Source organism: Dipteris shenzhenensis, chromosome 18, assembly GCF_047967505.1.
Source record: "Dipteris shenzhenensis isolate YYH24624 ecotype China chromosome 18, Dip_SZ_1.0, whole genome shotgun sequence".
In the NCBI taxonomy this organism is placed as follows: domain Eukaryota; kingdom Viridiplantae; phylum Streptophyta; class Polypodiopsida; order Gleicheniales; family Dipteridaceae; genus Dipteris; species Dipteris shenzhenensis.
In genome coordinates, this window is record NC_141613.1 from 17660777 (window position 1) to 17732865 (window position 72089).

Genomic DNA, 72089 nt, shown 5'->3' on the forward strand with positions numbered 1-72089 from the left:
GGGATCTTTCCATCCAAAGTAACATGAGAGGATAGCAAAACACCAAGGCCAGATGGTCCAGGGTAAACTGGGGGGGAGGGGAAATTAATGTAGGAACTGGCTAATCAGATTGAGGGGAAGGGGGAGGGGGGGTCACCAGCATGTCTCTCTGCCACACTCTGCCAAATCTCTTGAGCCAAGTTGGGGTACTATATCTCCTATGCCACCTTCTATTTAGCTCCTCACTAGTTGCTCTTGATTGTCCACTATGATTGGAACTGGGAGGAGGGAGTTTTTAACCACCCGTATGAATTCTCTAATGGAAGGTTTTAACCTACCTCCCAACCAAGGGAGAGTATCCTTGTCCCACAAACCTCTCCTCTCTTGTACTAAGGCAATATCAGATCTGTTTAACCTGAATTCCCTTTACAGCACAATATCCTATTTCCATTGACCCCTTTTCGTGTCCCAAAGGTCCATCCAAACCCTATTTCCATTGACCCCTTTTCCTGTCCCAAAGTTCCATCCATACTCTCAGTCCTTTCCTACAGAGTCAAAACTGCTTTCAAAGCAAGATTTGTGTCTCAACTTTGTAGATTAGCTTTTGCTGTTAGACTAGATCGATTGCCTTGTGTTCTCAGATCTGATGTAGGGAAATCTAAAGGATCATCGTCCGGAATCTAAATCTATGTTGCGTAGGGGCTTCACACGATACTCTCTAATTAGCAAGCTTAGGCCTGAAAGAGTTCAGCGCTTCAATATGTTTCGGAGCTATTCCCAAGCTATGGCCAAGACTGCTTCCGCAGCTCCTTAAAATGTTTATGCTGAACCTCCCAATTCGGTGTTGCCCTTTTGTAGTTCTTTTCTTACAAGTAACTAGAGCATTTGTTGTATCTTTATTTGTGTCTCTGTCTAGCATGCAGACATTGTTTATCTGTGGAAGCAGCATGCCATTGACATTGTTGACAGAAAGCGATACGTAAGCGAGGTTGGAGCAGTTATAAATGGATGCAGGAAGCAGACACGAACGAACGTTCAGAAAAAAATTCAAGATCCTACGAGAAAAGGCCTAGATAGGACGGAATTTCTCCCGTGAGGTTGTATCAAACAACCATACTAATCTAAGTAGTGTGCGATTAAAAGCATCTGAGGGATGTTTCCGGTAAATTGGTTGCTCGTGACGATGATGGTAGAAATTCAAGAAGGAGAACCCAATCCTGCGGAATGCTGATATCGAGCTTTTCTTTAAAAGCTCAAGTGCCGAAACATTGTGGGGATGGATGACCATCTTTATCTTCATGTGTACTTGGATAAAAAAAATGCGTATTTGTTGTAATCCCATGCTGAATGTTGGAGTGGAAGTGGTAGAGAAGGAGAAGGCCTGCAACTCAACCAAATCCACTATCGTGGGTCTGCAAGCTATCTTGAGTTCACGACCTTTCTGTCTCTCTATCTCTTTGTCTGCCCACCTAACATTTGAAGGCACGTTCAGAGCATCAAAATGTCGAAGGGGACAATTCTGTAAGTGCATTTCATGAATTTGTTGCGTTTGGTTTTGCCATTCCTACTTCCGCTCTTTAATCCATCCAACAAAGGACCACCTGAGAAAATTCATGTTTGAACACAGCTTAAAGGATTCCCATACAACCGTATCTCCTTTTTTCACTGATTGAAGTAGCACAAGAACGAGAGACATTGGAAACATCTATTCAGGTAGGATTCGCTAAGAAGATTGCTCATCTTTTGAAAATTTTCAAAGTTGAAAGATTGCTTCTACACATGCTACTGTACACTAGATGTAGTTGGAAAAATAGAATATATACAAACCCATTTAGGGTTAGGGTAATTCGATTCTTGTGTTGTTCAGAAGATGGACTATGTGGATAACATCTGAAACACTTAATTGGAGACAGGTATTATTCTCAGGGACCAAAGAACTGATCTGCAAAGATCATGGTGGAGAGCTGTGCATGCATTTAATTCTGCAACCTACTAATGATATTGAAGCGTTGTGCAACAAGCGACCAATTGATCCCAAGCAGCTTGAGTGCAGCAAAATGGACAAGGAAGCAATGATTACAAATGGACAAGGAAGCAATGATTACAGATTAGCAAACAGACGATTCATTTGCTAATTTGTAGCCTGTGGCTTGCCACGGGTTGCACACTAGTTATGTATGATGGAGAACCAAATAGAGTCATTGCTGCAAAATGTACGAGTATTTCTGGAGAATCCTTTCCACTTTAAGAAAGTCTTGAGGGACTCCTAGGCTTTCCATATGCCCTTCCGCTCTTTGCCACTTCTTCTGTTCGAGATCTCCAATGTTTGCATCTGATTGGCCTGAACTTGGTTATGTTGATCTTGACTAAATTGCCTCACAGAGTATCAAGGTTTTGGATAACTTCAATAATACATAGGGCCATGAACCTGGCTTAATATAACTCCCCATTGACAATTCCCAATTCCCCATTCTTTTAGGCATGGTACAAAAATCCCACTTCACCTTAGCAAGCTTTTTCTACCCAAGTCCACCCCCCCCCCTAGGAATGTACGAAAGAGTGTATTTATGTAAACCAAACCCTTCTTGGAAGGAAACCACCAAGAGCTGAAATAAATAACAAAGAGAGAACTTACTAATTTTGGTTTCAAACTTAGAGAAAATCATCTTATGACATCACTTCATATGTCATAGACATGGATTGCATAGCGAAATTCACTCAAAGACCAAGATTGCATCAGGTGGAAATAACTCAAAGCATACAAAAGAATGAAAATCTCCACTTTTCTTTTGTATATATGTATGGTTGACATTCTTAGCCTTACATAGCCTCTTAGCAATAATAATAGAATGGAAACAATTGTACAAAGTGCTTATTCAATACTCATCTTCTACACTACCAATCCCATAACAATTGAATTATTATTTGAGAGAGAAAGATGTACGGTTCAGGAATGGAGAGCTAGTCTCCTTTATGGATTTGTGGGGTTAAGGGGGCTGAGGAGGAGAAGGGAGGAGGCAGAGGAGCAGGATAAGAAGGAAGAGGAGGAGGAGAAGGGAGGAGGATGGGAGATTGCAAGGTTATAGCATGTTATCACATGATATTATTAAGGGAGAGTGGATACAATGAGATCAATCTCATGAACATAAAATGAACTAAAACTAGAACCAGAAAGAGTGGGAGCTTCTTTCTATTATTGAGAGATATGTATACATGTCGGTCTCTACAAAAAGTTTGGGGGATCTCAATAGTTTTTTCACTTTTTTAGGGGATCTCAAGGGTCTTTACACCTTTTGTAGTTGTAGTCTACACTTTTTGTAGGGGACCTTCAAGAGTAATACACTTTTTATCGAGGACCTGACCAAGTGTAGGGTTTTAGTCTTTCTCTCTTTCAATCATGATGTATTTTAGATCTCTCTCTCTCTCTCTCTCTCATGAATTTTTCAAGTATGTTTAGACGTTTTCTAGAGAGTGCTTTAGCTATCCTATTAGATCCATCAAGTGTGCTTTCAGGATCAAGTTATTACAAGCGGGGCTGGACTGCTACTTTGCACATACAATAATCTCATATTCATTGCTAATCTCGACTATAATTTTGATCCTTGTTGCCATAGGGTCAACTGTGCTCTTGATCCTTTTTTCCACAGAGTTAACAACTCTAGAAAATTGAATTGACTACCCATCCTGGAGTATCCAATGCCTTGAGTGGGAAGTTTTTGAACTGTGTTCCACTTCATGGAGTTTTGTTGTTGTCAGTATTGGATCCATTCATAGTTGAAATAATTTCTTTTTTATGAGAATGTTGTTGTGTAATTAATTCTTGACTTGTTGTTGGGTACTTTCAGAGTTCCTTGTCTTTTGCATTGCATAAAAATGAGTAGGTAAGAGATTTGACATGATGTTGGATCCATCTAGTTCTTGTCAGTGTTGGATCCATCCATAGTTGATATGACTTCCTCTTTGATGAGAATATTGTTGTCAAAGTAGTCCTAAAGTTGTTGAGTGCTTTTAGAGTTCCTCATTTCTTATGCATTGCATAAAAATGATTAGATCATGCCTTGTACTTGAAACATAGATTCTCAAGTCGATAGGCCTTATGTTTCATTATCTTGTTTGGCATCAATTTTGTCTCACCAAAACATTCTCTCTTACTTGATGTATTCTATTTGTATAGAACGTAGGGCTCATGGGATCAAAACATTTGATTCATTATTTGTGGGATGGAATAAGGAAGTCAAAGATGAGATTGTCAGTGAGATGAGGCTTAGAAGTTGCATGTCCAACTTTGGATCCCATGGGTGAATTTGTGGTATTGAAAAAGTCAAATTTTTTAAAGTGTACCTACTTCTTGTAGTGATGTGTGAAAGTGCGCAGTTAGAGCTTCATATTTTCATGTAGAGCTTGTGAAAGTGCATGCATAGAGCGCTCTGTGTGCCTAAAGGACAATATGATCAATGTTCACCTAAGGAATCTTGAGGACTATGCCTTCATTTTGAGATGCAGTGCTTGAGATATGTGTGCCCTTCCATATTCCATGGAGTCTTATTCATGCACATCTATCATGTCTAGATTTGAAAAACTTGTACACGTGTTTGTTGACCTAATCTATATGACTAGGTATAGACTTACACAGTTGTAGAGTGTCAGAGTTATAGACTTATAGACCTATAATTTCTAAATGGTGTGTTGCTTGTGGTCCTAACCTATGTGCCTAGGTGCACACTTATAAGTTTGTAGGATTAGAGAGAGTCTAATCTGCAAGATTATTTGTGGTTTAATCCCCAAATGGAGTTTTATCAAATGCCACTTCTATATTTGTTTTCATGCTTCTTTGTTTCAAAGAACAAGAGCATCATGGGGAAGAAAGTTGCATAGAGAAACTTCTTTCTTGTTGGTATTTTGAACCTTAACAGCAATTTTCAAGCCTTGTACTTGAGTAGATGTTTGTGTTGGTAAGCTATACTAGTATGAAGGGTTGAAACCCAAGTTCAGATGTGGACATTCGTTGGTCAAAATTATTTAAATCCCATTTTTTAATGTAATGGATGGTTGGATTGTGTTCCATCTTTTGATTATGTGTGCCTTTGCTAATTTATGTGTCTCTATTGATGCATATGTCTCTATATATTTTGTACTTTGGATCTCTAGGACTTAATTACTATCATGCATTGAAAGTATTGTCTTTGTGACTTAAATGCGGTGTAGCCCTTTTTGTTGAGGAATATTTGTAAATTTTAACTTCATGCTTTATGTGTGTCCCATTTTTATAGACATCATTTCTCTTTTTAAGTTTTGCACATTGTCCTTGAGGTACCCATATTTCTTTTAACATATCACATGGCCTCTCACCAACTACAAGTTTTGTTGGGGGAGGAGTGTTATCGGCTTTCTTAATGCATGTTTTTGGGGTCCATGCCTAGTTTAATCTTGTATCTGAATGTTGATGTCAATTGGGTATAAAGAAGTAAACATAATTCTATTGTATCCATACATGTTTGGCATTTTATTGCTTGGATTGTATGAAGTGGAACACTCGTTATTGATGAAGGAATGGTGCCATTTTTATTGATAGGTCCATATTGACATTTTTTTTAGTTGCACTTTGATCGAGGAGTTTTCTTTGGGGTCCTCTTTGACCTTAATAATTGAGTAGATCTTTTCATGAGAGTCATTTTGGGGTCCTCTTTGACCTTAATTATTGAGTAGATCTTATCATGAGAGTCATTTTTTCATCTTAATACTATTGACACTCCATTTTGGATTTTGACAAATAGTGTAGATCATTGATGGGGGGTGGTGTTACCTATTACTAGCATTGTTTGAGTTTAATGACCTCTTCTCTTACGCCATGTGTCTCAATGTTTTGTTCTGCAGGGTATGAAGCAAGTTTGTTCTTGTGATTCTACTCTTGTTGTAGTTGTCAATGATAGCTATTATTCCCAAGCATCCTAGACTTTATTCATCAATTATACTTGATCTTGGAAAACATCCTTGAATTGTTACAGATTTTGTAGTGGGTCTGCTCCTTTTTGTTCTCCTTTCTTGAATGTTTTGAGAATTGGACTTCGAGGATTTTAATAAGAGAGTACTATTGATTGTTCCATCTTTGTATTCGTTCTTGGGAAGTTCTCTATTGTATTAGCAAGATGTAGCTCCTCTTCCATTGCTGGCATCCATATTTGAGACATATAAGAGAGAATACTTTTTAGATCATTTTTATACAAAAGTATTCTACTTAAAGAGCTTGGGTGGAAGAGATGTTTTTGAATGCTACACCTTGGGTTTGCCTGTGTGTGTTAGAACCTTCCAAGGATGTTCTTTTCTTTTGGAGGAAAAAAATATTGTTGTATTGTATTGATACAATATTGATATCACCTAAAAGAATTGCTTTCTAGTTCAAAGGCTCACTTGTGTGAATATGCACCGGTCTCCAAAATCTTCTAGCATGAGGATAGGCTACAAACAAGGAAAAATATCCTCTTTGATCCCTGAGCACCTCTTATAGTTTCCATCTCCTTTCCCAAGACAAGACTTCTAGCATTCTATGATATTTTTTTGAGTTGCACTTTGATTGAGGAATTTTCGTTGGGGTCCTCTTTGAACTTTATTATTGAGTAGATCTTATAATGAGAGTCATTTTTCAAATTAATGCTATTCACACTCCATTTTGGATTTTGAAAAATAGTGTATATCGTTGATGGGGGATGGTGTTACTTATTACTTGCATTGTTTGAGTTTAATGAGCTCTTCTCTTAAGCCATGTGTCTCAATGTTTTGTTCTGCAAGGTATGAAGCAAGTTTGTTCTTGTGATCCTAATCGTGTTGTAGTTGTCTGTGATAGCTATTGTTGCCAAGAATACTAGACTTTATTCATCGATTGTAGTTGATCTTGGAAAACATCCTTGAATGGTTACAGATTTTGTAGTGGGTTTGCTCCTTTTTTTTCTCCTTTCTTGAATGTTTTTGAAGATTGGACTTTGATGATTTTGATTAGAGAGTACTTTGGATTGTTCCATCTTTATATTAGTTTTGGGAAATCCTCTATTGTATTAGCAAGATGTAGCTCCTCTTCCATTAGAGGCATCCATATTTGAGGCATACAATAAAGAATACTTTTTTAGATCATTTTTATACAAAAGTGTTGTACTGAAAGAGCTTGGGTGGAAGAGATGTTTTTGAATGCTACACCTTGGGTTTTCCCTAGGGGATATGTGTCTGTTAGAACCTTCCAAGGATGTTCTTTTCTTTTGGAGGGAAAAAATATTGTTGTATTCACCTAGAAGAATTGCTTTCTAGTTTAAAGATTCCCTTGTGTGAATATGCACAGACTTCCAAAATCTTCTAGCATGAGGGTAGGTTACAAAAAAGTGAAAAATGTCCTCTTTGATCCTTAAGAACCTCTTGTGGTTTCCATCTCCTTTCCCAAGAAAATGAGAGATATTAACAACGGAAGCAGAATGGAAGAAGGTGAGAGAGAGGGAGAGCCAAAAGAGAGAGTCACACAAGTTTTGGTAGGTGCAAAACACCCTAATCTTCTATATCATCCATATATACATGTGTTTAAGTATTGTACATAACCGGGGTTAAGGTATAGTGGCCTTTAACCTCCACAACCTCCCACTTAAAGGCCAATGTGCCTTTAAGGGAGAACAACCAATGAGCATACTATCCAATGAGTTGACTAGGTAGACTCTTTGTCAGCATATTTGCAGGGTTATCGTCTGTATGAACCTTGATAAGCTCTATGCGCCTGTCCTCAAGTACATCCATGATAAAATGGTAGCTGACCTCAATGTGTTTGGTTTTTGCATGAAAGACCGGATTCCGTGCTAGTTGAATAGCACTCATGGAATCACTATGCAATGTCGGTACACATGTATGAATCCCCAAATCTCTCACTAGCCGATCAAGCCATATAGCCTCCTTGCAACCCTTTATGGCTGCAACATACTCAGCCTCTGTGGTAGACAAAGCAATGCACTTCTATGCGTGAGACATCCATGACACTGCACCACCTGCAAAGGTGAACACATAACCAGAAGTGGATCTCCTGCTATCCACATGCCCTGCATAGTATGAATCTATGTACCCAAATACATGTGTATCTCCTCTTCCAAAGCAGATACACACCTCCTTGGTACCCTTCATGTACCTCATGATGCACTTAACTGCCTCCCAATGCCTCTTTCTTGGATTATCCATATACCAGCTAGCAACTTCCAGTGCAAATGCAATGCCCAGTCTAGTAGCTATCATAGCATACATAAGACTCCCAACCGTTGATGCATAAGGAGCCTTGGCCATCATGGCCCTCTCCTTGTCTAATTTGGGACTATCTGCGTGACTCAGTTTCACATATTGAAATGTTGCAACACTTTTGTAACATACTCCTTCTGTGAAAGCCAAAGGAGTTTCCTACTCCGGTCATGCAGGATGCACATACCAAGAATATGACCTGTAGGTCCCAAATCCTTCATGTCAAAGGCCTCATGCAACTTGGCCTTCAATGCATCAAGCTCATAAGTGTTCTTGCTAGCCAATAGCATATCATCCACATAAAGTGCTAGGAGTATCACGCTATTATTCTTAGCCCTTTTAGTGTAGAAGCAGTGATCAATCTCACTTCTTCTGAAACCCTGGGACTGAATAAAAGCATCAAACTTGTGATACCATTCTCTGGGTGCTTGCTTAAGGCCATAGGGATTTTTTTCAGCTTGCAAACCAAATGCTCTTTTCCCTTTCCTTCAAAGCCTTCCGGCTGTACCATGTAAATTTCCTCATGCAAATCCCCATGCAAGAAAGCTATCTTGACATCCATCTGCATAAGCTCCATATCCTCTGTTGCCACAAGTCCAAGTACACATCTAAGTGTGGTCATCTTCACAAATGGAGAGAATATCTCATCAAATTCCACACCCTTCTCTTGCGTGAACCCTTTAGCAGCTAAATGGGCCTTGTACTTAGGCACATCATCACCTGTGAACTTCATCTTGTAGACCCATTTGCATGGCAATGCTTTCTTTCCATGTGGCAAAGAAACCAAGTCCCAAGTCTTATTCTTTATGAGTGAACTCATCTCTGATTGCATAGCATACTCCCACTTGCATTGATCCTCGTGCATCATAGCCTCTCTGTAGCAAGACTGTTCCCCGCAATCAGTAAGCATCACATATTCTACCCCTGGAACAAATCTCTCAAGTGGTCTAGACACTCTAAATGTTCTTCTCAAGGGCATTTCAGCTTGCTGTCCCGCCTGCATATTTGGCTCATTATTACCACCACTAGATGATCCATCATCTGCTGCCCTTGATTGTGTACCCGTGGGAGTACTTGGTGGAACCATTTCTTGCACATTTGATGCATGGACAGCTTGTTGTCTATCAACATATGCGGGTGGATTCACATATCAGAAAGTGATTCTCCTCATTTCCACATCCCTCATGGGTGTCTTATGCATCTTCTTCTCATTGAAGACCACATCATGGCTTTGTATGATTTTCTTTGCTTCCGGATCCTAGAGACCTCTCCACTTTCACCATAACCCAGAAAGATGCATTTCCTAGACTTAGGATCTAGCTTCTTCCGAAGCTCTTTTGGCACATGTGCATATGTCTCACACCCAAATATACTCAAATGAGAGTAAGAGGGCTTATTGCCACTCCATGCCTCTTTAGGAATACCACCATCCAAACTCTTGCTAGGTGATCTATTGATCGCATGCATTGCAGTATTCAATGCCTCAGCCCAAAAATCACAAGAAAGACTTGCATTGGAAAGCATACATTGCAACCTTTTCTAAATGGTGCGGTTCATCTGTTCTACAACTGGATTTTGCTCTAGAGTACGAGGGGACATGAGCTCCCTCTTGATCCCACGTGTATCACAGAAGTGCTAAAATCCATGAGAGAGATACTCTCCACCATTGTTAGTCCGTAGGCATTTAAGCATTCTACCTGACTGATTTTCAACCAAAGCCATCTATTTTTGAAATACCTAGAACACATCGCTCTTCCGACCTATAGCAGAAGGCCATACTTTCCTAGTTGCATCATCAATGAATGTCACATAGTATTCAGCCCCGCCTAATGACCATGTAGGCGTGGGACCACATACGTCTGAATGCACCAAATCAAGCCTTTCAAGCTCTTTCTTTCCCATTCGTTTATGGGTTGATTTAGTCTGCTTCCCATAGAGATAGTGCTCACAAAATTCAAAATAAAAAAAACTCAAATGCAGTACATAACGATTCACCCTAAAATGGTAGGAGTTGGAAAAGTGCAATTTGTGCATGTGAAAAGATATTTTAATAAATCTAACAGTATTTACAATTTTGAATTGTTTCTTTTTCCATGCACTTGCTTTCTATATGGCTCATAAGCATGCCAAAGGTCATTGCATTTAATAATACACAACACCAAACCCGATAGCGTACCCTTTGCCCTATTTGTGTTTTCAAGCATTTTAGGCCACATTACACTTGTTTGGGATATCCAATTCTACTGACGTGTATCGCTAGAGGGGGGGAAAACCGGTAACTAAAATTTCACTACTCCTACGACTTTTGAATTTTCACACCTCCCGCCCATCAAATCTTGGAAGATTAAGTACTTGCAACCTGCCCCCGCCCTACAAATGCCCTACAACCCGCACGCACCTCGACATGACCTTGCGCAGACTTTGGTTTACCATTGTCTTCTTTCGGGTAAGTTGTCTTCTATTCTTTTCTTGCCTCACCAGCTAGCTTCTCTCTCTAGAGTCACACAGGCCCCCATGACCTATGACGGGGCCTAAAGACCCCCTTGAACTGAGCTAGAATGCGCCAGGGGCCCATTCCCCCCTCATGAGCTATTGTCCCCACTCAAACACCTCGGAATGCTCAAAAGACTGTGGTCAAACCCATAGGCACAGTATCATGATGTAGTCTTAGGTATGCCTTGGTTTCATCGCAAGGCAGTGAAGTTGACTCTTCCTGAAAGAGTGCTAGAGTTTGTACATAGGGGCAAAGAACATCGTGTGGTTGCTAGGAATAGAGGGGAAACTATTCCCATTGTATCAAATAGTTCTGTTGGAAAAGAAATAAAGTCTACATTCTCAGCTTACATGATTTTTGTAAAAGAGAGAGCTGTGGAAATGCATGCTGAAATAAGTGAGGCAGATCAGAATAAATTTCAGTTTCTTGGAAATTTTAAAGATTGCTTTTCTGACGCTTTGCCGAGGGAGCTACCCCCTGAGAGACCTGAGGATCATGGCATAGAACTCATTCCTGGCAGTGAGCCACCCAACAGGCCCCCATACAGAGTTAGTGCAACTCAATGAGGAGAGATTATGCCTCAGGTGCAAGACTTATTGTCCAAGGGGCTGATTCAGCCCAGTTCTTCTCCTTTTTGTTCCCCTGTACTGCTAGTACAGAAGAAAGATGGCTCATTCCATATGTGCGTTGATTACCGCCCACTAAACAAAATGACCATCAAGAGTAGATTCCCTATTCCGCGCATTGATGATGTGCTGGATCAGTTAAATGGAGCTTCAGTTTTCAGCAAGATAGACTTAAAGAGTGGCTATCACCAAGTGAGGATATAGCCTGAGGATGTACACAAGACAGCATTCCGTACTACTTTTGGGTTGTATGAATATCTGGTGATACCTTTTGGATTGACAAATGCCTCGGCTACTTTCAATAGGATGATGGATCGTATCTTTCGACCTTACAGACAGTTCACTGGTACCTTCTTCGATGACATAATTGTCTTTTCTAAGTTCGAAGAAGAGCACAAGGAATATCTTGCTATAGTGTTTCAAGAGCTGAGAAATCTTTAGCTCTATGCAAACAGCAAGAAAAGTGAATTCTTCCTTGAAGAAATCCATTACTTGGGGCATATAATATCCAAAGATGGGATATGGATGGATCCAGCAAAGATTCGTGCCATTCAGGAATGGCCAGAGCTGAAAATTGTCCATGTAGTTTGAAGTTTCCTAGGCCTGTGTTCTTACTACATAAGATTTATCAGGCATTTTGCAGATATAGCCGCTCCACTCCACGATCTTACTAAGAAAAATGCAGCTTTCAGATGGGGAATTCCTCAAAAGACAGCATTCATCACACTCAAAGAGAAGCTGACTACAGAACCAATCTTAATAGTTCTAGATTTGTATCAGCCATTTGATGTGGATTGTGATGCTTGTGGGGAATGTGTTGGGGCTGCATTGCATCAAAATGGTCATGTGGTGGCCTATGAGAGTAGGAGACTCCGGGATGCAAAGAGATATCTAGGAATCTATGAGAAAGATTTATTGGCTGTAATCCATGCCATCCATACATGGAAGCATTATCTTTTGGGTGCAGATTTTACAGTTAAAACATATCACCAAAGTCTGAGATACTTTTTAACACAGACAAAGCTTTTCGAGAAGCATATGAAATGGGCAAACATGCTGTCAATGTACCATTTTTAGATTGTCCATACTCCAAGAGTTCGGAACAGAGTGGCAGATGCCTTGTCTCGAAGACCCCAGGTCAACAATGTAACTATTGCTTATCATCAGGACGTGGAAGATATGAGGGAGCAATATGCTAATGATGCAGATTTTGGTGAGATTTTACAGCAAATGCAAGAGGGGAACTCCACCAATCACTATTCCTTGAAAGATGGGTATTTAATGAAAGATGACTACCTATGCATCACCCAAGAGATGAGGAAAAAGATTTTGGGGGAATGCCATGCACCTCCCTATGCTGGACATAGAGGAATTACAGCAACAACTCAAGCACTAGAGAGGTATTTCTTTTGGCTAGGGATGCGGAAAGATCAAAGTTAGGGAATGATGGGATTTGGACTATCATTGATGGATTCAGCAAGCAAGTTCATTTCATTCCAGTTCGTAAAACCATAAAGGTAGATCATATGGCTAAGCTTTTCATGGTGCAGATCTTTAAGTACCATGGTATGCCTAAGTCCATTGTCAGTGATTGAGATCCCAAAATGACCAGTCTATTCTAGAGAGCTTTATTTGATAATATGGGGACGAATCTGAATTTTTCTTCTTATTTCCATCCCTAGACAGATGGTCAAAGTGAAGTAGCAAATTCTACAGCATTGGATATGCTGAAATGCTACGTGGGTGACCAAGGTTCAGACTGGGAAAAGGACCTACCATTTGGTAGAGTTTGCTTACAATAATACAGTACATAGCTCTATAGGGAAAGCCCCCTTTGAGGTTATTTATGGGAAGGTGATTCTGCCACCTACCTGAGGACCAAGGATGAAATATTTGCAGCTAATCAGTTTGTGAGAGACCTCCAGACAGCTTATAGCCAAGTCCGGACAGCAATTGAAAGGTCTCAAGAGAAGCATAAAAGAGCTGCAGATAAGCATAGGAGACAATTAAATCTCAAGGAAGGGAATTGGGTACTTTTAAAGTTCGAGAAAGCTAGGCTCCGCAAGTTTAAAAGCAAACAGAAAGTGTATGTAAAGTTATCTTCTAGATATTATGGCCCTTTCAGGGTTACAGAAAGAATAAATGAGGTTGCATACAGGTTGGCATTACCAGAGCATTGGAGGATTTCACAATGCATTCCATGTGAGTCTTCTAAAGAAATTCCAAGGGCCAGAGCCTACAGAGCCAGTATTAGAGGATCCACTAGAAGTGGATGAGCTGGAGGAGGTCCTTCAGCTAGAGCAGATTGTGTACCATACTGTACACAAAGGCCCTCAGGGCAAGGAGTTTTACAGGTATCTTGTAGAATTCAAGAATTATACAAGATTGGATGCCAAGTGGATGGATGGACATGTTGTCCGATCATCCATAGCTTTTGGATGTTTACAAGGAAGGTTTTCAGTTGAGGTCAACTGAATAGAAGCCGAGGGGATGTCAACACAATGTAAATATCCTAAGTCAAAGTACAGTTGACCATTTATCTGATTATAATGAAAGAGTTCTCATATGTGTTAATTATGGTTAAAGAGTTCTTTTAATGGTCAAAGAATTGACTACGGTCAAAGATACTTGACTCTAGTCAAGTAAGCCTGACTTTGGTCGGGGAGACTTGGTTTATTACCAAGAGGGTTAACTGCGATTAACCAGAGAACTACAAAGCTGATTACGGTCAGAGAGTGTTGACTTCGGTCAACGAGACTTGGCATGCGCCAAGAGGGTTAACTACGGTTAACCAAGATGTGCCAACTTTGGTTGGAGAGTTGTACCAACTTTAGTTAGAGAGACTTGACTATAATTAAGGTGCCTTGACACTTGGTCAAAGCCCCTTAATTACGATCAAGAGCGTTGACTTCGGTCAACTAGAGAATAAATATATATTTTTATATTTGTTGTGTGCACATGTGTTCAGTGGGGACGCCCACCATGACTAGAATTAGTCCACAATGTGTTATTTGCATGCAAAGCGCTAACAATTAATGGGTGCCATGGTGTTGCACTTTAATTAATTGTTGCAAGTACTAGTTTCATCAATGCTTCCATCCTTAGAAGCTCGATCCCTAGGGTACTATGAGAATAGGCAGTTTAGAGGCATAGATGTGGGTCACTCATTATCGAGGGAGCAGTGGTGGATATCATAGATGACTGCGTTGTCAAGACTAACAACAACATTGGCAAGGGAGTTGATAGCACGCTATTATAAGGCTCTAGGACAACATTACAGACTTGCAGGAATAGAGAGATAGTGCAAATCACCAAAGGTCACAGGCCTTGGTGGATCGTGATCACTAATGTGTTGGGGCCTTAGCCCCAATAGGGAGAGAGGACACAAAAGACTCTCAATGTGCTAAGGAACACGAGACAAAAAGAGAGAGAAGCATAACCAATTCCTGCTTGCATTGCTTGAATCCCATGTATATATGAAGATGCATACCCTTTGTGAGAGGCTCATACCCCTTGGCGTCACCACATGTACACACCCTTTGGTACCACCCCCCATACATGGATTCATCCAAGGCTTCTAACTGTACCAAGCGTTGAGCATAAGCATCTTCCTATCCTTCTATTCTTGCAATAGCAGTGCGAAGACTATGTATCTCCAATTCAATGGACAAAATGGCCTCTATCCCATACACTAGTTGGAATGTGTAAACCCAATAGCTAGCTTGTATGTGGTTCTATAAGCCCATAAAACTCCTACCAAGTGCCTATCCCAGTGCCTTTTCTTGGTGTCTACAAGCTTTCCCATTAAATTGCACAACAATCCATTTGTTTTCTCGCCAAGCCATTACATTGGGGATAGTATGGCATGGACATGCTATGATTTATCTTTAGCTTATGCACCACGTCTTCAATTAGTTCATTCCTAAAAGAGGTTCCTCCATCAGTGAGAATTTACAAAGGACAACCAAAGCGTGAAAAATTTTGGTCAAAGAGAAATTTTGCAACTGCTCTTGCCTTGTTGTTGACTATTGCCTTGGCCTCTGCCCACCGAGTCGCATAATATGTGGCCACCAATAAATAATTCTTACCTTCAGATGAGCGAGGGAGTGGTCCCACAAAGTCCAACCTCCACCTCTCAAAAGGTCCATATGGCGGAATACGCTTTAAGGGCATAGGGATCAACTATGGCCTTCCAAACTTCTAGCACAGTACACAACTTCGACACCATTCATATACATCCTTATGGAGGCATGGCCAAAAGTAACCTACATTAAGAAATCTCCTAGCTATGCTCGCTAAAGCAAAATGACCGGAACATTCATGACACATTTTAAGGAATCTCCTAGTTTCTATGGGATGGACCACCCGACAGAGCACCTTATCTTTTTCCAAATTTATACAAAATGTCCTCAACAATAGGGGCAAGCCTTCCTTACCAATCTGTATTTTTCTTATGGAGTTAACTTTTGAGGAAACATGGCTCCTTCCACACATTGTTGAACATCTTGCAGTTCTAGCCATCTAGCATCTACCAAAGAAAGCACCCCCTTATCTTGTAAAACAATGGCTTGAGTAGCTAACTCATCCGACTTTTGATTTTCTTTTATGTTTATATGAAAAAACTTGCAGAATCAAATTGACTACATAGTGCCATAGCCTTTTGATTAAGCTCCTTCAAATGAGGACTTCTTATCTGGTATTGCCCTTGCATTTGCTTTATAATAAGTTAAGAATCTCCTCTTACTTTCAATTCTTTCACTTGACTTTGAAGACAACCCTCCAAACCAAGAATCAAAGCATTATACTCAGCTGCATTATTAGTTGTGATACCTAGAAGCTCTTGTCCTCTTGCCCATACCTTTTGACCTTCAGAATTCATCAAGACCCCGTCCCGGGTCTCCTTGTTGGCATGGACTAAAAGCCCCATCAAAATACAAAACAAAAGTTGGTGGTAGTGTCTCCCTTTCATCCTTAATATCCTCCTTACTTTTATTTTCTTCTCTTAGATCCTCCCATCCTGTGAGCAAATCTGCCACCATAGTGGACCTAGTGGTATGTTCAATGATGACAAAAGAGAAAGAGAACTCTTGAAGCTCTAACAACCATTTTGCAAATCTCCCCCTAGGATTAGGTTTGTGAGCTAGATATGCTAATACGGACTTAGAGGTGAGGAAAAAAAAGGGTTGAGGCAATAAATATGAGCAAAACTTTTTGACTGAAAACACCTAAGAGAGAGCTTGTTGCTCCATTTCTTTATACCTTGTGTCCACCTCTGTAAGCTACCAGCTAGCACAATAGATGGGTTGCATTCTACCCGCCTCTCCTTTCTGTAGCAACACAACACCAATTGAATGCAAGATACACTTCCAACCAACCCATAAACACTCTTGTAGCAATAGTATAGATTGAACATACAAAAGTAAACCATAATCATGAACCACTCCCAAAAGAAGATGGCAACAAACATTGAGCCCCATAGCAGAACACATATAGCTGCCAGCATTAACCACAACAACACCAAAAATATTAAAGAAATAAGTTGCACAAATCCAGCAAACAAATGCTAGTAGCAGCAACAGCAATCAACAAAAATATTCCCAATAGAGACATTCCAACCACGAAATCCACAAAAATGGGCAACAACCTTTTGTAGTAGTTTCTTTACATATTGCCTAACTAGCAATTGTCATATTAACGAGTAAAGTATGCTAAGGGGCTTCCCATTCTAAGTAGTAGATAGATGTAGGGGGGGCATCAAGGAGATGATAAACAATCCCCAACTCCAAGATCAAGTCTCTCAAGCTATAAACACATTGGGGGGTCTTGGCAATCTTTGCACATCCCAAACATTCACCCTTGATCTCTTTGTAGCATGAAAGTAAGCAAGCTTCAAAACAATCAACCTTTGGATATGCAAGATGAAGAGCAAATCAACAATCCATGCATCAACAAGAGTAGATGAAGAAAGTTAGTCACAGGAGATCTTTGTATGGTTTGCATTAGGTGCATGAAGGTTGTGCTGCACCAAGATGGTCTAATCATAATGCCCTTCTCATACTAGGAATAGATTGCATATAACATCCAAGGAGAACACTAGTCAAATTATAATCATAAAGAGACATTCCATTCAATACCAGCCTCATCCAATAGAAAAGGATAACAACTCACCAACTTCATGTACAATTGAAGGACCTTACTTTTGCTGTGGATCTCAAAGGAGCTACAAAACAACCATCTCAAAGTTCTTTGTAATTGTCTAAAGTGACTCATAATAACAACCTAAACCCTTTATTGGAATGATTGAGAAAGGCTTACTATAATGTCTTTTAAAGAAACTAGAGTTTGCTAAGAATCTAGGAGCCAAGCTATCTAAACCTTGGTTAATGTTTAAAGATGGGAACAATAGAACTTCTAATTGCCATGACCCAAAATTGAGAGACTTCGTTAACCATGAGTGGGGGCATGTTGTTACACTTAATATTAAGATCATTAATATAATGAAGATTTGAGGAGGGAAGTAGATAAAGGCCTTGGACATATCCCAAGAAGAAAACATGAATGTGTAGGTGCTTTGCTGGGAGCAACAAGCTAAGATCATATCTAGAATTGAATATGCCTTCTTAAACTATACTGAATGAAAATTCCTCTACTTTACCACCCTTGTTTTTAAAAATCTTAGTAGTACAAAAGAACAAGAAGGGGAAAAAAATGTTATTTCAATTTTCAACTCAAATCAAAGCTAAAATTGAATGGTTGACATCCCCCCCCCCCCCCACACACACACATCCCTTTGGATAAGTTAGCTTTCTCCAAGGAGAATGGAGTACAAAAAGAGAAATGCTCACATGGGTTATATAAAAAAGTGGACAAAAGAAGGAAAAATATTGTACATCCATGGATATTTAAATGTTCTTAGCACCCTTACTAGACTACACAAACAACAAAGGAAGACCATAGCATTTGAACGCATAGTAAGGTTCTAACCATCAAGAAACATTCCGCAGTGTCACCCAATAGTGAAGGGTAACAACTCACAGACTTCATATACCAGTAAGGGACCTGACTTTTGTTGTGGTGCTCCAAGGATCTACAAAACGAGCCTCTCAAAGTACTTCTTAACTGTTTGAAGCAATGCATAACAACCTAAACAAAGGCTTATGTGCCGGTACAAGATATACAAAGCACCCATTAATGAATCAAAACGTGCATGTGGCTTTACTATAGCAAACAGAAAATAGTTCTAAAGTACGTCAAGAGAAGCTAGTTGTTTACCTGCCATCCATTTCAGAAAGTTGTAGAACTTTAAGAACTAAGGAAATGACACTGAAACAATGATGATTTGAAAAAGGTGCCAAAGGTGTAGAAGGGAAAAAAGGGGGGATGAACCGCTCAAGAATGCTCACAGGATTCCTTCTCATTACAGTTCACAAAAGCCATGTCAAGCAAAAAATTAGACCCCAAGTCATGCTAGTGATGCCTATGCATCACAAGAGAGGGAAAGGCTAATGTTTCAAGGTAGGGAGTTGGGTGCAAGGAAGAAAGCCATGAGCATGAATGAGAGAAGGAATGTCTTCAACTTATCAAGGTAGGCATGCGATTACAATAGACAACTAGGAAGATGGAATTGAGCAGTTGCTAAAGCTTAAAGCCTTACAGAGAAAGGCCATGCTGTGACTAATCGAAGGGCAGAATGAGAAATGCTAAGGATGAGAGAGGGGGGGAGGTCGGAGTAGAGAACTAAGCCATAATCAAGGTTGTATCTATAGAAAAGGGGGGAAAGACCTACAAGTCCTCCATCCAAGTGGCTTCTCTTTCACCTACTCTCCTGCATCCTCTTAAATACTGTGCTAGACTTTTGGAAAATCCAACATCCCCTTCCCTCTTTTTATACACATGCTCATCAAGGCTCAAAAGATCCTACAAGTCTAATTCTCCCCTTATTTTTTGAAAATTTCTTTCGCATATTTTTTGTCCACTACCTTGTTCGTGGGATTATATAATTACAAGGTTTCATACTATCATTACATGCATCCTCCCCCATTACCAAGTTCCACTCCTAGTAAGTTTTATATGTTTCCTTGAGCATAAAGTATTTCTCCTTAATATAGTCCTTTATTTTCAATTAACCTAGGTGAGGATTTTGTAATACGTCCTCCTTGGAGAAAGCTCCCTTATCCAAAGGGATGTATGTTTGTGTGTGTGTGTGTGTGTGTGTGAGAGAGAGAGAGAGAGAGAGAGAGAGAGAGAGAGAGAGAGAGAGAGAGAGAGAGAGGTGGGGGGTGTATGAAGATATATGCTTAATGTCTAAAAGATTATAGCAAAAGCAATTAACAAGGTAGACAAGATAGAGGGATGTAGGACTTGAGTCTTGCTTCAAGGCAAAGGTACTAGTCATAAAATTTAATAGGGTCCCATCTAAAAACAAGTACAAACAAAGTGAGATGGTACTTTTGTAAGGTTGTGAACGTACATGCTTTCATGCATAAAAAATGGGATACCAATCTCCATCACAACACATGTAACAAACAGAGCATTAATTGATTGTTGACTTAACCCTACAAATAGGTCTATAGACATTATAAGAAAACCTTAAACTCACTAGCTTTCTTATTGCTTGAGGTGCGTATCTTTGTTATCAATGTCATTTTTCTTATTATATTAGATGAGAATTAACGTGAGCTAAGGGAAAGGAATACATAGCCTTCAAGGATTTTTAGAGTTTGTCCTAACCTTGATGTCATTTCTTTAAGCCTTGAAGGTACACCCATCAGGGGTCCCTTGGTGAGGGCGACGTACATTGATGTACACTTGAGAGGTTAGTATGAACGTCTTGTGCTTGTTCTTGGTGTGGTTTCATATAAATATCTCTACCCCCATGCCTAAAAATGTAGTTTGCTCTTCTCTTGGGGGCCTATACATATGTAATGATGTACACTTGAGGGGTTAGTATGAACGTCTTGTGCTTGTTCTTGGTGCGGTTTCATATAAATATCTCTACCCCCATGCCTAAAAATGTAGTTTGCTCTTCTCTTGGGGGCCTATACATATGTAATGACAGTGGGCAGAGGCAATGATAAGATGTGTTGGTGAGTGAAAAGAATTGTTGCCTTTTCCAAAAAGCCTAATGGCTACCATAGACTTGTTTTCTTATTAGATCATGCTTTGAATCCTTACCTTGTCACTTTGGTCGAACCATTCTACCAACCATGTGATGCATCATTGATTTGAGGATTACTTCACACCATTCATTTGGATTTTTGAAACATTGTTGAGTTTCAAACTAAGTACCGGGCATAATATTACAATACACACATCTATAATTTATATTTTTTACAAAAAAGAAAGCAAATGATTTTTTTTGCGTTTAAACAACATGATAAGCTAGACCATCCCACTCCCCCCCCCCAAAAAAAAAGAAAAGAAGAGTTTTACCATCCATATGACTTACACTTTGCATGAGTACATGGGTAGAGCAGCCTATATTTACAATATGGTGGGTTTGACCCAATTCCCATGCCCACCCAACCTAGTTGGTGAATGTCCAATTTTGGGTTTCGTTAGAGATTGGCAAGCCAACCCAATTTTGGTTACACTATTTGTTTTATTAGGGTTATACTCCCCCCTTTGGAGGTAAGGAGGCATAGCCTCCGACTCGACTTCTTGTTTGGGTAGATGCAGGTGGTTGGATTAAGTCATGGATGGCCATGATATGTTGCATGGAGAAGTTGAAAACTCAATGTTTGTGGGGATGAAAGTATGGGATTCTAAATGAGGGAGTGAGATGGGTTAACGAAATTGAGGTTAAGGGTGATTACACATTGAATGCCACCTAGCGGGCTGCGGTGAGCTGGAGCAATGGTGGACGATAAAATATAATCCGCTTACACACTACTGGAGATGATTTCATAGACTATGCCAAGGTGGAGTCCAAGTCCTGCCAGAATGTAGCCTTTGTGCCGGCAGGAAAGCTTGGTTGCCCAAGTGTGGGCGCTCAAGCTATAGCCAATGGCTATATTTCATGCTCTTAGATGGAGTGCTACAAATGAAGAGAGCAAGATTCACGGATTGCCAGTTGACTTTCATGTAGAAAAATGATCCACTTCACAAAAGCTTTTGTGGATCTCAAAGCAAGCCATAACCTGATCTCAGAGGAAGTATGCAACTAGCTGAAGCCTGTATGAGCTATAGTCACTGCTGCACACTGGCAATTGGATATATGGAGGTGGAAGTCTCAGTGAGTAACCATAGTGTGTCAAGCCACTTCTATGTGATGCAATGCTCAGTGAGAAGCATCTTCCGAATCAGTATTAGGGAGGCGGCAGCAACTGGGGAGGCTTCCTAAGAGGAGAAAAACGTGGGCAGTTGAGGTAGACTAACGCCCAAACTGCCTGAGCTGCTGACGCTCTACAGGCAGGCGACAAAGGAGCATCCAAGAGGAGGTGAACGCAATGACAAAGAAATGCAATAGACGAGATCGTCGAGGGAATCGAGGTCATGAGGTGGGCGAACGCACAAACCATGGCGGTGCGCGGGATGCGGAGCGGAGTGAGGTGGCAGTGCGCGGGAGGGAGTGGGTCTGGGGCTTGGCGACAAGATGAGAAGCATGTCGGCTGAACGGCAGCAATGCAGGGCATTTATGGACTCCCGTGATCCTCAACCAAAACACTTTATAGTATCTTTCTCTCTCTCTCCATACACATCAACTCTCAAGCAATTCACAGGGAAGCTTGCACAGCATAAGCTCCTGCAGATTTCTGGGTCACAACAGCAACAGATTAAACAAGAAGTAGCTCTACCTTTTCGCGAGATTCTGCTTCACCCTGCACGGAAATGGTCCTCTATAGTCTTCTGGGAGGATAGCAGCATTCATTTGTGAGTGTTGTGGGTACTCAAATTTCTGCTCCAATCCACCCAAATGGCAAGAAAAACTTCGGCGGGTAGAGCGGCAAGACGAGGACACAGGCAGGGAGACGTTGATATCTTGTAGAGCCTTGCCGCGTGGCTTGCCTTTTCCAACCGCCTTTGACTCCCCTTGTTCGTGCGCCTGTCTTTTGCCTTGCTCTTACTTTGCTTCTTTTACTGTTTGCATCACCAATTATCTTCGCTTACCTGGCTCACATCAGTGTGCCATCGTCGCTTTCTCTGTTGTGGTTCATCCCCTTGTTCTGGTGTGTATGCCCATGCTTGTGGCTTGCATGTTCGGTCCATCTTGTCAGCCCGTGAGTTGGGTTTCTTTCGTCGAGCGTATTAACCGCCAGTGTGTGGTTGTTTTACAGGTTATTTTCTTAGCGCTAGTAGAAGCAGCCGTGAACTTGCGATGGCGCATCTGCAAGGGGTCGTATACGATTATGTCATGCCAGATGAGTTCGATTTTGTGGATTTCGAAGACGAAGTTGATGTGTTTCAAGATCAAGATCAAATAAGGGAAGACCACTTTGATTCAGACTCTGACGATGATTTTGACGTGGTTTGTCCTCACATTTACTTCTTCCTCATGCGTGCTTTGTGCATGCTCTGACCCTCGCTTACCCTCTCTCTATGACAGGGAGGATTGTAGAAAAACACATTGTCTTAATTAATATGTGAATCAAGCAGTCTGTATGCATTTCCCACGATCACCATGTTGGGTTGAGAGTCTGAGATTTAGTTGGATGTCAATTTCCTGATGAATCTTGAGAGAGCGCTGGAGTTGTTTTCCTCTGTTGGGAACGAGTTTCATGGCATGATTTTTGCATGGTGCTGTCGGCCATATGTAGAGTGTCCAAATTGGGCAATCTTCGTAGTTGTAACTTAAGGTTTAAAGGATATTCATTTCAATGGGAAGGAGGAAGCTTTTTGGCTCTTGATCACCATGTGGGGTGTTGTTAGCTTATACAGATGCAACTTGCCATACCAAAAGCTCTTGATCACCATGTGGGGTGTTGTTAGCTTATACAGATGCAACTTGCCATGCAGGTAAGCAAGATGTCAGATACATCTGCAGCACAAGCAAGGCGAGGGAAGGATGTTCAGGGTATTCCTTGGGATAGACTACAGTTCACACGGGAACAGTACCGGCAAAACAGATTACAGCAGTACAAAAACTATGAGAACTTGAACTGGTCACGTGAAGAACTAGAAAAAGTGAGCTTTTTGCCAAACAATTTCGAGTTGGATGAACAATGCGAGCTCTGTGGCCTTTTTTGCTTCCGTTTCATTTTGCACCACTTTTTGATCGTATTTTGTATTTAATAATGCAGGAATCTTTGCAAGTAAGAAAAGAAGGCAAGTTTTACGAGTTTAGGCATAACACAAGATCGGTGAAATGCTCGGTTGTACACTTCCAGGTATGCTCATAGCAGTTGAAGTGAACATTTAGACCGTGTTGAGTTGTCAGCTCAATTTGACTGCTGTTTGCAGCATACGAGATTGTTATTTTCAACGATTGGTTGTTCTTTCAACCTTTTTAGCAATATGTTTGAGTTCACTTTCATGAGTGACCGTTGAGGTGTCAATACCCCCATTCAGACAGCTCGGGCTTCTTGCTTTTTTCCTTACTTTCTTGGTGGCTGCCATGGCATTGAGAATCCTTGGAATCTTTTACATTGGAAATCTTTTGATCCACATTGTTGTCGTATGCCTTTCCTTTATTTTCATTCTTGTCTTCTGGGGGTGGATATGCATCCATGTCCCTTTCCTTTCATCTCAACATTCCCTATGTGAAATCCTTGTGAGTGTTTATCTGGTTGTTGGCTCATGGTAATGGTTTATATTGTTTTTCAATGGGGGTTAATCCGGTTATTGGCTTATGTTAACGGTTTATATTGCTTTTGTTGCGAATCCAATGGGGTTAAAAAAATTTCATTATTTCCTGTGAACAAGAATACCAAGCAAACCCTGGCCGGCTTGCATCTAGTTTGGATGTGAGACGGCCTAGAAAGATAATCCTAGGGTCTAAGGATGGTAGAGCTCTTACGTGAAAGACCAGGTAATTGTAGCGAAAAGGGCTGAGGCTGTATAATTGGTTTGGTCAGCTAATATTTGCGGCATCAAGACTAGTTTGCAACGACTTACTATTGCGATTATAATGTAATGAAGGGCAAAAAGGGGCCAAGTTAGAGGTCCTTTAGGTGGAAAATGTGGAAGGACTATATAAGTCTCCATCCACTCCCTACTATGTACCTTTTGATGTGACATTTAATCCTATCTACTACCTCCTCCTTCCTCCTACGTGCTGCCTATTCTCTCTCCCAATCTCCCCCTTTCTCCAAATCTGTCCCTACCCCTTTTCTACATTGGTATCAGAGCTCCGACCCTGGCACCATTGCTTCACCATATTGTTTAAAAAAAAGTGTGGCTGCTACGAACGATTTGACAGTGGACATCCTGCTTAACAAGTTAGTGTGCCGGTGAATCGCCATAGCCAGAAGGGTTGCCATAACCTACAATGCAGGAAGCTACATCAGTGTTTCGAAGCTGCTAGTGAGCGTCCAAATCAAGCGCTAAGGCAACACCACTTGCAAATCCCCTCGATCTATCCACAAGACCCAAAATCCTTGCAACTTGTCCACAACAACTCGAAGTAATCCGCCATGGCCGACAATGTTTGACTCGTAAAAATTACTCGCTGCTTATAGCTGCTTGAATGCGAACACTTGCGCTGCGGAGCGCTCCAAACACTATTTTTGGAAGGCAAGCGCACCAATGGCTCGACCATCTCTCCGACCATCTTTTCGTCCCTGCACCTCGCCTCTCCGTTGCCATACTCCCCTTGTCTTCTCTGTCACTCCAGCGCCCCTTCTCCCTTCGTCACTCCGGCGCCCCTACGCCTTCACCTTGCTCCGTCTGGCCGGCATGCTTCCACCGCCCTCTTGCTACGTCGTCGCCGCCTGTCATGCCTGCAACGCAACCACAAAAACCTTAGTCTTTCCTAAGGTTTAGGTAGCCAGGGTTAGGGTGGTTGGTTAGTTACTTGGGTTGGGTTGGGTTAGTTTGGTTAGGTTGGTCAAGTTAGGTCACGTTAACTAGGTTGGGTTAGTTGGTCAGTTAGGTTAACCTAACTAGGGTTAAATGGTCAAGTTAGGTTACCTTAGATCAATGTCCTAACTGTCTTGCCAGCCTTTAGGTTAGGAGTCCTAAGTGTCGTAGGTGACTTAGGGGACCTCCCCTCCCAAAAAAAAAAGAACGTTATCTTTTCAGCCTTTTTTTAGGGGCCTTTCACAGCCCGTTTGGAGCCATTTTGGCTCCGTTTCGAAGCTTCTTTGATGACCTTTCTTTTGAGCCTCTCCATCGACTTTTTCGTGTTTTCCACACACTATCTTAGGTACTCATACAGCAGGGATTTGCTCTCCATTTCTCTTTGTCTACATTCGAGCTTATATCTCCAGGACCGGTGCCACCGAAGCGTGCTCCTCGTGATATATTGCACGACAGTGATGAGGTTGCTCAATATGAGCAAGTGCCTGCCACAGTGGTTGCATCCACTGGTGATACAGAGGTTGCTTCCACTCAGCCTCTCTCATGCATCTTGGGAAGCGCAAGCAGCGTAGACACAGTTTTTGGATGCCCTTTCCTCTATGCTCTAGGGTGCTTTCTGCCAGATAGGATAGGAGTTCAACGAGTAGCTTACCACAGCCATGGCTATGCAGGATACGGCTCTTGCCCAGAGGGGACAGCAGATTGGTCAACAGATCACATCTGCCATTGCTATGCAGGATAAGGGTAAGCAGCCCGCACCCCAGCAAGGGGACCATTCAGATAGTTAGGATGTTTTGTCTTCTCCACGCCAGGGTTTTATGGCAAATGCCTGTCGTGCCTATGAGCATTAGTCTTTTGGACCATTGCATGTACTTTAGCATGGGGATTATCTTGACTTAGATGATGCATTTTCTGTGCCACAGAGCACCTTCTTGTAGGATGTCAGGCCATCTTTTGGCTCTCAGCTTTCTGTATCTATGCAGGCTGAGCCGTCTTTTTTGGGCCGACCCGTTGGTGTGCATTCGGTTAGTGCTCCTTTCACCGCACCAGCGAGTATGCTTGGAGCTGGCTTGGGTTTATATGGCAGCCCACACCCTTGGGAGAGAGGTCAGTCCTCTTCTCAGTCCCCTTTGGTATGTCATCATTACGGAGAGATGCATTTGGCAGAGAGACCCAGTCCGGGGTTCATGCACCTATCGCTCCGCCAGCGAGCACATATAGCCAGACGTAGCCAGTGCATCAGATGGCAGCAGCTTCTACGTAGCAGGGGTGTGCATCCGGCTAGTGCTCCTTTCACTGCACCAGCGAGTATGCCTGGAGCTGGCTTGGGTTTATATGGCAGTCTACACCCCTGGGAGAGAGGTTAGTCCTCTTCTCAGCCCTTTGGTATGCCATCATTACGGAGAGATGCATTTGGCAGAGAGACCCAGTCCGGGGTTTATGCACCTATCGCTCCGCCAGCGAGCACATATAGCCAGACGCAGCCAGTGCATCAGATGGTAGCAGCTTCTACGCAGCAGGGGGTTGGTGGTGGGCAGCAAGCCACTTTTGATGACATGTTGGCAGATTCTTTGCGTTCATATAAGGCCTACCTAAGGCCATCAAACTTGGGATGCCCTTCTCCGATTATGGGAACCTCAAGCGTGATGATGCATGTACTTATGGAGGTTACACACACAAGAATTATGCAACCAAAGATATCAAGGACAAACTCACAGTGCATAAGTTTAAAGGGGACACTCGCACTCCCAATGAGTTGGAGGAGTGGCTCACGAAGCTGGAATACTATTTCTGCTTCTACCCCAAGTCTGAGGAGGAGTGCATCATTTTTGAAGGTATGCATATGCAGGACTATGCCCACACATGGTGGCGATACATGAGGGATTCGCCTCAGAGACCAACCACTTGGAGGGGTTTCAAAGAATTGATGGTCACTACATTTGTATCCCCACTTGTCTTGGATCAATACTTGGCTGAATTTTATGCCTTGTCACAGACCGGTACAGTCCAAGAGTACTTGCAGCGCTTTTGGAGGCTTTCCCTATTTGTGTAGGACGTATCTGAAAAAGGAAAGCTGTTGCTTTTCATTCATGGGTTAAGTCCTCTCGCTGTAGATGTGAAGGCACATAACCCTCAAACAATTGAGTGTGCAGCCCCAATTGGTAGAGGTATTTGAGCCCAAATACGCCAACAAATATAAGACGACAACGGGCAAAGAAGAAACCTAAGGTGAATGATTGGAATGAAGGAAAATCAGCAGCAACACCATTTCCAAGGTTTCCCACAATTACAGGCATGAAGATGCCATATGCTAAGCCATACAGGTCATTTGATGCTAAGCCAGGTGCTAAGCCAAGTGTTGGGATTGAAAAATCAGAATTTAAACAACACACCCAGGGCCATTATGGACAGTAGAAAGAGGGCAAACTTATACTTTAAGTGTGGTGAGAAGTGGACTCCTGAGCATCGGGAAGTTTGCAAAATGCATAACAGTGGTACTACAAAACTCAGCATGATTATTGAGATATCGGATGATGAGGATTTGATGGATGCTTCCGAGACTTTGGATGCCACTCATGATGATTCAGAGGGTGCACAAATCGTGGAAGAAGCTCCAGATGTTGGAGCCACGAAGGGGGTTGATTTCCCTTTTGACCCCGGTGGTGCTAATGAACATAATATGCATGGTATACATTCCGATGACACTCAGCCCATATGTAACATGCGAGGCTGTTGGCCTAAAGTCTTTCATGTGGAGCATCAGGTTGCTATCCCTTTTCTTGCGTGAGAGGATACAAATGGCAATGCTCCTATGGACGAAGAGGAGATCTATTGGGATGCGCAGCAAGCTATTTATGCTATCTCTTCTCATGCCTTGATGGGTGCCAAAAGTGCTGAAACTATCAGATTGAAAGGACAAATTAATGGCAGGATTGTTCACATGCTTGAGGACAGCTGTAGCACTCATAGTTTCATCAATTCTAAGACCTTACAGAAGGTGGGACTGATTGCTACTGAGATTGATCATGGGCTGAGAGCAGAGGTGGCAAATGGATAGCATTTGATCAGTAAATTTTGTTGCCAAGATGCAAGGATCAAGCTCTCTGAGAATTATGAATTTCCTGGGGATCTCTTGGCATTGGATATGGGCCCAATAGATGTTGTCTTGGGCTGCAATTGGCTGAAATCTTTGGGTAAAACTAGCATGGATTTAAATGCCCTATCAGTAAGCTTTGTCCACAAGGGTAGAACTGTAGCATTGCATGGCATTGCCACTCCTAAATTGCAGGTCATTTCAGCAAGGCAGTTAGCCAGAGAGCTCAGGAAGGAGCATGCCCTCTACGCATTGAATGTGTCAGTATCTCAGGGGGTAGGATACCCCATGTTGAGGATTGTGATATGCAGCAGTTGCTATCAAAGTTTGCTGATGTATTTGCTGATATGCCATCCCAATTGCCTCCCAAGAGGGATGTGGATCATGCCAATGTTCTAGAGCCTGGCAGTAAGCCCATAAACAAAGCCCCATATCGTCTCTCTAAGGTTGAGTGGGAGGAAGTGGCAGTACATGTGTGGGAATTGCTTGAGAAGAACTTCATCCCTCATAGCAGTTCTCCTTTTGCCTCTCCGGTGCTTCTGGGGAGAAAGAAGGATGGATCATACCGCATGTGCATTGATTATAGGGATCTAAATAAGGCCACTATCAAGAACATGTTCAGGATAGTTGACATGTTGGATGAACTTAAGGATGCTCATTTTTTCACGAAGATAGATTTGAGGTCTGGTTACCTTCAAATTAGGGTAAAAGGAGACGAGCACAAGACGGCCTTCTGCACAGAATGGGGCTTGTATGAATTCAAGGTGATGCCTTTTGGATTGACTAATGCACCGGCCACCTTCCAGGCACTAATGAACAAGATATTGCAGTCACTTCTTTTCAGATTCGTGCTGGTTTTCTTTGATGATATCCTCATTTACAGCAAGGATAGACAAGAGCACATTGAGCATGTGAAGCAAGTGCTAGAAATTTTAAGGATGCATCAGCTTTATGCAAAGGCCAGCAAATGCACTTTTATGGCAAAGGAGGTTGAGTACCTGGGGCATATTGTGCAACAGGACTGCTTCTAACTAACAGTAAACACTACTAAGTTTAGTCGAATTTGCAGGAAAGTTAAGTAGTGTAGTACCTTGTGTTTAGGAAAAGGGTAGGAGAGGAAGATCATAGGATGGATCTTCAACAGAGACTTGTGAGGGGCTGCACAAGGACAGGAGGAAGTCAATCCTTTTTAGAATTCAGCTGAGTATTGAACTCTTGCTGTATATTCTGTTTCAGTAATGAAGTACAAGTCATGAATGAATATGCCAAGTACAACTAGAGCCCTTGTATAGGTATGGCTCGGGGAAGTACAAAGCAGTATTGCTTATGGGATTACCTCCTAGGATGTCACGTGGCAACTTATGGTATCCCCTAAAGAAAGGGAAAAAAAAACACCTACAAGCCAATAAAGGCCTTTCCACTAACTTTAGCCTAGGTTTAGCCTAAGTAAAAAGTAACCCACTGTTACAATCCTCCCTCCTCAAATAGAAATTTGTCCTCAAATTTGAAAAGGCTGTAACCTGGACACACAGTGCTCCTTGTAAACCTGAATAGCTCGATTCTGGTCATATCAGCTGAACAATGAAGTTTCTCAGTCAAATACCTCCGTGTAGGCATGCTGATCTGTAATAATATTCCCAAGAAATCAAGCAACCGGGTGGAAGAGCTAAGCTGTCCAATATAACAGATCTGATCATATAATCCAGTGAGAGACATGCTGATCTGAGAAAGGATAGTGAATGCTGGCTGCAACATGTCCATATATGCCATATAGCAAGAGAAAATCAGATCTGCTCATAAAGATGCAATTTTGGCCATAGAATTCAGCTAAGCAATTGAGGGTACTGCTCCACAATTGTGGATGGCTGCCAAGAAGACTCCTCATCAGGTAGACCTCTCCATTTGATAAGATATTCCATGTAGGACTTGTTCCTCAACACATGATCTCTAAATCCAAGGATCTTTTCAGGTATATACTCAATCTGGCTCTCTTCATCCACAGGAGGTAGCTCTTCCATAACTTGCTCCTTAGGCCCCAAATACTTCTTGAGAAGTGATACATGGAATACTTTGTGTATTCTAGAGGATGATGGAAGCTCCAACTCATAAGCCAATTCCCCAACTTTCCTCAAAACCTTGTAAGGTCCATAATACCTATGAGCAAGTTTAACATTGGTATTACCTTTCAAAGAAGCATGCCTGGACTTATGTAATTTGACAAACACGTAATCCCCTTCTTCAAAATAAAGATCTCTTCTATGCGCATCAACATAATCCTTCATCCTTGCTTGGGCCCTTACCATATTATCTTTACATTGCTGTAATAGAGCAGTCATGTGAGCCAAATCATCTTTGGCTTGTTGGTTGGTCAATGCTTGATCAATAATGGTTGATGGAACATGAGCTTTACAGCCAAGCATGGCTTCAAAAGGGCTCATACCAATTGAAGTGTGCTTGGTGGTATTATAACAAAACTCAGCTAGATGCAACCATTGGTCCTAGGATGCTTGGGTCTCAAAGCAAAAATGCCTTAGATACTCTTCCAACCAGCGGTTAACCCTCTCTGTTTGTCCATCAGTTTGAGGGTGATTTGTTGTACTTGGGGTAAGAAGTGTTTCCATAGAACTGAACAACTCTTGCCAAAAATGCCCCATGAACTTAGCATCACGATCACTCACAATTTCCCGAGGGAGTCCATGTAATTTAAACACATTCTCCATGAATTGCTTAGCCACCTTGGAAGCTGTAAATTGTCTTAGTAGGAATGAAGTGGACAGCTTTAGTAAGTCTATCAATAACCACAAAGATGCTGTTCCAACCCTTAGAGGTCACTGGTAGACCTGTAATAAAGTCCATGCTGATATGTGTCCATTTACCTTGAGGTATAGGAAGAGGTTGTAGTAGACCAGCTGGTCTCAGATTCAACTCCCTGTTTTGTTGACAGGGCTTACAGCTTTGTACATAAGCAAGAACATCCTTCCAAAGCCCCTTCCAGTAAAAACTCTGTTTTACCTTATCATACGTCTTGTTGAGGCCTATATGTCCAGCCATAGGAGATGAGTGAAATTCCTGCAAGATTAGCAGCTTATAGGAGGAAGTTTCAGTAAGAAATATTCTATCATTATATCACAAGAACCCATTGTGCAACTTGAAATTGGGATATTGCTGACAGTCAAGATCTTGCAAGTATTGGAACATAGCAGCTGCTTGAGGATCATTGAGATACTCTTCTTGAATGCCATGGATCCAATCTTTATAAACCTCAGTAATAGATGATAAAGTACAAGCCCATATCCTGGAAAGAGAATCTGCCACAATATTTTCTTTGCCCATCTTGTAATCTATGTCAAAGTCATAGTTTTGCACAATAAATAGCCATCTCCTTTGCTTGGGTGATTTGAGAAGACTGAGATAGAAAATATTTGAGAGTCTTATGATCAGTCTTGACCTTGAAATGGCTACCATAAATGTAGTGGTGCCACTTTTTGATTGCATGAAGTATTGCCAACATCTCTTGGTCATAAATGTGAAAACTTGACTCCTTGTCATCCAATTTTCGACTTTCAAAGGCAATAACTCCATGACTCTGTTTTAGGACAACTCCAATGCCCCTTCCACTAGCATCAGCCTCAATTATAAAAGGTTGAGAGAAATCAGGACATACCAAGATAGGCGCTGAAGTTAATACCTCCTTTGTTGGGGTAAAGGCACATTGCCACCCTTTAAAATGTTACGACCGCTATGACTGTCTAAAGACAGTCATAGGTGAATACCTAATCCTAATAAAACCTTTGAGTTTGTGGTGTGGCTCAACACATTCTTACACACCCACACTCCTTGTGTCTCTCTCTCCTACTGTTCCACTCCCCCCTTTCCCTCACAAGTGGTATCAGAGCCACCCTCTCCCTCTCACTCCGGTCTACCCATCCCCTCTCTTCCAGTGTTTCCCTCGGGCTCCGTGCCCCTCGTCTTCGGGTAGCTTTGCTGCTCGATTCCTGTCTCTCTCTCGATTCTCAGCTCGTGGCGGCATTTCCATCGCGGGGTGTTTCACCTTTCGGTGTAGGCAGCAGCGAGCACGCACGTGTGCTTCAGGGCGGCAGCAGCAAGCAGGGCGAGCTCTTTCAGCTCACAATCGCTGCTCAAAGCAGTAGCAGCCGCGCGCAGCAGGTGCGCGACCAGCCATAGCTGCAGCAGCAGCTAGCTGCTGCTAGCTGCTACCAGCAGCCGGCTGCAGCCAGGCGGCCGCAGCCAGCCATGCGGCCGCAGCCAGCCAGGCAGCCGCAGCCAGCGGCTGCAGCCAGCCGACCGGCTGCAAGGCAGCGACCAGCCGGCTGCAAGGCAGCAGCCGACCGGCTGCAAGGCAGCGACCAGCCGGCTGCAAGGCAGCAGCCGACCAGCCGGTCGCGATCAGCGCGACCAGCCAAGCAGCCAGTCGGTTGCAGGGCGACCAGCCACACGCCCGCCAACCAGTCCCGCCACAGCCCGCAATCAGACAGCGACGGCTGCAACAGCAACCGTACGGTGATTGCCCAGCAGCATCCTCGGAAGAGAAATCAGGTACAGGGTATAGCAGGTACCCTGCGCAGGTACCTTGCGCAGGTACAGAAGGTACAGCTGCACATGCACAAACAGACTTTGTTTGGGGAAGAAGGAAAAAGTGAGAGCACTCTGCTCTTTTGCGTGGTACTTGCAAGTACACGCAGGTACAGAAGTACAACGAGGTTTTTTCTTGATGCATTCCCGGAATTTTCAGTTTTAAAACTGTGTGTTTGAGGTACAGCAAGTACACTCGTGTCCCTCGTGCTTGAGGTGACTAGTGCCACAGTGTGTGGTGGTTGCACAGTTATTTTTCGGGAAGGTCAGATGCCTTGATTTGCAGAGGGCTTTTATGCTCACACTGAGTGCAAATCTCAGTTTTCGGGTGACTATTACAAAGGGCTTTTGCCTGGAAGTGTATGCAGTGTATGCCTTGAGGCAGTGTGGAGCCAGGGTGCCCACATTGGTCTCGTTTTCCGCAGTGTATCAGTGACATTTCTTTGCAGGTCACATTTTGTGTACGGCACTTAGAAAATCTCAGTTGAGCCACGCTTGGCCAGGGCGCATCGAGTTTACTTGGTCCCTAACTGTCCATCGTTGACAGTGCTCAAAAGATTTTCTTTTCGGTGTTTGTACGTTGGGATCTGTGTTGCTACTGTGCACACATGCAGTTTATGCATTACATTGTCAGGTGAAAGTGCCAGGAGAGCGCTGAATTTTGTATGCTACCTCATTGTTGAGGGTGTTTATCACTTGGTACAGGTATTGATCAAGGGGCTTTTGCCCAGATTGTGCCTGAGAGCACTTTGGTCACTGTGTAGAGACTTCAGATGTCTTTTATCCCCTTGACATAAGGGTGATTTGTTGGGATTTGTCCCGTGCTTTGTTGCAGGTTTGTGACAGGCTGAGGTGTTTGGAGCATTTTTCAGTGGTCAGTATAGTGTATGCCAGGTGGTTGATGCATGTTTAATCAGTGCAATACCTCATCTGAGGTGGGAGAAGTGATAAGGACATCAGTGTTTTGTGTTTTGTCAGATGATGATGCACTTGTAAAGCACTTGTGGAACAGCTGCAGCATTCTGTAGTTACTGTTTTATGCCTATTTGAGCACGGTACAGTGTGTCAGAAGGTACAGTGACTGGAGGGAAAATTTTCTGTTTTGCTGCAGGTTTTTGACAGTAAAAACAGCACTATTGTGAGTGCTCCTGGCTCTTGATAGAGCAGGTTTTCTGAGAAATCAGAATTTTATTTAGTCATTTTTTGACTTACAGGGAGTCAGGCACTTTCCTTGTCTGATATGGCATCAGGGGGAAGTGAATCCTCAATGCTGAACATAAAGAAATTGGAAGGGGCACACAATTATGCATTATGGGCAGAACAGTGTTTGAATGTACTTCTGTTGAAGAAGATTTTTAAGCCCATAAGGTTGAAGGGTGTCCAGCCATCTGGGATGGCAGATGATGAGTGGGAGGAGCTTGATTTGTCCGCAAGGGCGTCTATCATGCTTACTCTCACTGATTCTCTTGTGTTCAATGTTCAGGCAGAAAAGACCTCTTATGGCCTATGGCAGAGGCTAGAAGAGTTGTATGCCCAAAAGAGTTCAGCCAGTAAGGTTTATTGGTTGAAGAAGCTTGCCGACCTTCGCATGAAGGAAGGTACAGCTATGACCTCACACTTGAGTGAGTTCAATGCCATCTTTACTCAGCTTATTGCACAGGGTTTGAACTTGGACGAGGAGTTCAAGGCTGCATTTTTGCTGTGTACCCTCCCTGAGAGTTGGGACACTTTTAAGACAACCTTGTCTAATTCAAATGTCCCTCTTATGTATGCTGATGTGGAGAGCTCTCTTCTCATGGAGGAGATGAGCAGGAAGAATAATGCGGGCAGCAAGTCTTCCAATGCTTTGCAGGTACAAGATAGAGGTAGGACTCAGCAGAAGGGGAGATCTGCTGGCAAGTCCAAATCCCGTAGTCAGTCCCGTGGTAAGAAAGATATTGAATGCTTTTACTGTGGCAAAAAGGGACACGTGAAGTCTAAGTGCTTCAAGTTTATACGGGATCAGAAAGCCAAGAAGGCTGAGGCAAAGGATGCAGGCAGTGGAAGCAAAGGCAAAGGCAAGGCCAAGGGAGATGACACTGATGCAGTGAATGTTGCAGCAGAGGACAGTGACAGTGACAGACATGATGTATTATGTTCTTCTGCTGTAATTGCACATACATTGGTTGTTGATGGCCATGACATGCACACCTGGCTCTTGGATGCAGGTGCTTCTTTTCATGTTACGCCTCATAGGGAGTGGTTTACTTCCTACACAGGTACTCATGGAGTTGTTCACCTTGGGAACAACTATGCATGTCAGATTGCAGGGATTGGCAGTGTACAGATAGTATTCCCTGACGGACGCATATTTATGCTTGATGGTGTTCGCCATGTGCCGCAAATCAAGAAAAATCTGATTAGCACTGGCTTGTTGGATGACAGTGGTTACCACACCACATTTGGGGATTCCAAATGGGTGATAACTGATGGCCAGGTTGTAGTGGCTGAGGGTTGCAAGAGTGATACCTTGTACCCTCTTTATGTTTCCAGTGTAGGTAATCATGTTGTCGCCATAATCGAGCTGCCGAAGGTTTCATTGTGGCATAGCCGGTTGGGACACATGTCCGTTAAAGGAATGCAAGAACTGTCACGTTTGGGTTATCTGCCGTCTCTTTCATTTTCAGATTTGCCTACTTGTGATCATTGCATATTTGGCAAGCATTCTATGACTCCTCATAAGAGGAGAACTCCCCAGAACAGAGCACCGCTTGATCTAGTGCACACTGATTTGTGTGAGATGCCACAGCTATCACTAGGGGGTGCAAAGTATTTTATTACTTGTATTGATGATGCCACACGCAAAGTGTGGGTCTATTTCTTAAAGCATAAAAGCGATGCCTTAGATGCTTTTAAGAAGTTTGTCGCTCAGGTTGAGAATCGGACAGGTTGCAGGCTGAAATGCCTCAGATCCGATAATGGGGGTGAGTATGTGTCACATGCCTTTGTACAGTTATGTGAGGCTAAGGGCATTAAGCAGGAACTCACAGCCCCTCATAATCCACCTCAAAATGGTGTGAGCGAGCGAATGAATCGGACTATCCAGGAGAAAGTTCGATGTATGTTGTCTTATGCTGCATTGCCCCATGGCTTTTGGGCAGAAGCCGTGCAAACAGCAGTTCACCTAATTAACAGGTCGCCGAACAAGGCTTTGGAGTTGAAAGTGTCAGAGGAGGTGTGGTCTGGCAAGCCACCTTCATATAAGCACTTACGTGTGTTTGGCTGCGAGTGCTTTGCACATGTACGCAAAGAACTGCGCACCAAACTGGAACCAAAGTCTTTCAGATGCATCTTTATGGGATACGGCGATGAAGGTGAAATGGGGTACAGGTTATGGGATCCCGTCAAACGGAAGATTATACGCAGCAATGACGTCATCTTTAAAGAGGATTGTGTACACAGAGAACCCGTGCAACCTGTGGAATACAGGAGGGTTGTATATGATGATGTCGGACAGCAAAGAATGCCCATTAATATGCAGCAGCAGGCTGCTGTAAATTACAGGAGATATGCCAGTTTTGCATTGTGATAGTCAGAGTGCTATCATGTTGGCAAAGAATCCGGTCTTTCATCAGAAGACCAAGCACATAGATGTGAAATACTTGAGCTTGTGAAGGTGCATACTGATGATAATCCTGCAGATTTGCTCACTAAGAGCTTGCCTACAGAGCGGTTTGCACATTGTCGCCGCATCATGGGATTAGGTTGAGACCATTCTTATTTTATGGTCTTGTATACAGTGACTGTATATTGCTGTAATTTTTATTCTTTTCTCCCCTTTAGGCACATTGGCCTTTAGGTGGGAGGTTGTTGGGGTAAAGGCACATTGCCACCCTTTAAAATGTTACGACCGCTATGACTGTCTTAAGACAGTCATAGGGTGAATACCTAATCCTAATAAAACCTTTGAGTTTGTGGTGTGGCTCAACACATTCTTACACACCCACACTCCTTGTGTCTCTCTCTCCTACTGTTCCACTCCCCCCTTTTCCTCACATCCTTTAATGCTTTGAAGCTCTTATTGGCACTGTCAGACCATTGGAAAGCATTCCTTTTTAGAAGATCAGTGAGAGGAGCTGCCAATTTGGCAAAATGCCTTATAAATCTTCTATAAAATGATGCTAGACCAAGGAAACCTCTCAGCTGGGTGATATTCTGAGGTATAGGCCAATCCTTTACACACTTTACCTTGCTGGGATCCACCTTAATGCCACTACTGCTGACAATATGGCCCAGATATTCCATTTCTTCAGCCATGAAAGTGCATTTACTTGATTTGGCATACAATTGGTGTATCCTCAATACTTCGAATACTTGCTAGACATGCAATAAATGCTCTTCTTTTGTTTTGCTGTAGATCAATATATCATCAAAGAATACCAGCACAAATTTATAGAGGAAAGGCTGCAATACCTTATTCATTCGGGCCTGGAAAGTTGCAGGTGCATTGGTTAGATCAAATGCCATCACTTTGAATTGATAAAACCCACATTCTGTCTTGAAGGCAGTTTTATGTTCATCTCCCTCCTTCATCCTTATTTGATGATAGCCTGACCTAAAGTTAATCTTTGTGAAGTACTTTGCCCCTCTAAGCTCATCCAGTAGATCATCAATTCTAGTGATAGGAAACCTATTCTTAATTGTCATTTTGTTCAAATCCTTGTAATCAATACACATTCTAAATGAGCCATCCTTCTTCTTAACCAATAACTCAGGAGAGGCAAAGGGTGATTGACTGTGTGGAATAAATTCCTTGTTAAGGAGTTCCTTTATTTGCCTTGTCACCTCTTCCCTTTCAGCTCTAGAAAGTCTGTATGGAGGTTTGTTGATTGGCTTAGATCCTGGCTCCAACACAATTGCATTATCCACATCTCTCATGGGAGGGAGATGGTTGGGAAGATCAACAAATATATCAGAGTATTGCTGTAATAGGAACTGCATGTCTTTATCCTCCACCAACAGCTCATTATTCTCTTGAGACTTGGTCAATTGAATAGCATAGAGTGTTGAGATATCCACTCGTGATATGCCAGGGTGACCATTGTGCATTTATGTCACGACTTATTAGCTGTAGATGCGGTTGGTACACCGTCCATGAATAATAGATGGATGACAGCTATCTTTATGTACTCTAGTTAGTGGCTCAGTTAGTATGCCACCTTAGTTAGCTGAGTTTGGTTTGAGACCCACATATAGGGTTCACCTATTCTTTTGTACTATGAGAGTTCTTTTGGCTTTCACAACTAAGAAGAAAACTGTTTTCAGCCTCCATCTTTGTGTATATTCTCCCATTGTGTATGTGAGAAAGCTGCAAGTGAGACTCTTTCTTTCTCTCTCTTTTAACATGGTATCAGAGCTCGGTTCGTGGTAAGGAGCTCAAGAAAGTAAATCAAGTCCGTGGTGTCCTAGTAAGAGGATCAGTGTTGCTTTTCTTTTTTTTCGAGTTTGGGAGCAAATCTCTGCAAGTAGCACAGTCGGAAAGTGCAAGAGTACACTGTCTTAGATTGGGACGTCCTTCACGGTGTGACAAGAGGGTAGTATAGGCTATCCTTTTTGATTCGAGGTCATTTCGGGGTCCGTTTTGGTGGTGAAAGTTTTTCGCAGGCACTCAGGAAAGTGGCCTGTTTTTGTTGTGCGACCACTGTTCTGCAGGTCGGTGAAAAGTTATCGCATAAATTACATTGTATGTCTGTGCGCAGAGATATTGGGAGTGACAGAATCATTCTTATTGCCTGTTGATGCATAATCGTCACTAGGAAGTGACTGTGTGGTCAAATACTACTCTTGTCAGTTTTGCAGATTTGTCCTTGTGAGGCAGAAGTTGTGTTTTTTTGCAGTGATAGAATATTTTGCATACATTACATCGTATGCTTGTGCGCAAAGATATTGGGAGTGACAGAATCATTCTTATTTCCTGTTGATGCATAATTGTCACTAAGAAGTGACTATGTGGTCAAATATCACTCTTGTCAGTTTTGCAGATTTGTCCTTGTGAGGCTAAAGTTGTGTTTTTTTGCAGTGACAGAATATTTTGCAGTGTTCTGTAATGGTGTCTGATGCTCTTTCACAGATTGTCACTGAAAAACTTGACAAGAACAACTTTCAAGCATGGAAGTTTAGAATGACGAATTTCTTTAAGGGAAAAGGCTATTGGGAGTTCATTACTGGAGTTGAATAAGAACCAGTTATTCTTAATGTTCTCAATCAATAGGAGTTGTAGGGATTTAAAGATTGGCATGAGAGCGCCAAAAAAGTTATGTATTGGTTGTCTATCGGTATTTCAGATTTTATGATTATGCATATTCAGGATGCAAGCACGTCAAAGAAAGCGTGGGATACTTTGACAAAAATGTATAGCACAAATACACTAGTTAGGAAAATGCAGATCAAGCAAGAGTTGCATAATGTGCAGAGAGAAAATATGAGCATCAATGACTATCACATGAAGGTGAAGAAGATTGCAGATGCACTTGCTTCTATTGGGTCGGCAGTGGAAGATGATTTAGTTTCTGTGACCTTGAATGGTGAGCATCAATGACTATCACATGAAGATGAAGAAGATTGCAGATGCACTTGCTTCTATTGGGTCGCCAGTGGAAGATGATTTAGTTTCTGTGACCTTGAATGGTCTAGGAAAGGATCAGTATTTCAGATTTTATGATTGTGCATATTCAGGATGTAACCACGTCGAAGAAGGCGTGGGATACTTTGACAAAAATGTATAGCACAAATATGTAAGCCAGGAAAATGCAGCTCAAGTAGGAGTTGCATAGTGTGCAGAGAGAAAATATGAGCATCAATGACTACCACATGAAGATGAAGAAGATTGCAAAAATGTATAGCACAAATATGCAAGCCAGGAAAATGCAGGTCAAGCAGGAGTTGCATAATGTGTAGAGAGAAAATATGAGCATCAATGACTACCACATGAAGGTGAAGAAGATTGCAGATGCACTTGCTTTTATTGGGTCGCCAGTGGAAGATGATTTAGTTTTTGTGACCTTGAATGGTTTAGGAAAGGATTATTCACAATTCCGGACATCCATTGTCGTCTGTGAGAATTTTTTTAATTTTGAGGAGTTGATTGCTCTTCTAATTTCTGAAGAGCAGAGAAATGGTGGTGTATCTTCTTCAGGAGGAACTTCAAAAGAAGTTTTCTACTCAAATGCTGGAAGAGGTAGAGGCAGAGGCAGAGGCAGAGGCAGAGGCAGAACAGGCTGATTTGAAGGCCGTGGCAGAAATTAGAATATGCAGCAAATTCAAGAAAATCAGTCCTATGGAGGAGGACGTGGTAACTTTAGAGGCAGGGGAGCCAAAGAGGTCGTGGTGGATGGCAGAGAGGTCAAAATGCAAACAACAATGTTGAATGCTATTACTGTGGTAAAATGGGTCATATGGTTAAAGACTGCTATAAAAAGCAGAATGACATCGTGACTGAAAAATTGCAGCAAGGCAATTATGCATCCTCTAGTAAACATGGTTATGACAAAAATAAGCATTTGTTTATGATGCAGCACATGACCAATTCTGTGATAAGTGCAAAAGAAAGCAATGATGTGTGGTATGTTGACTTAGGGGCGTCAAATCACATGACAGATCATGTAGAATGGATGAAAAATAAAAAGATCAGGATTTGTGGATATTAGTGATGATACTGCACATCCTATTGTGCAGATTGATAAAATTCCTTTGTCTATGCAGGATGGAAAAAAAAAATACCTGTTTGATGTATTTTATGTTTCGAATATCACCAAGAACCTGATTTCTGTTGGTGAAATGGTTGAGTAGGGCTTGCAGGTGAGATTTAATTCTCATGGATGCTTTGTTGAGGATATGAAAAATAAAGGTCGCTTGATAGCGAAAGGAAAAAGAAGGGCATGATGTTTACGTTGTATGTGTGCGGTCATGTCTGAATTGGGTGCAGCAATGTTTGCATATGGGACTGGTGTAGTAGATATTGATATCTGGCATAAATGCATTGGTCATGTTAATGTACGACTTAAATTAATGCAGGTTCAAAATATTATTGCAAGATTGCTTCAGTTTAAGATTGCAGAAATGCATAAGATATGTGAAGCCTGTCAATTTGAAAAACAAGCAATGAAGTTATTTCCTAGATATGTTCAAGAGAGTAAGAGGCCATTGGAATTAATTCACTCTGATGTGTGGATTACTAAAGTTGCATCTATTGAAGGCTGTCATTATTTTGTCACTTTTATTGATGACTACAGCAGAAAAGTTTGGGTGTATTTTATGAAAAAGAAAAGTGAAGTGTTTGGGCATTTCAAAGCTTTTAAAGCTATGGTTGAAAAAGAAACAGCCTGTAAATAAAATGCCTAAGGTCAGATGGAAGGGAGAGTACTTCTCAAATGAGTTTGTAAGTTTCCTGTAGGAGGAGAGAGAGAGAGAGAGAGGTTCTCAAATTAAAGTAGAGAGATTAGATGTCAAATCAATATGTGAGTACGGTGGGGTGGAGATGAGGCAGTGGTATTCGCAATGTCCCCGTAGTGCCAACGCTATTAACCTATCATAAGTTTCCCTTTTATTGCATTTAAGAAGCCAAAGCTTTCTTCCTAACAATAAAGGTCTGCTCAGGGGCTTTTCTCCTTGACTTTGACTCCTACCCTTAAGAATCAGCTACATTATCTAAGTGGAAGCTGAAGAGCTTGTTCTTTCAAGTCCTTGTGATGATTGCGTTCTTGCAGCTAAAGAACAGACCAAACCTGGGATATAGCAATCCAGAATATAGGTATGCATGCGTGTGTGCGTGTGCTGGTGCGCACACATTCTGAATGTATATCCACTTCAAGTGGCCAACTCAGTCATGGGTTTTCTTCAAGGCTATTCAGTCAAAGCATTCCTTGAACCACGGTAATAAGATAAGGGAATACCTTGATTTCATGTTTAATTCAGTCAGTGATACTCTTTTAGATGCCTATGTAAAGTCCTGAAATTTCAGCATTGCAGGGCCAAGGTATTGATCTTTTTTGGGAGTCGGGTTTGGAAACTCTTCCGCTTATGTATTTGTGGTGGTCGTGCTTGTTTATCTCTATTTTCTCCACTCACGTCTTTTTTTCATAGATTGAAATAGTAATGAGTTGTCCAGCCTTCCCCACAGTTGGGGCTCAGAGTATGTGTTGCAAAATTCATATCTTAGATAGTTTTGAACAAATATGTCCTTGTGTACTGTGTCTCTTATGGTGCTTTATGTTTCTTTCTATGTTTCAGCTCAGGAACCTTGTCTGGGCTACCTCAAAACATGACATTTATTTGATGCACAGTTCTTCAGTTCTGCATTGGTCCCCTTTGACGCGGAAATCAACAGAAATCCTTAATGTTGCTGGCCCTATAGTGCCTGTTCCTGAGGTTTGATTCACATTTCTGATTGAATCTTTCTGCTTTGAGAGTTTGGCAAGCTTTGAATTGGCTTTACTATGCTTGCTATAGCAGAGGATAAGATCTTTGAAGCACAGATTTTCGACATGCAGGCCCAAAGGAGCCCATGGGCTTTACAGCCTGTTGTAAGACATGTGCAAATCAGTACTATGTGTGTCAAGGGAAATCTTCTTGTGGCTGGTGGATTTCAAGGGGAGATGGTTTGCAAAGTAAGCTGCTCTTTTTTTTCCCCAACAACAAAAAAGTAAGATCTTTTTATTGACGTGATAATGAAATGTTAGTTAGGTGGACTTTAATATAGTCAGTGTACTACTTAGAGATGTTGTTTGTGTCTCCTGATTTTATGGCTTTTGGAGGAGGAAGACTTGTTGTAATGAACATGATGCACAATTTTGGATGCAGTTTTTGGACCGTCCTGGAGTTTCTTATTGTACCAAGATCACCTTTGATGAAAATGCGATCACCAATGCTATTGAGATCTATGAGGGTTCTAGGTAAGGTACATGTTGCAATCGGGACAGCTATTAGTGTTGCTTAAGTGGTGCTGTGGAAACTTATGTTTGTGTGTTTGTGTTGCAGTGGTGCACCAAGGCTGATGAGCTCAAACAATGATTCTGTTGTTCGGGTGTTTGACATTGAGAAATTTGATGTGCTTCAGAAATTCAGCTTCCCTTGGCCTGTCAATGTGTGTGACTAATCTGTATTTGACTTTGCTGTCAATTTACTGTTTTTCACAACATTTTGTTTGAGTTGGAAGGCTGAGCTAGATTTATTCTAATGCACTGATCTCAGTTGATCAGCATCCATGTTGCTTGCCATTATGTGTCTTAAGATACTGAGGTATCTTAAAGGTGTTGTTTCTTTGTAAGCTCACAGTTTATTTGATTGCACATGTACAGCACACCTCGGTGAGTCCAGGCAACAAATTTTTTGTTGTCGTGGGTGACAGTGCAGATGGGTTTCTTGCTGACAGTCAAACTGGCAAGGTACTATTTACCCTCCAAAATTTGAATTCTTATTGGACTTCTATGCTAAATCAAATGGAAAGTTTATTTCTCAAGATGAAACTGCAATTGAACTGAAAAGTGATGGTTTGATTGCAAAATTTGCTTGGAGAGGGGGTGAAAGAAAGAAAGAAAGAAAGTCTATCAACATCCACTGGAGACCAAAAGGTCTATGGGACAGCAAGACACCCTGTAGTACGTCTGCTTTAGGGAGGGCACATGGCAGCTCCCAAGGAGTGCAAAAAGCAACCCACATTATTTAGCGTACTTACATGATACTTTGAAAGAGTAAACAGCCATACATCAGTTTAAGACTGAGAGTCTTTTGGTTTTGATTTGAACTCTTTGATTAGTGCTACGCTTTCACGGTAAACTGCCCATTTTCCATCCTTTCTGGCAGCCTTGACTTTAGCTAATTCAGTTGCCTTATTCTTGAGTTGAGCCTGTGTAAGCTCCTCTGCTATCCATACTATGGTACCCTTCAGCTTGTAAGATTGTCGAAGGAGCTTGATCCGCATATCTTTTGACTTTAGTGTAAGGATTGCATGACCTTTATAGTGCATAATAGAAGTTGGACTGGAGTCATCATCATCCTGCTCATCATCATCCAGCCATTCAATGTTGGGCAAGCTTGCTTTGATCTTTGTCAATATTTCACTATATGTGTCCTCCTCTTTGTACCAATCTTTTGGGAGTCCTCCTATTCTAATCTTCAGCGTATTATTACTTCTAGCTTGGTGTTCTTTAATCTCTGCCTGAATATCAGACTTACTTGCTTTGGTGTCCACTTCCACAATCACTTCCTTCTTAGCAATTTGTACTTCAATGTGAACAAGATCTTTGACTGTAGAGACTAGCTGTGGGGTAGGGGGGGAATCCTTATAAGATTTTACAGCCTCATCAATTACTGCCTGCTTACCAGGCCCTTTCAAAATGTGAAGTCGAGCATTTACTTATGCCAGTTCCAATCGTAGCTCTCTCACTGCCTGCTGCGGATAAAAAATCTGATCCTGTTGCCCAAGGATGGGTCGTTTTGAGCCTTCTTGTTGGTAATTCCGTGCATATGGAGAGGGTGTCATGGCTGCAACTGTAGAGTACCGAGTCCTGATGGATGTTGAAGGAGTTGAGGGAGTTGAGGGGGACTTGGAGGAGAGGGTAGGCCAGTCCATAGTTGGCTGTCTGTTGAACCCCCTAGCTTAACCTAGCCCCCGGGGTTGGGTTGGGGATTTAGCCCAACTCAGGGTTAGGGTTAGTTTGGTTGCTTCTAACGGGTACGGAGGGAGAGGTACGGATGGAGAGGTACGGATGGAGAGGTACGTGCTGTTGCTGACGGATTGCACGGTACTGGCTGTCTGCTGACGGGCTACGGACGGGGCAGAGGTATGGACGACGGAGGTACGGACGAAGTACGGAGGTGTGGAGGTACGGACGAGGTATGAACGGAGAGAGAGAGAGAGAGAGAGAGAGAGAGAGAGAGAGATGCTGAGCGGATGGGGGGTTAGCGGAAGAGAGAGGGAGGTACGGATAGAGGCTAGCGGGAGAGGTACGGACGGAGAGAGGCTAGTGGGAGAGGTACGGAGAGAGAGAGAGGTGTTGGCTAGCGGGAGAGAGAGAGAGAGAGAGAGAGAGAGAGAGAGAGAGAGAGGGCCTCTCTTGTGAGTCTTTTAAGGCATGCAGCTTGGCGTCCGTGTCTAGAGAAATTCAGCTGCATGTCTCGAGTATCTTTAGACTTCAGCTTTGCAAGCTTTCCAAGGGGATATGAGTCCTTCTCACTGACATCCAAGAGACAGATGTAAAGGATTTTGTTGTTATGCAAGGCTACGGCCGCCTCGGCATAATAGTATCATTTTTCCAGTTGATGGTTCCTGCTTTATAACGTGAGGATTTGCTAATGTTTGTCACTTAGAAACCATGGTTGATAGTGAGAAGATGTATATTGAACATGTTGTTTCTATCCGGTGGGCATCATATAGACCATATCCATAGTTGGGTCCCTACACATATGGTTGAACCATACGCGTATGAAATAATTATTCCGTACGTGTATGGTATGGCCAATCATACTCGGCTTTTTTTGGGTTCAAAATGAAATGTTTCTATCTTCTAGCTTGGCATGTATACTCTTGCTCTTTTACGAGGTGCATGCATCTTTGTAACCTGTCGTGCACTGTTTTTCTAACTCAAGCATTCCACTTGTACTTGTTAACCGCAAGAAATTACTTACAGTCTTTGAAATTAAATAATTTTTTTGCCTAGATGTTTGCTTTGCTCTTGTGAACATTACCCTCGTCACTTGCATTCCCTTCCATGGCAGAATTATGCAATGGTACTAATCATTTGAAGGTTTCAAAGATTTGCAAACATTGGGTGTGCCACTGGCAGAATCCAAACATGTACATCTAGCTCAAGTCCTAGCTTCTAGTATCGTGTTACAACACTGTTTTTCTAACTCAAGCATTCCACTTGTACTTGTTAACCGCAAGAAATTACTTACAGTCTTTGAAATTAAATAATTTTTTTGCCTAGATGTTTGCTTTGCTCTTGTGAACATTACCCTCGTCACTTGCATTCCCTTCCATGGCAGAATTATGCAATGGTACTAATAATTTGAAGGTTTCAAAGATTTGCAAACATTGGGTGTGCCACTGGCAGAATCCAAACATGTACATCTAGCTCAAGTCCTAGCTTCTAGTATCGTGTTACAACATTCAGCGAAAAATGGAATTGTACAGGAGATCACACCTGAGAACGCTAGATCCTACTCAGGATGTGCACTTGAATTGACAGCAAGATATGCCAACCAATAACTGAATAGAATATCCAAAGGGACGACCCAAAATGTATGACAAAGGTGCACTCACAAGTCACACTACATGGATGGCAGAGTGCTGCCCACAAACGCTGAAACTGAAGCCACGAGTTGTCCTGTGTTCACTCCTTTTGCTGTGCACCCCTCAATGAGGTCTTCATGGGCTATGGGAGAAGCCCAAAACCCTGTGTCTGTCAGAACTCTTTCTGCCCTATTTGATCCGCTCACTGGTTATACTTTTCACAATGGCTAAGGGCTTTGTGGATCTGCCGATGCCTTTTGCTGAACCCTGGTGCCCTGATGCACGTATGCAAGATCTGGATTCACTGCCTCTTTTAGTGTCTTGCGTGCACTCTGGAGGGCTGTTCTGTAGTCTGCAGATGGCTCTTCTGGAATGACCTTGTGTGCCCCCGATGGAGGCTTTTTGTAGGGGCTGAAATGCCCCCACAGACTGGCCGATGCAGCCTGTAACAGGCCGACCGGCCTGCTGCACTGGCTGAAACTGTCCAACCACGGCAGCCTTTTGGGGCCTATAAAATCCCCTCAGGCCTGCTCCATTTTTGCCCATTGTCTGAGTTGCATATCTGCATATATGTAGGCTTATGCACTGCCTTGTCTGCCACTTGACAACTCATGTGTAGCCCAAGGGAGGGTTAGCACGATGGCTGTCCACTGTGGGGTAGGTCTGCCCTAAAGTGTGGACCTTCATTTACTACAAGAGGAACTCTATGTGCTGCCCACCCTCTTCAAATGTTACCGACCGTGCTCTCCTCTTTCGGGGGCTTACATATGGGGAGCTCACCCTTCTTCCTTGACACTGCCTCTGAATGAGCCGTTGTGAGGCAAAGCCTAGTCCTCGAAGAATGCACTCCCATCTGCTTCCTGGGAAGAATGCTGAGGGACATGTCCAAGGCATCCTTTGTGTCTAGTCCAATCACGGTAGATCAAACTATAATGTTTACTCTCTTATGGCATGGTTCATGTCATCTGGGAACCGTTCTGCATCATCCACACTCCACATGAGTTGTACTGGGTAACTTGTTCATGATGTCGCCCTCCAAGTGGTAGCGACTATTTGAATATCTCTTCGTGAAACCCCTGATCAGAGACGCTGAATTATCTCCGGATAATGCTCCTTGCGAGCAATCCTTAGGTCCAGATGGTCACAATTGTACTGTCTTTGTGGTCTTTTGTCTCCTACACGTAGTCTTTCATAGGGTTTGCTTTGGATATTTCTAGTATTGTGCAACTGGAACTCTTTGGGAAGGCTTCTTTGACAACCGACCTTGCTAGCTCCATGTCCTCCAAGAAGTCTAGGTAACCAGATAATCTCTCAGTCATCATGCAGAAGGCATCACATGCCTTTGCTGTGAACTAACCCCTCTGGCTGTCCGGTGGGTCTTTCCTTGTTGAGAACTCCAGGCCAACCAAACATTCCAAAACATCTTGTTGAATAATATTGGGAAGACATATCAAAGATTAATCACAGGGAAGGTGTATTCCTCAAGGAGTCAAATCAGGGCAAGTTCATAGAGAAGCCAGGTCCTGAAAGGTGGTTGATATATAGGTTATTGGTTGGTGTAGACGCTTACATATATGATGTGCATATATGTATATGGTTTACTAATAAAGGAACCTTGATAGGACTTAGATCTAGGTGTGAATATGTCCTAATGGGCTTAGGGTAACCCGTTTAGGGTTTGGTATATGGTATATAGTTTATCATGTTCTTTGCTCATAATGTAGGTGGTGTACATTTATATGGCACGCTTGGTGTTTTTTCCTTCTCCCCATGCATGTGGGTCTGCTGCCAGCATTTTGACATGGTACTGGGCCCATGTTTCAGTGTGCAAGGGCCCATGTTTCAGGCAGTATGCAAGGGGTGGTCCATTTGTTCCACATATGAGTGAATGAGAAGGAAGGAGTCTTGTTTCAGTCAGTTCTGAAGTTGAGAACCTCATATTTCGTTTTTGGTGCAAGGGACTCAGTTTTCATTCTTCAAAAGGGAAAATAAAACCTATGAGCCACCCGCCCTTCTTGTCAAGCTTTGAATTTTGTGTGTTCTCATTGTGTGGCATGCTTGAAGGTTATAAGGAGAGTGAAAGAAGGGTGTTGGGAGGTCTGCAAAGTGCATCTTTGGGAGGGGTAAAAAACCGCTCCCCTCCCTCCCTCCCTCTATTTGTAGTATCTTTGACAGGTCGTGGCGCATCCTCGTTCTGTGAAAGGAGGCGACCCAGTGCAAAACAAGCCACTAATTGGAGGTGCCGCTAGTATTGCATAGCCAACGAGAGGCTTCCTACAGAGCCAAAAGAAGACAAAGCTTGTCTTAATGCAGTTTGAACACAATTGGTAGAGGGTCAGCTAAGCTCACAAAGCCATACCTCCACAGATTACCATATCCAATGCAGGGGGCTTGATATCAGGTGTAAGCATGGTAGCAGCGTGCAAACTTGGCGACTCAGATGAGAGCTTATGTGAGGAGCCCGACAACAAGCTCAGCAAGCCAAACAGCAAAAGCTTGACAATGTGAACAAGGATGTAGATACTGACGCCGTACAGATACAAAAACAAGGAAAGGAAATGGATAGACAAAGACTAGGGAGAAGTCCTCTCCGTGACACATCGCAACATTGTGTTTTAAGGATATAGACTATATATTGACGTCGTACATATACAAAAACAAGGAAAGGAAGCAGATAGACAAAGAGTAGGGAGAAGGCCTCTCCGTGACACGTCACAACATTGTGTATTAAGGACATTCAAATTCTTTGAATTTTCGTCCAAGTGGTGATTAGCTGTTTCAACTACATCGGTTATTTTACGTGGGTGGAGAAGCCCCAACAGCGAAAATTTGAACAACAAAAGATCTAAATTTGTATGATTGGACATATTCTAGTCTTACAAAGGTATATTTTTCTATCACCTTGGTGGACATGCAAGTTCTTTGAATTTTCATCCGAGTGTTTGATCAGTTGTTCAACTACATCGATTTATTAGAAGCCCCAACAGCTAACATTTGAACAAAAAAAATTCTAAATTTGTATGATTGGACATATTCTAGTCTTACAAAGGTATATTTTTCTATCACCTTAGCGAACATGTAAAATCGTCCAAGTGGTGATCAGCTGCGCAACTACATCGATTTATCTTACACGGGATCAGAAGCACCAACAGGTAAAATTTTAACAACAAAAAATCTAAATTTGTATCATTGGACATATTCTAGTCTTACAAAGGTATATGTAATCCACACCTAGCTAGGGACTTTGTAAGCTATAAAAGAAGAGAAAAAAAGAGAGGACGGCTTATGTTGATGACGTTAGCGCAGTGTCTTGGAGGCTCTGCAAATTCAATTTTGGAATTTGAGACATAGCAGTCCGTGCAATAGAGCCACGTCATGATGTCAACATTGCCTAGCCATATCTCTATACATTTTAATGAAGGCTCCTCATGGAACATGAATATCTGCCTTGCATGAATGGCCTCAAACTGTTGAAGATCAAAGCCTTGCCAAGGTTGACCTTCAAGTCTCTTCGATTACAAAATCCCTAGAGGGTAGCAGCTGTCATTAGTAGAGGAGTTAAGATGAGAATAACATGTTTGTGTACAGCAAGATGCGCACCATGGGTTGGCCAATGGGTGACCCCTCGCCTTTTGAATGTGTTGGACAACTCATCAATGTGGAGGCTAGACAGTGTCATGGACCTCCTCTTTCCACTGCTATGGTGTTAACAAAATCCTTGGTCTTTCCTCCTCATTGCAGACTCACCTTGAGATTCTCATAGCATGCAACTACAGCCAAGAGAGTCTGTGTGTAGTCGTGTTGGTGAGAGTGTGGATGTGTGTGTGTGTGGGAGAGAGAGAGAGAGAGAGAGAGAGAGAGAGAGACCCTTTTGTATTTGTGTGTTTATGTTGACAGCTTGTAATATGTCTTCTTTTTTGGCTCCTGCAGGCTTTAACAGCTCTCAAAGGTCATTTAGACTATTCTTTTGCCTCTGCTTGGCACCCAAATGGTTACCTCTTTGCCACGGGTAACCAGGACACATCTTGTAGACTATGGGATATCAGAAACCTGGCTTCTTCATTGGCAGTTCTGAAAGGACGTATAGGAGCAATACGTTCTCTTCGTTTCACATCAGATGGACGATTCCTTGCAATGGCGGAACCAGCGGACTTTGTGCATGTATTTGATGTCAATCAAGATTTCAAGCTATCCCAAGAAATTGACATCTTTGGTGAGATTGCGGGGATCTCCTTTAGTCCAGACACAGAGGCACTATATATTGGTGTTGCTGACAGAATATATGGCAGTCTGCTCGAATATAACCGTTGTCATGCAAATTCATACCTTGATTCTATGTGGTAGATATTTTATGTGGTGATCAATATGATATGAAGATTGCTCTTCTTTTCTGCAACTTCGACAACCTCCCTGCTGAACTCGAAATGGCCCCCTTTCTTCAAAAAGAAAAGGTGGAGCAAATTTTTTTACAGGTATGTAGATGTTTAGCCATGAGGCGAGTGTTCTTGCAAACTCAACCTGTGTGGATGTTCAATGTTTTGAAGGATTACTGTAAGTTCGTTGTATTTTTGTCTTCTAAACTGGAGTAAGCCTTCGAGCTTCAAGAGAAAAGCTAAACCTCCCATAAGTATTTGGGAGCATGTAATTATTGTTTATTGTCACTAGGTAGGAACCGGAGTGTTCAGGCCTACACACAAAGCCTGCTCTCAAAACAAAACAAAAATGTGTTCTGTTTTGCTTCAGGTCACTGCTTTTTTTAGCAATTGATTATATTTACTATTATAGTTGAAAGAGGAAAAAACCCTTGCTACTGTGAATTTCGAAGTTTAAAATTTATGATCCCATTGTGGAATTGAGCCATACTGGCAATGTTGTTGCTCAAAGATGACGACTGGTTTCATAAAAGGTAATTATTATTAGTCTTTTTGAACATGTGCACTTTTTAAATAAAAACTTCCTTTCATTGTTCTCAGGTAATTATGCTCATTATAGCTTATGTCTGCGTCTAACTATCGCCATGTCCCTCACCTTTAAACTTCAAAATTTACTCGAAGGAAAGCAAGTGTTCTTTGCTTTCCTCAGCCCATAAAGCTATCATGCACCCAAGTTTTTGACAAAAAATTGAATGCTCCAGGATACTTCTTGTATGGGCTTGTTATTTCTGGGGGTTTCGAGAATTCTAGTGCTGTTTTGCTATTTTTATTCAACTAGTGGGTTCATTGGGCCAAATTTGTGTTCGATTTAATCTCCCTACCTTATTCTCCTCTCTTATGCTTGACAAGCAGTAAAATTTGTTAACTCATACCCTTTTGTGATGTGTGCTAGTTCCTTTTTGTATGGCATGTACATGGGGAAAAAATAAATAAGAAGGAAATAAAATAAGAAAAAGCTTCAAAAAATAATGAAAATAATCTCTCTGTCGCTACACAGACATGCATGCGCGCGCACACATAAAAAAACAATCTCCCCCCCCCCCCCCTCCCTCCCCCTCACCCCCCCCCCCCTCTCTCTCTCTTGCTATGCTCTCATGCACGCGCACACGTGTTTGTGTGTGTAGATTGTACACACACACACACACACGCACGTACCCCTACACGCATGCACGCATGCACACACACACACACGCGCGTGCACGCATAGGTGAAATCATGTTATGGTGTATGTAAAAATTTCTCTTTTTGGTAAAAAATAATGAAGTTTCAAGAGTAGATATAAAACTAGATCGCATACTTGCTGGGGCTTGGAGCCTTGTTAAATTTGTGTAAGGTTCAAATCCTTCGCATATTGAGGATTTTGTGATTTGCAATCGTTCCCTTGCGTGAGAATTCCTTGATCTCGCTCTCTTCCTTGAGTCCGTAAGGACGTCTCATGTGGGTTAACCCACTCTCCGGACTCTCATGCGTCTTAGTGTAGAAAATCACGTCTTTGGTGTAGGTCGGTTAGACCAAAGGATATCGTTACTGTTTCACCCTACAATACTCAATTTGTCTTATGCTCTCATCTCATGGATTTGACACTGTTATGTGGTGTCCCACCTCTCGCTCCTCCCTTTCCATCTTTCTACTTTTTTTTGGATAATCACTTTACCATTTGTGTAGGCAACCCATTTCCTTGCTTGTCTTGTTGCCATCACATGTAGCATTCCCTCCCTATGGTGCTCTTGTTGCAGGATTGTGAGGTAACAATCAAAGTATATCCTAAGTTTTCCTCGTGCTCAAAAGGGTGGGCTTGTCCATTCCTGTCTGGAGTTTAATTACTAGTGGTCTTGCCTTCTCTCTCTCTCTCTCTCTCTTTCTCTCTCTTTCTCTCTCTCTCTCTCTCTCTCTCTCTCCCCCCTCCCTTTAGGTTGGACACACGTCTTTGTTGTTAGATATGATCATAGATTCACCAAGCATGCATGCATTTCTATTGATTCTTTCTGTCTCCTTCATTAACTGGAGATTGGCCATTGAAAGGATCGTTTGTGTGCACGATGAATCATTCAAGATTAGCCACTAAAAGATGTGTAGGATGGATCATTCGACTTCAAATGCAGTGAAATATGAAGTTTACTCCTAATGTTAGACCTTAGCTTGGAAATCTAACATAGCTCTATTAAGTGCTGACGAATCTTGATGTGTTCGATCAAAATGCTTCGAATGGGACATGCGACACTTCACATCGACAATTGTGACATTTCAATCAAGTGATAGCGCAAACATTTTAGCCAGGGTTATACGATATTCACATATGAATCACATTGTGAATGAGAGACTTTTCATGCCAATCAATCACTATTAATGATAGTTATGGATAGCTTGAAAATATCATTGGGTGTTGTAAAAGGAGTGCAAAGTATTTATAAGCTAGTTGTAAAGAGAGCGGCGCTCCACATAATTGCCAACAATCAATGGCAAAACAATTAGTGATATCAAAATTGCTAAAGCCCTTAGTACTCAACTACCGACTTTAAGATACATTGTGTTGACATATAAGAAATACAATTTCAAATGGGCTAATGGCGATTGAAAGTGCATGCAATATTGTTTGAGTTTAAGGTTGTCGAATCTGCTAACTTCTGAAGAGAAAACATTAGGATTTCTCCAAACAAGAATGATGTTTGCAAGCACATGCTTAGCCCAAAACATTATCAACAATATTCCACTCATTTCTTGAAGCTTACATATGTACATCTTTTTATTTTGCGCAAGAACAACATTCTGTAGTTAATGATGTACTATTTAGTATTATTTAATGCTGTTTAGGTACCACCATCATATGCTAGGTACCACTGTGATATGCTAGGTGTGGGGGTTAGAGGCCACTTTGTCTTAACCCTGGTTATGTACAATACTCAAACACATATATATATGGATGACATAGAAGATTAGGGTGTTCTGCAACCACCAAAAACTTGTGGCTCTCTTCTCTCTCTCTCTCTCTCTCTCTCTCTCACCCTCTTCTATTTCGCTTTCGTTGAGAGCACTCTCAACTAGTAGTAGAGCTCGAGTGGTTTATCTGATGCTTGTGGGCGGTCTAGCTGAGCCTGTGTGTGTGTGTGGAGCTCGAAGTCTACTGCTGTAGCTCTGTGGGAGGAAGAAAAAGCTCTGTGGGCGACTTTATCTGCATCCTGGTGTGAAGAGACCTAGAAGGAATCTTTGGAACAATTGTTTTGGTTTTTCTGAGTGGTTTTGGAGCAAAAAGACCTTTTCTGACGAATCCCCTGTTCCTTTCGACGCTAAGAGTCTAGAATGACTGCAGAGGCAACCATTGCCTACTTTTGGTGTCCATTGCACTTCGGGAGTTCGAAAATCTCTTCATTCTTGAATTTGTGATCATTTCATTGGATTTCTGACTCACTGTATTTGCTTCAATATTTTTTCTGCCAGTGTGTTGGAACTCAAGTTTGAAGCAACCATTCATAGATCTGTTAGTTCCGATGGACTCAAGAGGTCCTAAAACTCCTGTGTTGCTCATCATTCGCACTCCGGTGGTGTTTACAAACAGATTGATTTGCTAAAACGTTTTTTAATTTGTGTTGGATCCGGTGATTGGGACCACGGTTTTCAAAACCGTCTGTTCCATTGCATTCCAGAGGCTAGATTATCCCTATCTGTTAGCACTTGCGCGATTTCGTGGAGATTTGGAGAAGTTTCGTCTCTCTGAGACATTGAATCATTTGTTTCTCTGTCAAAAATCATTCAAAGGTTCAAACTTTTGATTTTTTAACATGTGGTATTTTTAAAATTGAACCTTAGGCTTCTAAGGTTTCATTTACAGGTCAATTGCAAGCCTTGACTTGGGTTTACTTCACATCCAGAGTGATTTTTTGAAGTATTCTTTGAGCCACAGAAAGCGCAGGTCATGTCATTGATGCTGTGTATGCAAATATTGCAGTGGTTTTGAGGCATCTCAAGTTTTACTTTCGGTAGCTGTCGTTGCCTTGAGGCCGTGATTTTGAGCATACCTTATGCAGATCACTCTGGTTGCATTTGAGTTGTGTGCGCTTATTTGTGGTGTGCATTGGATTGTAGTGGATGCTTTACAGGCCATTTGGATGCATTGTGATCCTTATTGGATGCGCTGATAGGCCTAGATTTCCTTGTGGGATGCTTTATTGATGGACGTTTAGCACACAGATGCTATTTTATACTGAGCGATAACTTTGATACATTGCAGTTGATGCAGTGATTGTGCTATGCTTTCTGGGATGAGACATTGATGATGCTTATGCCCATGGACGGTGTTTATGCTTGAGGCATTTGGCTCTTATTGGCATTGGGTTTGCCATTGTTTTGTCATTGCAGGTTACATTCTCTTTTGGGTCAGATTTGCTCATATGGATGCATAATATATGCACATGAGTCAGTTGCATTTTGATGCTTTGAGTCTTTGAGGTTTGGTGATAGACCTTTCATTGTGGCAAACATATTTGGGTGCATCTGGTATTTGGTGTGATTCTTTCTTGCAGGCACTAGCATTTAGAATTTTGCTTTATTTGCATGAAAATGAGTTTTTCAACATTAAAAAGTTTGATGGGACAAACTTTTATCTGTGGAAAGAATAGATAAGGGATGTGCTATTCAAAAGAAGCAAATCAAACCCTTGGAAGGGATTGCAGTGTGCAGCTATGTCTGAGGATGATTGAAATGAGTTGGATGCATTAGCAAAGTCTACTGTTAGACTTCATCTGGTAGAATTATTTTATTTCACAGTAGTAAATGAGTAGACTACATAAGATTTGTGGAAGAAATTATGTCACTTATGAGAAGGAAACTGCCTCTAATAAAGTTTACCTCATGAAGAGGTCGTTTGAGTTGCAGATGAAGGAAGGGGTCTCCATTGCTTCTCACTTGAATGAATTCAATATTAATTTCAGTCAGCTTTAGGCTCAGAAACTGAATTTTGATGCGGAGATGGGTTATCATATCTGGGATCCACAAGCAAAGAAATCATACGAAGCCATGATGTGGTCTTCAGTGAGAAGAAGGTGCATAAGACACCCATAAGGGATATGGAAATGAGGAGAATTACTCTCCAGGGTGTGAATCCACCTACATATGTTGATAGACAACAAGCTGTCCATGCACCGAATATGTAAGAAATGGTGCCACCAGGTACTCCCACAAGTACACAATCAAGGACAGATGATGGATCATCTATTGGTGGAATGTGGCTTATATGCTGGCGGGACAGCAAGTTGAAATACCCTTGAGAAGATCAACTAGAGTGGCTAGACTACCTGAGAGATTTGTTCCAGGGACAAACTATGTGATGCTTATTGATTGTGGGAAGCCTTCTTGCTACATGGAGGCTATGATCCACGAGGATCAGTGCAAGTGGGAGTATGGTATGCAATCAGAGATGAATTCACTCATAAAAAATAAGACTTGGGACTTGGTTTCTTTGCCACATGGAAAGAAAGCATTGCCATGTAAATGGGTCTACAAGATGAAGGTCACAGGTAATGATGTGCCTAAGTACAAGGCCCATTTGGTTGTTAAAGGGTTCAACCAAGAGAAGGGTGTGGACTTTGATGAGATCTTCTCTCCAGTTATGAAGATGAAAACACTTAGATGCGTACTTGGACTTATGAAAGCAGAGGATATGGAGCTTATGTAGGTGGATGTCAAGACAAATTTCTTGCATGGAGATCTGCATGATGTTATAGCCAGAAGGCTCTGAAGAAAAGGGCAAAGGGCATTTGGTTTGCAAGCTAAAAAAGAGTCTCCATGGCCTTAAGCAAGCGCCTAGAGAATGGTATGAGATGTTTGATGCTTTCATTTGGTCCCAAGGTTTCAGAAGAAGTGACATTGATTATTGCCTCTACACTCAAAGGGCTAATGATAATAGCTTGATACTCCTGACAAGAACACTTATGAGCTGGATGCATTGAAGGCCAAGTTGCATGAGGCCTTTGACATGAAGGATTTGGGACTTGTAGATCATATTCTGTTATGTGCATCATGCGTGACCAAAGTAGGAAACTCCTTTGGCTTTCACAGAAGGAGTATGTTACAAATGTATTGCATCATTTCAATAACGAGGAAGGAAAGGCTATAATTACTCCATTGCCTCCATATGTGAAACTGAGTCGTACAGATAGTCCCAAATGAGATGAGGAGAGGGACATGATGGCCAAGGTTTTTTATGCATCAACGGTTAGGAGTCTTATATGCTATGATAGCTACTAGACTGGATATTTCATTTGCTGTGGGAGTTATTAGCCGGTATATCGATAATCCAGGAAAGAGGCATTGTGATGCAGTTAAGTGCATCATGAGGTACATGAAGGGTACCAAGGACATGTGTATTTGCTTTGGCAGAGGAGAGATGCGTGTACTTGGGTACATAGATTTAGACTATGCAAGGCATGTGGATAGTAGGAGATCCACTTGTGGTTATGTGTTCACCTTTGCAGGTGGTGTAGTGTCATGGATGTTTCACGCACAAAAGTGTGTTGCTTTGTCTACCAAAGAGGCCGAGTATGTTGTAGCTATAGAGGACTGCAAGGAGGCTATATAGCTTGATCGGCTAGTGGGAGATTTGGGGATTCGTACAGGTGTACCAACATTGCATAATGATTCCATCAGTGCTATTCAACTAGCGTGGAATCTGGTTTTTTATGCAAAGACCAAACACGTTGAGGTCAGGTACCATTTCATCAGGGAGGTGCTTGAAGACAAGCGCATAGACCTTGTCAAGGTTCATATAGATGATAACCCTATAGATATGTTGATGAAGAGTCTACCTAGTCAACGGTTTGAGTATTGTCATGTATTGATGGGCATTGGATAGTATGCTCCTTGGTTTTTCTGCCTTATCGAACTTTAAGTGGGAGGTTGTGGGGTTAAAGACCATTATGCCTTAACCCCAGTTATGTACAATACTCAAACCCACACACACACATATATATATATATGACATAGAAGATTAGGGTGTTCTGCATGCACCAAAACTTGTACTTTTCTTATTCTTAATATTTGACTTGGTTGCACTACTATTTTCCAAGGCTACTGCTTAGTTCAGTAGGTCTTCATAAGTTATAGTTGGATTGACTGTCTCTAGTGGTCATATGTCCACTTGATTGTTGCAACCCGATAAAAGCCAAGCATGAAATTATTTATCTGAGCTGGTTGATGAGAGCTGTGCATCCTTAGAACAAAATCTTGAATCGACTCACCTTGCTTTTGTTTTAAGATCACTTAGCTTGATGAGAACATCCTCTTCATTAATTTCTTGTCTAAAGCACTTTCAAAAGGCCTCTGTCATGTGCTCACAATCTCTGACATCGCCAATCAGAAATTGTTTGTACCACCTCTGAGAACTTTTCACCAGGGTAAACAGAATTAATTCACATACTCCTTAGTATTAGTTGATGTGACACCCACAAGATGCTCTACAAATGCCTGGATGGATCTTCATCGTCGGTGCCTTTGAAATCCTGAAATTTCACCTTGATTGGAGTTACAATATTTTATGGCTTGGTGGCTACCAACTCGGGTTTCACCAGGTGTTATTTATCATGAAAGTGTCGGCAGTGAGGCCTGCCATGTCGGCAAACACAAATGTGTTCATGTTGATAACATCATCGTGAATAGGTGGATCTTGATGTTTGAACACATTTGCTAGTGGTTGGCCACATTGTGGTCCCATAGGTGCTTAGACTTTCTCCCAATCTGATTCATCCGGTTCTTGTTTTACTTAGTCTCGCATACTTGATGGAACAATACTAGATACTCCATACCTTGGCAATGGAGTAGAAGGGCTTGGTCCTTGGTGCCTTGGTACTAATCTATGATATGTACCTTGGCTTGTTTCTCTATCAACCCTACCCATCCATTCCTGCTCCACCTCTATTCCATGGGAAAATCTTCTCTGTTGTTCCCATTTTAAAGCACACCTTGCTTTTGTTTGAGTACCATCAATAACAACACTCTCACTAGGTATCACTATTTAGTATTATTTAAAACTATTTAGTAATGTTTATTTCTATTTAGCATCTGCAATGCTAGTTGTTGTTGCCTTTGCCCTTAATATTTTTGGATAAATGCAATGACATTATACTTTTTTATTAGTGTTCGAAAACAAGTCCATGCCCTTTATCATGCTTTTATTAATGGTCCCATATAGACTTTTTCCAATACAATTGCCACATCCAATAGAACAAGATCAAGATGAGAAGAGGATTACAAAGAAGAATATTGTTTCCGAAGTATAATGGGAGATATCTATAATTCCCATCAAAGGGCAATGCAATGCAAGTGATTTCCCATTATTTAGTACCATTTAGCAACTATGATGCTAGTTGCTATTTAGTACTATTTTAGCAATTGCAATGCTAGTTGCTTTTCCCTAGACCCTAAACCCTAAATAGTATTAGAGATAATATTTAGTACACTTCAGGTTAGCAAGCACTATTTGGTAGTACTAAAATACTACTACTAGGGACACCACTTTCGGTAACGTGAAGTGGGTGCTTGGATCTTAATACACTTGTTTTTATCAAGTGAAAATTTTGCAATGCTACTTGCCTTTTCTTATTAACAATATTAGAGACAATATTTAGTATAATTAAGTTCAGCAGGTACTATCTAACAATACTAATTTAGAGGAAACATTTAGTACAAGTAAGTTTATAAACAATATTTAGTACAATCTAGTCAGCAAGTATTATCTGATGGTACTAATGTATTTTTTAGTACTAGTAATAGTAGCTATAATTAGACCTTATGTATTTAGATTATTATTATCTCGTATTATTATTTCTATGTACGGTTTAGTACTAGATAATGCTATACATTTAATGTAATTATACATTATTATTTATTACTTCTATTCATCATGATCTAAAACTAATAGTGCTAATTATAGTATCAAACACGTTGTTTTTAACGCTAGCTAAGTGTTTAGTACTATTGAACAATGTTCTCAGTGTTGATTAAAAGTACTACTGAACTGTTTACTAGGGAAGTTACAATAGCTCTAGTGGTACCCTTGTATAGATAAAACTATTAGAAACACTATTTAGTACTCTTAAATTAATGCTTTTATGAGCGCTGTGTTGTACGAAATAGTAGTACTTAATAATTATTTAATGATCATGTAATAACATTCAAAACTCTAGAAACACTATTTAGCACTATTAAATAATATTTTTTCATATTTGGTAGTACTTAATATGAGCTTAGTATAACTTCTAAATATCCACCTTTATAGTTGTCTTTATTAGTATTGAATATCTAGTTAGTGTTACTTGTAAATAGTAATCTTTAGCAGTACTTAATAGCTGCTTAATTGTACTTGTAAATATTCTTCTTTGGTGTAACTTGTAAATAGTTATTTTTAGCAGTATTGAATAACTGCTCAGTAGTACTACATAAATGCTTAGTGTCACTTCTAACTAGTATTAAATAGTCATATCTAGTACTAAACGAATGCTTAGTGTTATTTTTAAATAGCACTACTAAATAACTACTTAGTGTATTAAGTAGTCATCTAAATATTCATCTTTAGTACTAAACAAGTGCTTAGTGTTACTTCTAAGTAGCCATATTTAGTAGTACTAAATAACTGATTAGTGTTGCTTCTTGTGTAGTCCTTGACGGTGATTCACATGTCATGGGGATCTTCTCAAAACGTTGATGGAGTGATCACCTCTAATCCACCCTCACTGAGAGCAATGAAGGCAAGAGCTATACACATGTGTCACTCATGTGGCTCCTGGGCTGTTGGAATTGTGATTCCACAAGGGAGAGAAGGGAAAATTGAAGCAACAAGAACCATGACGGACTTTGAGGTTCTTTGCTTTTGTTTTTTGAACTCATACCATGTCCATTGATGATGGATCCTCATGTATGTCACGTGGATTAGGCCACACAAGGACTCGTAGTAGTAATAGATTATCCAATGGTTGGGGTTTTTGAGAAATTGCCACTTGGGTTGGAGCCTAACATCTTCATCTTTTATGGATATGTGGGAAAATGGGGATTGTTCATAAACTACCTCGTGTTCTCAAAGGATGTGCCTCATTCCATGATTGATATTGCTGTGTTGGATAAATTCTATCAAGGGATCTTGGTAGCCATCATACTTAGGCCTAGGGCCTCTAAGTATGGTTAGACTTCCAGATCTGTAAGGCACCTATAATAGTTGGTGTTGTGGTACATGACTTTGAAGTCGGAAGTGGCCTTACATTTGAGTTAAAAATACACAACAACTCCACCCAAGGCCTCCATCCATCCAAGGGAGAAATAGAGGATGATTGGCCCACATGTTTGGTGTAGAACATACGGGGAAGGTGGGGGCTCAACATGTCTTTTTTGACTGGCCGAGATGTTGACAGTTGTGATGAAGCTTCGAGGCTCGATTGTGGTTGGAGCTCTTCTTCAGCCATTTGTCTTCTTCATAAGGATATTGAAGGTGTTTGTTGATGAGGGATTAGTAGTAGATGTGGTAGGTTCAAATTAGTGGGACATCACATGTGTTTTATGGATTCCAAACATGTCCTCTTCTAATCTAATACCCTTATATTTAAAAAACTTACATTTCCCCCCATGATTGTTTACCCCACTTTTGTAGGTATATATGTTATAATTTTGAATTTAAAGGTGCCCATATACATGTACATACCATATATATATTAGACAAATGTTTTTGAAATATCCTCCTATTTGTAAATGGCCCATAAGTGTTTCAATTTAAAATCTCATCTTCCATTAATGAATTTAATATGTTTTATGTTGTATAGAGTAAAACCCCCAAGTGGGCTTATATTATGGATAGCATCTTCATGTAGATTTCATGTACTTGAGTGTTTTTTGGATGGGAGCAAGATCATCGCAAGACACTTGGATACTTTCTTTCATACTTTCTTTCATAACCTAGTTTGTCAACCAAGAAAAAGAGGTGGTTAGCTTCAATGCAGGCACATAACTTTGAAATTGAATCCAAGAAGAATCTAGGAAGGGCAACAAAAACGTGTTTCCGAATGCCTTGCCAAGAATGTTCAGTAAAAAATGTTTAGATTTGCCAAGAATGTTGAAAAATATATACATGCAAGAGGGAATTAATCAGTTACATGAGAAAATGTAAAAATACAAGAGTAGGGATATTTTTTAAAAGTGCTTGTTCACATGTGCTATATGGCGTGGGTTCGCATATCGTAGAATGAGTCTGACATTGTTTGGTGTTGAGAAATAATGTTTTTGTCAACACAATCATGAACTTGAGCGGTTTGTGTCAGTTGCCATGGACTCCATGAAGAAGGAGAAAATTTGGCAAGGTCAATTATGCAATTCAACAGATGGAAATTTCCCTCTTGGCAATTAGCAATGCAACTATATCTGATGTAGAAGGCTCTCTAGGACTTGATTGATGGAACTAATAAGAAGACTTAAAGTGAACAAGATGCAGTTGCATGGATATACAATTGAACGATAAAGCTGTGGGGTTGATAAGACGAGCACTCGACAGTGAGTATTTTCATCAAGTTCATGTAGGGAAAGCTGTAGTAGTTGAGAATTAGCGAATCCAAGAGACACTCTTTGGAGTGAGAATGAAGCATTCAAAGGCAAATATAAAGCAAGATTTGTTTAGCTTGCAGATGGAGGATACTGAGAGGATGGGAACCTTTCTCCATAGGGTTCAAGTTCATTTGAAGCAATTAAATTATCTTGGACCTAGGGTCGATGTAGGGAACAAGAAAGTGACCTTCATAAAGAGTTTGCTAACCAAGATTAACGATATCATAAGAATTCTCTGACTTAATGATGATGTAGATTTCTTAGATTGTGTGGCTATACTTCTTATTGAAGAAAAGCACAAATAATCCTTCTAGCCAACTGGAGAACTTTCTTTTAATGTCCGAGAGAAGAACGTTGGTAAGAAGAAGAATGGTTATGGGTGCTATGGGGAAACCACTGGTCATACATGTTCTTTATTTTTGCTCTTATGGTGTTCTTTGTTTCACAGTCTTGAGCTATTCCCTCAATCAATGTTTCCTATGTACAATAGTTCTTACTAGTTTCTTTTGTGGATAAAGGGCAACTAGGTGACATGCTTGAGATGGCTAACTTTTTTGTGATATATCCCCTACAAACAAAGATGATGAGGAATACAACATGGTGCTATGCAATTAACCCCAAATAGTCCTCTCAGAGCAAGTCAAACATGGTTAGGGCCTCATTATAAGGTCTGCATGACATTGAAGAGAACTAGATGTAGATCCAAATTGGAGATCATGCTTCTATTTTAAGCTATTGATATTTTGAAAGGATATTCTTCTATTGTTTCCTAACAAATAAGCGTATATCATGCTTCTATTTTAGTATTTGTTACAAGTTTCTTCTTTAATATACTTTGAGACTCTCAAGGGTGACATTCGGTCCCATATCTTCTATCTTGTGGCCATGCCAAGTGATTTCTTGAAGTCAAAAAACTTGTAGAAGGTAGAAATTCCTCACCCTCGAGCTCCCTCTTTGACTACCCTCATAATGGGTTAAGCGCTTTATCATGAACTCTACTTGTGACGGTGCTCTAATCTTATCATCATCTGCCCACTAATTTATTCTTTCTCCTTTTATCTTACTAGAATAATTCTATTACAATGAACAAGTTTTGGTTATTGCATAAATAGTTTCTCCTCCCCAAATAATACAAATATGTCATACTATTTTCAATTGCTAGATGTTGGGTACATTTTTCTACCTCCTCTAATATTTACAAAAGAAATTGGCTTTTTTTTTTCTCCTTGTAGGTCCCTCTTCTATAGTCCTCTCGCAAATCTTTTAGCCTTCTATGAGGATATCATTGCCAAGCTTTTCACATGAGGCATGGGCAAGTCCATGCTAGTGTTTGGAAACACCATTGTGTTTCTAGAAGTTAAAAGGGTCTCGCTTTCAACAAGTGCAGCTTGCCTTGTAACACTCCTAGAAGCCATTAGACATGCATAAGAGATTCCACCTACATTCACATTGAATAGTACAAGGAACTAGTTCTAACTATAGCAATTGCACTATCTTACTCTAACACAAAGTGATCATTCATTCAAATCGAGGGACATATTGACATAAATTGATTTTAATACACAACACAGTTAGTCACAAATTGAACTTTCATTTGAAGGGGGGACATAATAACATATTGAAATGTTGTATAAGAGACTCCATCTACGTTTGAATTGATTACTATACCTAATTTAGTACTAAACCAATAATATTACCTTGGTTTTAATTTAGTACTACACGAATTGTACTCCCTTAGCTCTAATACAAATGGATTTTTTCATTTAAATGGAGGGACACACAACAACTATTCACAAATTGAATTTTCACTCAAAGGGGGGTGCTATATAAGAGTCTCCACTTGCATTTGCATTTAGTACTACATGGAACTACTTTGGTAGTAAACCAATTGTACTACCATACATGCATGTTAGTGACCACCATTGCAATAGTACTAAATCACTACTAGTATAACTCTAAAGTAGTCATTTTTGAGAAATAAAATGGTACTAAAATATAGAAACATCAATAATTAGCCCATAATGCTCGTCCATTATTGAGATTGAAGGAAATGAAACAAAACTCTTCTCAAAACCCTTTCACTTGGACAAATTCCTAAAAATAGAGTACAATAATATTATTTGTTCCCAAAAGAATCACACATCTGAATATGGGATTGGAATTCCATATTAATGCTAGAATAATATTAAAGTATTTGTAATAGAGAACTAGAAGTAATTAATACTCGTTAGTACTAATTGTACTAACTATTTGATTAGAAATAACTAGTACTAATAAGTACTAACTAGTGAGACACTCCACCCACATTAGCATTGAGTACTATAGGGAGCTAGCTTAGTACAAAACCAACTATGAGGCGAGATTGGTAGCAAAGGGATATGGTCAACAAGAGGGCCTTGACCTTGAGCATTGAGAATGGTCAAGATTGCACCATTGAGATGGGACTCATGGGACAAACACTAACCCTAAGGTATGAGCATGTATATCTCTCACTTTTTTTGTAATACAATGTAGTATATAGTTAGTCACCTCTCTCTCTCTCTCTCTCTCTATTAACCCTATGGCAACAAGGGCCAAAAGTGCAGTCTAGGACAACAACTATGAGAGCATTATGTGTGTAGAGTAGCGGCAAATCTCCTCTTTAATATCTTTAGCCTGAAAGATGGTATGATGAATCTTAAATGATGAGGATAGCCAAAATCCTCTCTAGAAAAGATCCAATCATACTTGCAAAATTCAGATCTAGAGAGAGAAAGACTAAAAGCCTACACTTTCTGAGGTCCCCCCACTTTGTTTAGAGACCCAAAAGGTCCCCCCACTTTGTGTAGAGACCCAAAATGTCCCCCCACTTTGTGTAGAGACTCAAAGGCCCCCCCACTTTGTGTAGAGACCCCAAAAGGTCCCGACTCCTGTCCAAAAGGTCTTTTACAAAAGAGGTCCTCCCACGGAGGTACCTACGGATTTTGTAGAGACCAACATGTATAAATATCTCTCAATGGAATGAAGCTCCCACTCTTTGGGGTTCAGTGTTCAAGCTCACTATTGTGTTCATACGATTGATCTCCATTGCGTCCATGCTCTCTTACACTATCGTGTTCTAGCGTGCCCTTATCCTTGCACTCTCTACCCTTCTACTCCCTCCTCCTCCTCCTTCCTCCCTCCTCCTCCTCCTCCTCCTCCCTCATCCTTCTCCTCCATCTCCTCCTCCTCCCTCTTCCTCCCTCCTCCTCCTCCTCCTCCTCCTCCCTCCTCCTTCTCCTCCATCTCCTTCTCCTCCCTCCTCCTACTCCTCCCTCATCCTTCTCCTCCATCTCCTCCTCCTTCCTCCTCCTCCTCCTCCTTCCTCCTCCTCCTCCTCCTCCCTCCTCCTCCTCTTTCCTTGTCCCTCCTCCTCAACCCTTACCCCTCAAATCCACAAAGGAGACTAGCCCTCCACTCCTCAACCTTGGACTCCTCCTAAACCCTGCAACCCCCTCTGAACCCTGGAACTCCTTGTTACCTCTCTCAAACCTATCCCCCTTTTGAACTCTAAAATCCCCTTCTAAACCGTTGAAACCCTTGAACTCCTATCGAGGCGAGAGCCTCCTTCAATCGTTATGAGATCAAGCTCTCTTTCTCATTCATGCGCACATGAGATCTGCTTTTTACGCTTTAGCCTACACCTCTCATCAGAACATGACCCGAGGATCTATGCTACACTTGTGAACACCTATGCTACAATGAGCAATGCCACAACTATAGGTGACTAACACCCTCGAAACCTACACTTGGGAGAAACAGTAATAACATTTTGGCATTGTTGCTAGGGAGGTTAGCGCCTGAAGTGAAAGCGGAGCAAGTGTTTGCATGTGTGAAAAAGAACCCCCTTCAAAAAACCATTCAAGATACATCCCTCAAGGCAAAGGAGTGAAAAAATTCTTCCAAATGGTGCAAAAGGACTATGTTGACTTACAAAATCACATTAATACACTAAACACCCAAAATTAACCCTTAATCCCTCTACATCCTACAAAAGCAACACCAAATGCCCTCACTTCTTTCCCCACACTTTTGCAAGCCACTTCCTTCTCCAAATTCCGTAAAGCCTCCATAATTTTTGTCTATCTATATTTTCCATCCTCCAACTTCTTTCCACCACCACCACCACCACCACTTTTTCCGTCATCCCCCTTCCATCTCCACCACCACCTCCCATACATCTTCCTCCCCACCACCTCCGGTTTTTCCATCCATCCCCCATGTCCCCCACTCAAGCTAATCATCCTTTGCTCCTCCACCATCTCTCCACCTCCCCTTTTCCCCCTCCACCATCTCTCTACCCCTCTCTACATCCCCATCTCCCCTTTTCGCCCTCCATCCCCCCTTCCCCCAACCCCCCCTCCACCTCCACCTCCACCTCCACCCAACCTCCACCTCCCCCCCCGCCCCCCCCTCCACCCCCCATCTCCTCCATCCCCCCCCCCCTCCACCCAACCCCTCATCTCCTCCACCCCCCCTTCCCCCCCTCCCCCCCCCAACTCCTCCCCGCCCCCCTTTCCCCCCCCACCCCCCATCTCCTCCACCCCCCCCGTTTTTCAACCCCCCCCCTCCACCCCCCCTCTCCTCCTCCTCCACCCCCCCCCCCCATCTCCTCCCCCTCCCCCCCCCCCCCACATCTCCTCTAACCCCCCCACCCCACTTCCTCCTCAACCCCCCTCCCCCCCCCCTCGCTCCCCTCTCTCTAACACTAACACTAACTAACTATAAGGACCTTGGGGCCTTGGGCCTTGGCTGCCCACCACGGGTGGCTAGCCCGCCAATCAGGCGATGATGCCTGCCAGCCTGGCCTGTGCCTCAACCTCCTCCTCCAAGGCCTCTCCTCCTCTTGCATCTCCTCCCCTCCAATACAACTCCACCCCCTCCCCCCTCTCCATTCATGACCCTCCCCCCCTTCCTGCATCTCCCCCCCCAGCCCCCCCTCCCTCAGCCGCCGCCCAACCCCCCCCTTCTAAAAAAAAAAGGAGGCAAACTAAGCCTAAAAAACTAACCTTAGTTAGCTTACTGGAACCTAGGTTAGGTTAAATGACCATAGGTTTGGTTAGCTAGAGGTTAGAGTCAAGTTACCTCTAGATCAGTTAGTAACTAACTATAGTTAGTTGGACTAACTACACCTGTTGGACTAACTGATAGTGACACTAACTGGATAGTTAGATTAACTAGGTTAGGCTAAAGACCAGTTAAAGTAGCTGTTTCCCAACTAACTAGGAGTTAGCTCACAACCCTAGTTAGGTCTAAGGTCGAGGTCCATTCACACTTAGACCTAAAGAGGCCCCTAAATTCCCCCAATTTTAAAGGTCCATAACTTGCTTATTTGGGATCCGAATTGGACCCGGATTGAACCATAAATTCAACATCGAACCATTGAGCTATGGGAAATTTTTCTAGCCAATGCAACACTATTTAGGCATTCATAACAGTCGTCAATTTTTGCCCTCGTGTGGGTCGCTTTTTTGCACTATTTCGCTCATAAGATTCCGCTGTGACCTCCGATTGACAATCCGTCTGCACCGGCACATTTTCTCACTCACATGGGACAATTGTAGGCACATTTTTTAAATGACAGTCCCTACTACACTAACACATCTCTAACCCCCCAAACATTTTTTACTCCTTTGGGAGCTCGTATCTTGGCCATTTGAAGAAAATATCATACCCAGTTTTGTGGGGGTTAAAGGTCACTGTGCCTTTACCCCGGTTATGTACAATACTCAAACACATATATATAAATGAATGAAAAAGAAGATTAGGGTGGTTCTGCACCCACCAAAACTTGTGTGGCTCTCTGTCTCTCTCTCTCCTTCTTCCATTCTTGCTTCCGTTGAGAGCACTCTCAACTGGTATCAGAGCCCGGGTGATCTAGCTGAGCGTGCGTGAATGCTTGAAGCTCAGCAACTCTATGGGAGGAAGGAGAAGCTCTATGGGAAGCTTTGTGGGCGACTTTACTTGCATCCGAGTGTGCAGAGACCTTGGAGGAACATTTGGAAAAGTCACTTTGGCTTTGGAAGTGGTTTTGAGAGCCTGTTAAGAGCTTTCAAAGAAAAAGTCGTTTTTTGAGCTTTTCCCTGTTCCGTTCGATGACAGAGACTCCATATTGACTTGTAGAGGCAACTATTGCTTGCTTTTGGTGTCCACATTACTTCAGGAGCTTGGAAACACCTTCATTCTTGAATCTGGGATCATTTCAGTGGATTTCTGGCTCTCTGTGTCAGTTTCTACGTTTTTTGCCCAGGTGTTGGAACTCAAGTTTGGAGCAACTATTTGTAGATCTGTCAGTTCCAGTGGACTCAAGAGGTCCTAAAACTGCTATGTTGCTCATCATTTGCACTCCAGTGGAGTTTACAAACAGCTCTGTTTCCAAAAACGTTTTTCAGTCCGTGTGTTGGACCCAGTGATTGAGACCACGGTTTCCAACCGTCTGTCCCATTGCGTTCCGGACGCCCAAAAACCCCTACCTATCAGTTCTTGCATGATTTGGTGGAGGATTTTCAGAGTTATAAATCTCTGTGTATTCTATTTCATCTCTCTGTTATGCATTTTTCATACTAAGGTTTTGAAACCTTAGATTTATGCCACATGGCAGTGGATAAGTGTTAACTCCCATTTCTCACTCATCGGTTGGGATTTTGGAGTTCTGGCAGAAGAGAGATATTTGCAGATTTTCTTGCTGAGTCTGATTATGCAATGGCGCCCATGTTTTGAAGCATCTCAGGTTCTATTTTCAGTAGCGCTCATTACTGTGGGACTATGATTTCTTGAGCATACCTTATGCAGATCACTCTGGTTGCAGTTTGAGCAGTGTGCGCTCATTCGTGGTATGCATTGGGTTGCAATGGATGATTTATAGGCCATTTGGATGCATTGCGGTCCTTGTTGGATGTGCTAATAGGCCCAAATTGCCTTGTGGGATGATATTTTTTATGGACGCTTTGCACATGGATGCTATTTTAAGCTGAGGGACAGCTTTGACACATTGCAGGTGATGCACTGATAGTGCTATGCTCTCTTGGATGAGATATTATTGATGCATATGCCAGTGGACGGTGTTTATGCTTGAGTCATTTGGCACTTATTGGCATTTTCTTTTGGGCCAGATTTGCTCATATGGATGCATAGTATATGCACATGAGTCAGATGCATCTTTTGATGCTTTGAGCTTTGAGTTTTTTGTGATATTTCAGTCTATTGTGGCATACACATTTGGGTGCACGTGGTATTTGGTGTGATTCTCTCTTGTAGGGACTAGCATTTGGGATTTTGTTTCATTTGCATGTTGTTTGAGCTGCAGATGAAGGAAGGGGTCTCCATTGCTTCTCACTTGAATGAATTCAATATTATTTTCAGCCAGCTTCAGGCTCAGAAGATGAATTTTGATGCGGAGACTAAGGCAATATTTCTCTTATGTTCATTGCCATCCTCATGGGATACCTTCCGTACAGCTGTCAGTAACTCTGCACCTGGTGGAGTACTGAAATTTGATGATGTTGTGGGTAGCTTGTTGGCCGAGGAGATTAGACGGAAGTCTATGGATGGCAACAAGCAGGATGCAGCCTTAAATGTGCAAAGGGGCAGATCACAGTTCAGGGGGAAGTCCCAAGAAAGAGGGAAGTCTCGTAGCAAATTCAAGGCATGGAACATTGAGTGTTACCATTGTGGCAAGAAGGGCCATATGAAAAAGGATTGCTACAAGCTAAAAAGAGAGCAAAAGGATAAGAAAAAGAATGCAAATTGGGGTGCAAATAAGAAGGAAGAGAGTCCAAGGGAGGACAAAGGAAAAGTGAAGATCGAGGAGATCAATGCAGTCACACATGATAGTGACAATGACGTTCTCTTCATGTCTATTTTATCTGCAGAGTTGCTTACCACTTCAGATGATGCATATTCCCAGGATTGGATTTTGGATTCTGGTGATTTATTCCATGTTACTCCCCATAGGGAATGGTTCTCCACTTATGACAGTGGAAAGACAGGTTGTGTGCATCTTGGAAATGACTATGCATGTGACATAGTGGGAGTAGGTGACATAAAGTTTTCTTTTGCAAATGGGTCTCCATTTGTTTTGAAACATGTGAGACATGTGCCTAAGCTGACCAAGAGTCTTATTTCAGTGGGTCAACTAGATGATGCTGGTTTTCACACCACTTTTGGCTTTCAAAGTTGGAAAATTCAGAAGGGCTCTATGCTTTTGGCCAGGGGTGCCAAGTGTGAGACTTTGTATCCCTTACATGTATCAGGGGTATTTGATCATGTTGTTGCAATAACTGAGCAGCCAAGCACTTCTTTGTGGCATTGCAGGTTGGGGCACATGAGCCAAAATGGAATGAAACTCTTATGCCGTTTGGGTTATGTACCGCATTTGAGTTTCTCTGATTTTGAATTTTGTGACATTGTCTCTATGGGAAGCAGACTAAATCAGCCCATAAAAGAAGGGGAAAGAAAGAGTTTGAAATGTTTGATTTGGTGCATTCAGACGTATGTGGTCCCATGCCTATACGGTCATTAGGCGGGGCTGAATACTATGTGACATTCATTGATGATGCAACTAGGAAAGTGTGGGCTTATGCTATAGCTCGGAAGAGTGATGTGTTCCAGGTATTTCAGAAATGGCTGGCCTTGGTTGAGAATCAGTCAGGTAGAATGCTTAAATGCCTACGAACTGACAATGGTGGAGAGTATCTCTCTCATGACTTTCAGCATTTCTGTGATACACGTGGGATTAAGAGGGAGCTCACATCCCCTCGTACTCCAGAGCAAAATCCAGTTGCAGAAAAGATGAACCGTACCATTCAAGAAAGGTTGCAATGCATGCTTTCCAATGCAAGTCTTTCTGGTGGTTTTTGGGCTGAGGCAATGAAGACTGCAGTGCATGTGATCAACAGATCACCTAGTAAGAGTTTGGATGGTGGTATTCCTGAAGAGGCATGGAGTGGCAAGAAGCCCTCTTACTCTCATTTGCATATATTTGGGTGTGAGGCATATGCACATGTGCCAAAAGAGCTTCGAAAGAAGCTAGATCCTAAGTCTAGGAAATGCATCTTTCTGGGTTATGGTGAAAGTGGAGAGATGGGCTATCGTCTCTGGGATCCAGAAGCAAAGAAGATCATACGCAGCCATGATGTGGTCTTCAATGAGAAGAAGATGCATAAGGCACCCATGAGGGATGTGGAAATGAGGAGAATCACTTTCCAGGATGTGAATCCACCTGCATATGTTGATAGACAGCAAGCTGTCCATGCACCAAATGTGCAAGAAATGGTACCACCAAGTACTCCCACAGTTATACAATCAAGGGTAGATGATGGATCATCTATTGGTGGAAATGATGAGCCAAATTTGGCTGATATGCAGGTGGGACAGCAAGCTGAAATGCCATTGAGAAGATCATCTAGAGTGTCTAGACCGCCTGATAGGTTTGTTCCAGGGGTAGACTTTGTGATGCTTACTGATTGCGGGGAGCCTTCTTGCTACAGAGAGGCTATGATGCGTAAGGATCAACGCAAGTGGGAGTATGCTATGCAATTAGAGATCAGTTCACTTATGAAAAATAAGACTTGGGACTTGGTTTCTTTGCCACATGGAAAGAAAGCATTGCCATGTAAATGGGTCTACAAAATGAAGGTCACAGGTGATGATGTGCCTAGGTACAAGGCCCGTTTGGTTGCTAAAGGGTTCAAGCAAGAGAAGGGTGTGGACTTTGATGAGATATTCTCTCTGGTTGTGAAGATGACCACACTTAGATGCATGCTTGGACTAGTGGCAGTAGAGGATATGGAGCTTATGC

The 72089-nt window shown here is 41.9% G+C and overlaps 1 protein-coding gene across 4 annotated transcripts; it reads left to right on the forward strand.

Annotated features, from left to right (window-relative positions):
* Positions 1-21970: 21970 nt before the first annotated feature.
* LOC147890886 (putative WD repeat-containing protein C2A9.03) lies at positions 21971-51168 on the forward strand. 4 transcript variants are annotated; one of them, XM_087389288.1, is made up of 10 exons: positions 21971-22389; positions 22632-22822; positions 23311-23478; positions 23595-23681; positions 42266-42403; positions 42526-42642; positions 42836-42927; positions 43013-43118; positions 43333-43419; positions 50199-51168. In XM_087389288.1, the coding sequence occupies exons 2-10, from the start codon at positions 22673-22675 to the stop codon at positions 50610-50612; spliced, it is 1359 nt and encodes a 452-aa protein (XP_087245414.1). In that variant the 5' UTR covers positions 21971-22389; positions 22632-22672; the 3' UTR covers positions 50613-51168. The 4 variants fall into 4 exon arrangements, with proteins under 4 accessions (XP_087245414.1, XP_087245415.1, XP_087245417.1 ...); XM_087389289.1 differs by having other exon boundaries at positions 21971-22338; XM_087389291.1 differs by having other exon boundaries at positions 21971-22227.
* The last annotated feature ends 20921 nt before the right edge of the window (positions 51169-72089 follow it).

Coding starts and splice junctions, on each gene's coding strand:
- LOC147890886 (XM_087389288.1), top strand. CDS start 22,673: ATGGCGCATCTGCAAGGGGTCGTATACGATTATGTCATGCCAGATGAG. Junction 22,823..23,310: donor CTGACGATGATTTTGACGTG/GTTTGTCCTCAC, acceptor CTTGCCATGCAG/GTAAGCAAGATGTCAGATAC. Junction 23,479..23,594: donor CACGTGAAGAACTAGAAAAA/GTGAGCTTTTTG, acceptor TTAATAATGCAG/GAATCTTTGCAAGTAAGAAA.